General features: G+C 43.0%; 2 protein-coding genes across 2 annotated transcripts; one reads left to right on the forward strand and one right to left on the reverse strand.

The window, feature by feature from the left end:
• The first annotated feature begins 8820 nt into the window (after positions 1–8820).
• On the forward strand, positions 8821–10187 carry SYCE3 (synaptonemal complex central element protein 3). The gene is made up of 2 exons (XM_009952569.1): positions 8821–8929; positions 10018–10187. The coding sequence occupies exons 1-2, from the start codon at positions 8821–8823 to the stop codon at positions 10185–10187; spliced, it is 279 nt and encodes a 92-aa protein (XP_009950871.1).
• Positions 10188–18833: 8646 nt separating this feature from the next.
• Positions 18834–42162, reverse strand: YBX3 (Y-box binding protein 3). Its single transcript, XM_086465610.1, has 9 exons — positions 41883–42162; positions 37968–38031; positions 36212–36245; positions 31222–31311; positions 30464–30586; positions 25461–25555; positions 20302–20473; positions 19743–19843; positions 18834–19366 (listed from the first exon to the last, which is right to left on the reverse strand). The coding sequence occupies exons 1-8, from the start codon at positions 42160–42162 to the stop codon at positions 19778–19780; spliced, it is 924 nt and encodes a 307-aa protein (XP_086321736.1). The 3' UTR covers positions 18834–19366; positions 19743–19777.
• Between the last annotated feature and the right edge of the window lie 29927 nt (positions 42163–72089).

Genomic DNA, 72089 nt, shown 5'->3' on the forward strand with positions numbered 1-72089 from the left:
CATATTAAAGGAGTGAAAGAAAATTAGGCTGACCAATTCTGAAGAGTGAGACCATGGAGGAACCAGCAAATAATGAGGTCCATGCTGCTATTTGAGCAGATTAATTAGTTAGGGAAACTTTGCTCGTTTTCAAGGGAGCAGAAAAAATAGGCAAAGTCAGCAGTCACTACTGCATTGAGAAATATGAGTCAGGAGGACTCTGTACTGCTGTGCTTTTATGCTAACAAGGTTAGTCTGAACCGGCCCCGTATCAGTGGAGATATGCAAGTTCTTACGGTGCTAAGTTTTGCTTAAACTCCAATCATCTCACAAAAATTAATTTATTTGTGCAGTGTGAGGAATTTTGAGTACAGAAGTGTGAAACGGCACAGAAACTGGATGGTGATTAAGACAAAAATATTTTTTTTCTGATGTAGACATGGCCTACTATAGTTTCTGAAAAATTAACATCTTGATCACACTCCCCCTGAATTAAGGCCATGAAAAGTAATTTCTCACAGGTAATCTGCAAAATAAAAGTTAAAATTATTTTTAAAAAGTGAGGAATACATTAACCTGAAGCCCTTAGTGACCAGGCTGTTTGGAATATGAAAAGCCTAGAGGCCAAACTCTCAGCAGCACACTCTTACCTATGACTTTGTGTAGTCGAAATCACACACTTCTTTTGAAAACACCAGCCATTCTGTCTCTTTCTTACTGACTGGCTTCTGATTCTTGTGGTAACTGCCTTTAGTAAGCCTGTATCAAACCCTAGCATAGACTCAATACAGATATTCTCAAAAACTATGACAGCAAAAGCTGTGACAGGACATGAGAAGAATGAAGGAGTTTTTCAAAGGCCCATGCATACATGTAGCTCTTGTTGCAAAAAACACTGTGTGATAAAAAATACTGCATGATATCACATTGCTACATAAGGGCTTAAGAAATGAAATATGAATCTGCTTTCATAAATGCACAGCCACAAGGAAACTGAGCTGAAGGTGTGTACACAACTTTAGCTTCACAATTTCCCAACTTTTGGATGTTTCTTGGTGCATTTTACATAGGTTTTGTTTATTATTTAATCAGTAGCTCATGCAGGCACACAGACAGAGATACATGCGAACAGGTAAACACACAGAAAAATCTAGATATCTGCACCACTTTGGATTAGAGTTAGCTGCTTACAATCAAGCAATAATGATGGAAGTCAAATGCTAATGAGTTCCGAATCCAGCCCTAGGCATGTATTACTTCATCGAACACTGAGCACACTTATACACACATGCATAGCATTGCCCTGCATTGTTTCAGTGAACTGAGACTAATTTTATACGAAACTTAGTTCCTTTGTTATTTTCTTCCTGTTTAAAATGTGCCTAGAAATTACGTTTAAATCAACCTGCATGTAGAGGACATATCTCTTTTTTTTTCCCTCAAACGCCAATAACATTATGATCACAGAAATTTATTACTATAAGGAACTTCAGTACATGCATTAAGTACATGCACAGACGTATATACATACATACACAGACGTATAAACTTTACGGTACAGCTACATCCTAATCCAGGTCACATTCTTGTTAAGAGAAGTCTTTTTAAAAAAATAAATATTCATTAGCTAATCTTCCAGCAGTGTTTTCTCTCACTCACCTGAATCACACCACTTCTCTTGCCCCGCGGTAGCCAGTTCCCAGTTTGTCTGAGGCCACTCCTGATAATGCCGATGGTTACCTTGTGTGGTTGTAATTCTTATGACTGTGTTCCTCCTCACTGATTTTCCTGCCCCAGACCTGCCCAGCTTCAGTTCTTTACTCCTCAAGGTCTTCTCAGCTGTCTCCCCAGGGAGATCGCTTGAGTGTACGTCCAACACGTGAGCTGACAGGTAGGCACACACTTGTAAAACGGGTCTGCCTGGCTTCCACACACCAGCTGCTCACGCACTGATGACAGAGACAGGCAAAGCAAAGAGTCCTTGGGCGGGGATCTGGAGTGTAATTTGAAAGGGAGGCAAACACAGATTAAGAGGGATAAGCTAATGTAATACACAGAAATCATACACTTCAGATTACAGGTTCACGTTTAGGAAAAACTGGTTCTTGGAACAGAAAATCTGTACAAAACCCCTAAGACTCCAGACTCTGAAAAAGCTTTCTATCAGGAACAGAATCTGCGAACGAAAAAAAGAGAGAAAAGATCAATAATACCAAAATGTGATACAACAGAGAGCAGAAACACAGGCTTTTTTCGTTCTGCCTTGTTCGTTCATATCCCTCCTGCTCAGGCTGTCCATGCATTCTGACAGCATTTCCCAGCCCTGCCATCAGTGCTCCCCTGCCCTTTCCTCCCACAAGTCCAGCCTGGAGCTCCCACACAGCCCTGGCAATGACCCTCACTTACAAAACCTCTTCAAAATCCACCCTGAGCTCCCTAACCTGACTGGATAATATTCTTGAGCTTGCCCTGTGTCCTTTTCCTGCTATGATGCTCTTTGGGTCACTGTTGTGCTCTGCTGGTGTCCTCAGCAGCTGTGCAGCTTAATCTTCATGGCACTTCAGTTCCTCAGCATTTTAGTTCTGGGGACTTTCTTCCCACCCACCCCTGTATGTGAGTCCCAGCTGTTGGTCTGCCCTCCTGTATCACTGAAAAATCTTGTGTTAGTAGTTTCAGATTCCTGACTCATGGTTATAACAGTCTGTACAAGATTAGTTGCTTACTTACTTCAACAAGTGAGAGGCAGTTGTATTACATGAGGAAACAATGTGAGGCCTATCATTGAGAGACAAAGTTCATCTCACAGTCAACAACATGATGCAGGTGGCTTTGGGAAGATGTAGAAGATGATATGATCTCTGCCAACTGCTTGAGCAAAACTCACCTGCTCCTGTTAACACTTCTGTGCTGCGTACATTATGTTGTTGTGGGAAAATTTTAGTTGCAGTAGAGGCAATAGCTTTTGATACTGAAACACAATAGTTAATTTATCCATAAGAGAGACTGCATATCAATGTATGTATACATCCTAAACTTCTCTGTGGGATTATTCTTCCAGCTGGCATTTAATGTCTATGTGTACAGAAGAGTGAAAACCAGGAGTGGTTTTCTTCATTGCTTGATCTCTCTACAGAGACTGGCAGAAGTGGGCAAAATAGTATTAGTGAAATAGCTCTGTGATGTGGACTTTTATACCCTGAGAAACCAGAAGAGACAGCTTCTGGACTGAAAATTTTCTTGAGTTAGAAAGATCACTACAGCTGCAGTGTAGGCTCAGACTCTTGTTTCAGCTTTCCTTGTATTCTGGTGCTAACTTGCATTGACTGTCTGCAGTATTTTCTCCCTGAAGGAGCAGGGGATCCATCCTACATCTCATTCCCCATTAAAAAGGGCTAAAATGCAAAGGACAGTTCCTCATTTAAATGAGGTCTTTATTGAAATGTGTTACTTTCCATAGGCACCTTCCCCAAGGGCATCGGGGGCGGAGGGGGGGGGGGAACCTATTCAGATTCCTGTTTAAAATATGACAATTGACAAACTTCCTCCTTTTGCTTCTTTCACAGTTTCTACAGCCCCCAAGTGTAGAAGAAAAAGGGGGAAAGGCAAAGGGTTAATATACTAGGTATGCACATGCAAAGGTGCAACCGCTGCTGCTTTCAGTTTCCCCACTCAATCTCTCTGCTCTGCTCCCAGTCTGACTGGTTAGAGAAGATACTTTAATGGTTCAGAGTTCAGGCCTCAGACTATATAATCTTCCGCACTGATCCCCAAGCCCCTTCTCCTGTTTAGTTAAGGGACGGCAGTCACTTATTGTCACATTTTGTCTGTGAAAAACAAATTTCTGCTGTAAGTCTCATGTTATGTGCACATCCACAAAGAAAACACTGCCTGTTTAAATGCCTCTGTCCTTCTCTCTGTTTTTCCTTAAGCAACGTATGATTAGGCAGACTGAAAGGCAGTAGACTGGCAGTCTTATTAACAAAAACGTCCTCTTTATCTCCAAGACAGCTATAGCACACCTAGCAACCATCCAAACCACACAGCAGCTGCTCAGTGGCCTCAAGATGTGTTTCTGGGACTAAGCAGCAACTCAACCACAAACCATTCAGTCTTTGTCCTATGTGCTGAGACTGTTAACAAGGGTGCTAATTTTTCAGTTTGACTTCCAGAAGGTAAGCATACTCCAAGTAACTGCTGCTGGACCAGAAAAAGCAAGCTTCAGATGAAAGCATCCCCTTCTTAAATGTCATTGTGATACTCACTTTTTCTGCAGTACTTTAGAGGCCCTAAGGTCTCTTGACTTTCATATCCTAATGTAAGATTTAAACTGTCTTACAGCTGATAGACTGTGACTAATCTTTTAGTCAGCCTGAGCCCACAGAGGTTGGAAGGATCACTGACTGTTCTTTTGTTTCTGCAAGCCAGCCATTCATCCCCAAATCAGGTAAGAATCAGAATAGGTAATCTAGAAGTGATAGAAAAACTCTCATCATTATCCCAAGTCTTTGTCTTGCCTCATGAGCTTTGCCTCTCAAGACAGCAGGTCTTCTGATTTGAGAACAATTCATTTGCCTATTTAATACTTAGATTTTTCTTGAAAATGGTAGTTCTAATGCGATTTTCAATTCGTCTCTGCTGTTCTTGTTATTTAAAATTTCCAAAGGAACAAAGGCTAGGAGGGGGTAGCATTACATGAAAAGAAATAAAGCAAGGTTCTCATAAAAGTGAAATGACTGACGATTATGCATCAATCTTCTTCAGCCAACTGAAGGTCCAGTAATTCGCTAGCACTTCTTCTATTCAGGGTTAGACATATCTAATAATAGTCTTTTTCGCTCACTTTCCTGCCAAATTAGACCTTACGATTCCAAACTATTTTCTTAAATCTAAGTGGAAATTTCATTTGCAGTTTCATGCAGTCACTGGTCTGGTCAGCCCTCCCTTCTCAAACCAGATGCTCAGGAAAGATCCTGAAAGTTGGTTAGATGCTGTAAGTTGGCTACAGTACAGTTTTCTGCTTTGGTTTCTTTGGCAGACTTTTCAGGCCCAGAAGCTGGGATACATTCGACACAGCTGAAAAGGTAAGTTAAGGTCATGGCTGCCCTAGGTTCTCTGTATAGTTAATAGAAGGCCATAAGAACTTCTGTAAAGCAATTCAAGTACTAAAAGCCTCTCTCCCTACACTGGTGTCACAGGTACAAAGAGTAACCTAGGTCCTGATTTACACGTCTTGGTCAAATGTCGGAAGTTAGATACCATACATTTGGCCTAAATTCCATTGTCTTCCTCTTCTTCAAAGAAATAACTTCCCTGAGCAGGAGAGCTTTGGGCTCCCAAAATCAGCACTTACCTGCAGTGTAACTTGGTAGCTAGGCCACAGCCTCTCCCAGAACTCCAGGGCTGACAGATGAATTGTTAGACCATAAGTTAGGTGCAGCACATATCACATGCACTTAGTTCTGCTCTGTCTAGTTCCTAAGTACTTTTGTCCTGAGCAACCAACATCCTGAGCACAATATGTATGTGTATTCCTCTGCTAGTTTTACCTTTTCTCTTTCAGATTCTTATGTTCTTTTTGTAAATATATAAATCTTCCTTTTAAGTTCCTGCTCTTCGCCACTGCATTTTCACACTGTTCCCATTTTCCAGAAAGAACCCAATAGCTCCTTTTGGCAAAACCTAGAAGGTAGTGAACAGAGAGCTATAGTGATCCTAACGCCCAGTCTCAGGATGGAATAAATTGCAGGGTGTCACACAAAAATAAGCAGAGAAGCCAGCTATTCCTTGGAAAATATGCCCATAGAGACCTCGGAAGATCTAGAAAGTATGTATCACCAAGAGCTGTAACACTGTTACCAAAAAACGAGTTTAAGAAGGGTTCGATTTAATACTGTCATTTTTACACTTGTAATTCACCCTCTAACACATTGCTGTGTCCTATATAGTAGAGAAGAATCACAAATAAACCCAGACATGCTGAAACAAAACATGTTCCTGTCTGCCAGCATCACTGGAAATGGATTCTAGCACATTTATTACTATGCAGGAGCGAAGTGGCTGCTAAGCTATTGTAATTACATGCACCAACATACGATATATGCTGCCCAGATTTTTGTAGAGTAATGAAGCATTATTAAAAAGCAACACACTAGACCAAAAATCAGCCTCCTAACCACATATACACACATGTACAGCAGGGAGGCAGCATCTGGGGGAGAGCTTAAAGGCACAGAATTTAGGATCCGGGGTTACCTAAGAAATGAAGGTGCCACCTCAAACCAAGGGTCCATCAGCCTAGTACTGTGCATCAGACAGCAAGTCGTGCCTAGGGAAACAAAAGAATATAACAACATAAAACGATACTTCCCTTAACACTTTGCCCAGCCTCCAGCAGCCTGCGGGTTTACTTAGCCAAATAGAACTTCTTCTTTCATAAGCCATGAAGGATTTTGCTTAGCTGCTTTTGAACCCCTGCAAAACTTAAGCAACGTGATGCTCTGTGATCAGTTCTGCAGCATTCATATAACTTGAGTGAATAAATACTTCATTTTGTTTGTTTTGAAGACAGATTGCCATCTTCAAACCAGCTACTCAGTTGGCAGCGAAATGAGTGATGATAGCAAGAGATGAGTAAGTTTTATGCATGATGATACACCCAATCAATTATAAACAGGACTAAATTTGTGTTTGTGTGGATGAAAAAGGAAAACAGGAGACAGTCCAAACCGTTCAAGGTTGGGATATTTATCTGGGGACATGATTTGAGGGGTGAGCAACTGAGAGAAGGGACTTGATTCTCACTCTGCTATTGCGTCTTGTCACTCAGTCTTCAGAAAATTTCTAACCCTTTTTCTAGTCCTGCAAAACCTTCTCTGATTTTCTTTTATGTATATATATATATATATATATAATATATATATGAAGGGACCTTCAAAGACCATCCAGTTCCAACCCCCTCGCCATGGGCAGGGACACTTTCCACTAGACCAGGTTGCTCAACGCCCCATCCAACCGGGCCTTGGGGGCTATTCTGACATCCCCGTGGGTGGGGGGGCCGCGGGGACAGCCAGAGGGGCCGTCAGCAGGGCGAAGGGGTTACCTCCTGGTGTCCAGCCTCCGGGGAAGGGCAACAACGGCACGGCGGCAGGCAGGGGACGGGGCGCTGCCCAGCAGGCCCGGCCTGCCCCAGAGGCCAGCGGGTGGCCAGGCCGGCTGAGTGGCCCGCCGTGCCGCAGCCCAGGGCCGGCTGCGGGGCGCTGGAAGCAGGGGGAAGGCGGGACACGGAGCCGTGCCACAGCTTGGGCCTGGGGCCGCGGAGCGCCACCGTGCCGCGGCGTGGGGGGCAAAGCCGTGCCTTCCCCCTTCCTGTCTTTCGGCCGCCTAACTCCTCACCCAAGTGCTTATTTTCGTGAAACACGGAATTAATTGAGTTCGTGAGCTAAGGGGCAGAGCGGGCAGGAAAGGCCAGAACGACGTTTTTTTGGTGTCCCGTTCCCGCCCGCTCCTGTCCTCGGTCCGGGAGGCGGGAGCGCGCGGGCCCCTCAAGCTCGGGGGGGTGGGGGTGGGGCGGGGCGGTCGGTGTCGGCGGGAAAGGGGGAGGGTGAGGCGCCGCCGGGGGCCGCCGTTCACCCGCCTCGGCGGCGGGGCGGGCTGGCGGGAGGGGGCGGCAGCGGGACCTTGCCCTCGGGAGGGAGCGGGCTGCGCGGGCAGGGCTGCTGGCAGGGGGGCGGCGGTGGCGGCGGCCACCCTTCTCAGGCGGCCCCCGGGGTCGGCCCAGCCGTCCCGCGGCGCCGTGGGCCTAGCGCAGTCCCGGTGGAAGTCGAAGCGTGCCCGTCCTGTGGTACGACACGGGATTTAGTCTTTTTAAGGTCTCTGGAGTAAAGGGTTTGCCGACTTACAGTACCCTCCTGAAACTGGTTGTGTGAAGAGACCCTTCAACACCCAGCGCCTTGGTAAGGCATGGCATTGCTTTAAAATGCTGCAAAGCCGTTACAAACCGTTGTGTTCCTCTACACGTTTATAGGCAATAAAAACCGGAAAATGGATACCCGCTAATCCGAGTTTGAGAAATCATATATAAGAAAGCTGACAAAAACTATGCCTGCTGCGTGATGCTTATAGTCACTCCAGTGAAGCTCTTCCATCTCCTTCTTTGTAGTTTCGTCCCATCCATTGGTGGTATTCACAAAAGGAAGTCAAAGGCAAGGCTGTGTGTCACATTTTTGGTTAATATCAAGGTTCTGAAACTTTTAATTGCATAAGTTAGGCCTCTAAATCTGTATTTTTGCCCCAAGTATTTTTACTTCCTGAAATTTTACCACTTAAGCAGAGGTTAGTAAATCATAAGCACTTAGCTGCTTATATGGTGATAGAACTTAGTGTATGTAGTTACCTGGCTGTAGCACGCAAGTGTGAAATACTGGATGCAAATGGGGATTTTACTAACTAACTTTGAAAATTAGGAATCGACCTACATCAGAGGATTTGGGAGAGAAGCTTGAAGACAACTGTAACAGGATAATAGATACAATTTTCTGATGAAGTGTCTGGCACAGCGATCTTTGTTATTACTGATACCAAAATCTTTATTTGGCACAAACACAGCATATTTGAGTGTAATTTTTTCTACTTAAATTAATTTCAATATTGAAAGTATTATGCAGCATACACGTGATGACCACTAGCTTCAAGGTCAGTTTCTTAATGAATTCACATGTAAATTAAATATTTATATCCATATTGTGTTGGGTTTTAATTTATTGCAATGTTACTTTCTCTCAACTGTGAAAATGAACTCACTTCAAAGTAAAATAGAGTATGAAATTCCTGGTTTCCTTGTAGATGGCTGAATCAGAACCTCAGGAAGGAAACTATGATAACATGGTAAAGATGGTGGAGGATGTGAACAGGGACTTAGAAAATCTTCTGGAGGAAATGGAAAAACTAACAGGTACAGGTCCTTATTAAGAACAATATAGATTTGTCTACTAGAGTGAAGACATTGAAGATTGGTTATATATATTTATTGCTGTAAACTTCTGTGTGATAGAAATGTAAGTGGAAACAATCACCATCAACTAATACCCTCATGTTCTTAATTGGGAGAAAGCATGCAAATAATCTACAAGTTTCAGGTGGCTCAGAATTGAAAATGAATAGGTGATGGATGCTTAGTTCAGAGTGGTGGTTAAAACCAGAAATAATACTAAGGTATTTAATATACAATTATTAAAACATATTACGTAAAATGAGACTTATTTCTGAAAAATGGTGGGATACATAGTACCTCTCAGGTCAGTGCATAATGTGTTTCAGTCCTCAGCTAGAATAAAGACTCCTCTGCAAATTTAATCTTAGTCCTGTATGTATGGAGACGATTGCATATTCCTCTCCATGTTCTGCAACAATTCTATCAGAAACCGTGCAGCTAACAAGAATAGATGGAAAATGTTAATTAAACCATTTGTAATTAAACACAATTTATGAGTGCCATTGAGAAAACTACAGTCAATTTACAGTAAAACAAAAGGGAAAGTATGACACAAGTGCTAAAACTATTTGCTCTGCTTTATCAGATACTCATTATTTCAAAATCAATTTCATTATTTAGGTTGTTCTTAAAACCTTTCATCTCTATGCTGCAGCCTCGTTGATCTTACTCCTCCTCACCTAACACAAGTCTCCTGCCTGTAACTGGTCTGGAGAGAGGATTCTTTGGTTCATTTATTTTAAAACAGCCTGTTGAACACTTCTTTTTCATTACCTGTTTTGTTGTACTTTTGGGTAAAGTGTCCATCTCCTTTTTGAAATTTACATCAGTATATTTCCGTTCTGAGACATTTATAATGAAGTAATACTGAACAGTTTTATTTAATCTTGAGTATTACTGTGGGCAGTTTCCACTTTATTTTACAGCAAGCCTTCTCTGACATGAGATCTGAACTGATAATAATTCATGTCCTTTATTTGTTTATTGAATCAGCCACTGCTTTTATCTAGCCAAAATTCCTGGCTTAGTAGTATCTGTTGGGTCTGTAGTGCAGGCAACCTGGCTGGCGTATGACATGGTAGTCATACGTACCAACCCAGACCTGGCCAACTCCATGAGGCGTTTGGAAGATGCCTTCCTGAGTTGCAAAGAAGAAGTGGAGAAGAAATGGCAAGAGGTGCTAAGCGAATCTAAAGGTGAAGAGCAAAAAAAGGAATAAATTTAATTCAGTCATGCTGGCAGGACTACATCCCTTGGAAAATCACTCCAGTCTTTTTGTTTTCCAGCCATGGAGGTTTCACAGACACTGTGGAAAATGGATTGGCTTTTATCTTGCTAAGAGCTACTTATGTGTATGCATCTATGGAAGTATTTTAATGAGATTACATATATATATACATTTATATTGTTGAAGGCAAAAGGTAACAACGTGCCTGTTTTTATTATGCTCATCAGTAATCCTTGTAGCGTGTGTGCATACACAACTTACATGCCTTCTCTGTCTTTCTTCCTGGAAGATCATACTCCGCTTGTCGTCAATATACATGGAATTCTTTGACACCTGAACAAATGTGGGGGAGCACGGGGGTGCAGTGGACCATTCCAGTTGTATTGCACCACCACATGCCTTCCAAGCAAAACTGAAGAATTACTTCTTTTTTTTTTTCCAAATGAAAAACAGTTGAAATTCTAGATTTGCAGATAGATGGATATAGTTTGATGTGGGATTGCCAACTTGGTGTTCAGTTACAGAATTTTATTATTCATAAAGCACATTTGTAGTTGTTTCGTTTTGTTTCCTTGGATTTTTTACCATTTCTTTCGCCCAGCTTTCCCAGAAAGATCATTCTTCTCAAACCTACTGAAGGTAGCATGTCTCATTTAAGTAAAAATTGTTTACCATTATAGACTGCACTGTGTGTTGTAGTCTGTGGGATTGCTGCAGAAACCAAATTAACCATGTCATAAAACATGCTTTTCTCCATATGTTCCTACTGTGAAACATTAAAAAAGGAAGAAAAGAAAAAAAAATTACTTTTCTTTTGTAGTCAAGATGTAGATTAAAAGCACCATCTGGTGGCTTGCAGTTAATGCACAGATGAGTATTTTATCTGAGATGGAAGCCAGTGCAAGTTTTGAGGAGCAGGATCTTCACTTTCATTAAAATCAGTCTCTTTTAACTAGAAATTAAGTACCATGTAGCAAGTGAAAGCATTTCCATCTCCTTTAAAGAGGCATTTAATGATGTTTATCACATCTAAATGATTTGTCAAAACTTTGCTAATTTTTAGACTATGTATTCTCTTGAGACAAGTTGATCTCAATTCACAGATGGAATGTTTATCCCACTGAAGTGAAAAATATGTAAGTAATTTCACTTTTTTTTCCCCCCAATGCTACCAAGTGTTTTGTTCACTCTTTTTTTCCCCCCAAAGCTATCAAATGGTAAAAAAAACCACCAACTTTGAACTCTGCTCTTGACTTTCTAGTGGGTAGGTCTTCATTACAGGCAAGGTAAGCCAAAATGGCAGAGCAGCATGAGGAAAACTTTCATTCATCTCTGAACGACTTTCAATGGCAAGTTGCCACTTTGTACCTGTGATTACACTGTCTTCAGTCCTTGATTCTGTATTAAAAATAAAATTATTTGAAGAGTGTCTTTAACAGCTTGTGTAGCAATGCACTGAATTTTGTGATTTTGTGTGACCTTTGGCCGTAAAGTGCTAAGTATAGACTGCCTGTGGATTTTCCAGAAAGCTCAGTTTTCAGTTAGACATTTAAACCAAGTGGCCAGCGTTAAATTTATTTATTTTTTTAATCCAGGAGCGTCATTGAAAATAGAGAATATGGCTCAAAATGAACACTTAAAAAACCATGTCTTTAATAAATTGTGACATTCAGTGAAGTTGTATCTTTTATGTAAAGTTGAGTCCTATTTCCTGTGACTGGCAGGATACAGTGAGTGAGCCTGGGAGCGTCTCTCTCCAGCGTGAAGGGCCACAATCAGAGAGTGTAGCTGTAAGGAGAGACATTTTTTTCAGTCCTTGTCTCATCACTTTACAACTTTTCCTTTCCAAATTTTGGAAAATGGATTTTGTTTGTTGTATAACCACTGAGGCCAAAGGCATTACAGCACCATCAACAGACAGCATTAAGAGCACCTTAAATTTTTCTTCTCACCAAAAAGCAGACAAATGATAAGCTACTGACCATCTAACACCAATCTGGCCTCAAGGACAGGTGCCTACACTGAGGTACCAGGTCAATCCACTTTGAAGAACAGGATGAGCTCGCAGGAGGGGCGTTGGGGATACCTGTGAACATTTGCCATCTCTGCCACCCTTTTTCTTGCTCCTGAAAGTTTGCACGCACGTGATCACAAACACCTAACAGCGATGAGAGGTGGGGGCAGAAGCTGAGAACAGAGAAGGTTACAGCTGGAAGCACAGCGTGTACTCTGCCTGGGGAAGCTAGCTGGGTCTGCCTCTTTCTCCCCAAAATTTTCTTCCCAGCTGTGTGATGATAACCGGAGAAGAGTTAGGGATATGCATCAGCACAGGAACAGTGCATATTCCTTGAAAAACTATACAGCAAGATGATTATACTTTTCCTTGACTACTAAAATAACGTGTTTATTTTAGGTTGGTTTTCTTCTGTTTTGAGAAACTGCTTGTGGGGATTGTGAGTTTTGCTTCACGCATCTCCCAGTCTACCACATTTCAGTGCAGCTAGACGCTTTAGGCTTGCAGCAGAAACCAGATAGCCCACATTGCAACACCACGATTTCCTGACACAGGGGGGTGTCCTACAAATTTTCAGTAAAAAGTATGTGAAGCAACAGCCCCATCTAGTGCTCGCACAACTTAAAACTGTAACGGTAACCCTGACTGCTGGGTTGACATCTCTTAATCACCCATCACCAAAGATTTCTGTAATGAAAAGCATCAGCAGCAGTTTAGCTTTATGTTCACACTTGGTGAACTCCGCTTTTCTGGTCTCAGCCTGTACAGCAGTTACTCACAGGGGATTCCTGTTTGTATTGAAGGCAAAGCACACTTCTGCAAAACAGCTACAGAAGCGAGAGAAGCTGGCACCTGTGCACGGCCCATCTGTATGCTCAAATACAGTAAGGAATTCTGTTTCCTTAGTTATTCGTTCTTTAGCCTCTGTTAAGTTATACCTAATAAGCATGTCACAAATCACTTGAAATGTTCTTTTTTTGTTCGTTTTCTTGTTATGCAGACATGACAGGCACTGGAATACATGCTCACCCTCGTTCATTTTGACTGAGTAGATATTGGACAGCAGCTTTAATCAAGAAGCACGTGAAGCTTAGAAAAGAGGTTGTGGACTCTACCCTTAACATCCTAAGGGTAGATGCTCTGGTGTCTAACAGTGAAACGCTTTTACTGTCCTTGTCACAACACAACTTACTTGACCCGTTGGCAAGGCGAGAGTTGGACGCCTAAGAGCAGACTATCCAAGAGCCATCAAACAGAGCCCTACGCTGTCTGATCCAAACAGCCTGCATTCCTCTTCTGAGTGCAAACAGCTTGCTTTCCCGTAGAAGAGAGCTGCGCGTGGAGGCCTGTGGCCCCTTTTTGCGTAGCTGCTCAGGTGCTACCGCACTCAGAGCTGCCTGGATTCTCAACACTGTTTAGTTTCCAGTTAAAAGTTTCTTACCGGGAAACAGATGAGACTTAGCTGAAAGGCCAATATGCAGCCTCCTGGGAAATTCTGATGGTTGAAACTGTGCCCTTCTCTCCAGCATAAAACGGAGAAGGGGCTGTGGACACTCACATGTCCACTTAGGCATCTCGAGCCTTGTCAGAACATGGCCCAGAGCTCTGTTTGGAGTATTTAATTTCATTTACTACTAGTGCTTTCCCGTTCTTGACTTCTATAGCCCCAATTCAGGTTATCTCAGAAAGGCTCAAGAAGAGAATCCATACTAGCCGTTTCACTTGTTGGCATAATTTTTTTTCAAAATCTCAGTCCAGATCCTTGCAACAACTTTTCCTGACACGTATAGAGAGATTATTGAATCTCTAACAGCCCTATCTACACATATTAGTATTAAAATAACGTTCTTTTTGCTGGCATTCTTCCCAGAGAAGGAAAGAGCTTATATTAGAAGGGGGTGAACATTCCTTCCAAGTCAGTCATCTCCTCTCCAGGGTAAGGACCGCATCACCTAGGCACTATAGGCATGAAAGTGGCAGTGCCTTTTCTATGTACATTCTATTAATACTGGTTTATTTCTTATAGTGCTATCTCCTCCCTGCTTCTGCACTACTGTAAAATGCAATTACATTTTTTTCTACAAAAACATGATATTTTCTTGGTTTTCTGTTTCTGATAAACTATTGTCTGCTTGCCTCGTTTCCTGTAGATGCTCCGAGTTTGGATCATCAGAATATAAACATAGGCAGTAAGATTACAAGGTTTTGAGGTGATACCAGCAGAACTCAATCCACATGAAAAATTGCAACTAGAAAGTTTTCTGTGTCTCCTCAGAAAGTTGAATAGTGAATAAAGAGGACACACAGCATCTTCCTGTTTATAGAAAGCCAGATTAGATACAGGCATGTGGAGATACCAGTTAGAGAAGGTTAATTTAGTGATTGTTTGAGCTCTTGTGCCACATTTGGGATACTATCCCAAGGCTACGGAATTGCTGGGATTTTACATGCAGCTTGTTATACATACCACCACTACATTAAGCAGAATATTTTAAAGGAAGAAAGGCAAGATTTAGAGACCATTAAAAACTGTTAACAGCACTCTCCAAGTCATGGACAAAAACGTGAGTGCTGTGTAACGTAAGTGAAAATAATTGGCTAGACTAACACTGAGTGATGACCGCAGAACACGGATCTTTTAAGCGTCTGGAAACAAAACCAAGACTGTTACAGGTAGGCTGTACAAAGTGTATTTTGACTCTTACCAGCTGCTGCTGTTACCTACTATGTTAAAAACAACAGAAGTTTGACTTTAACTTGAGGTGCAGCTGAAGTTGAATTCTAGGCTGACACTAATACAAGTTGCTTATCTGAGCTACGACTGCATGATCTTCACACATTTAACCCACACACCAAGTTTTTTGAGAGCAGATCTCTTTCTGTGCTACATACATCTACTTTATGGCCTATCATCCTTAGAACTCCTGACTAATTCTAAGGACCTATGTGGTACTACAAAAAAATCACCATTTACAAGTCAAAACTCCAGACTGATAGCTAAGCATTGAAGAACGATTATTTTAACAACAGTCAGGAAACATGATTAAGCTCTGAACTCAGTGAACAACTTTCTGTAGGTCTTTCCTATCACATTTTAAAACCTTAAGATATTAGAAGTAATAATTAATTTCATCAGCTGGTGGTACTAAGTCATCAGGATCAATTTTCTGCTTTGTGCACCATTGTCTACCTCTAAGACTCAAAATCAAATCACAGCTGTATTACTCCACTACTGTCAATAGCACAAAATGAAGAGTTCAAGCTGCCACTTGTTCAGTGCAGCCTTCAAAACTTTCTCATCTCCTTCACCCTTGACCAAGGGTCCTACTGCTGCTTGGCTCGTGCAGCTGTTTCCCCCCACACCCCAGCCACAAGTACATCTGAACATCCCTGAGCACACACTTTCTTCCTACAGAATGATAGTGATGCTGAAGGCTAGCTGGTTCTCTAAAGCCAAACCACCAGAACGGATCACAACATCAAAGGCTGTGGCTTTGACCTCGGCATCTACAAAGACTTTCTATAAAGCCACGACAAGTAACTGAGTGTCAGACTTGCAAGTTTTCCATCTTCTTCGGAAATTTCCATGGCTCTACAAATTGAAGAGTTTGAAAACCACTGTTTAGAGCTATTGGGGTCATTACAACTCTTGCTACCCAGACTACATGCAAGTTCATTCTAGTGTTCTATTAAGGAGTCTCAAGCATACGCCCCTAGCATGAAGCAAGTATGCACACAGCTTGCCATAAGGGCTGTGAAATCAAGTTCTATGTAGCACAGACTTTATTTCCAAAGTTTTCCAAACTGCAGCAAAAACTCTGTTTCACTTCCAAGGCATTTGTGGCACCTGAGTACAGTCCCCTCCCATGGAAGCAAGTGGGAAGGGCTGCACAAGGATATAATCGTGTTCAATGCAGGACTTTACAGGATACATATTTCTCCGAACTGGTAAATATCTTGTCATTGCGAGACTATGTTTAAATGAAACAGTGCACAGATGAAAGCCTACAGAACCTTCTTCTTCCCTTCTTTATCCTCCTCAAAAGATCACAAGCCACAGGGAATATTTTTGCAGCTAAGTAACAGTAGACAGAAGCCTTCACAAGCAAAAAGCCTGGTTGCAGGCAGGCAGAGTATTATGAAAATACTGTAAAATGATTACACTATAAAAGTGTAATCCACTCCAAGTGTAAGCCATTATAAGTGCCCATGAAAGGGAAGACTACTGGAATCAGATAATGAACATAGCACAAGAAATAATGGCTCCAAAGTAGGTATAAAAGCAGTTAACTACTCTGCAAGTTCAAAATCCTTGTACCTAAAAGTCTTTAAAAAAAAAAAGACCACAACAAACCAAAACACCACAAACTAAGCAGTCATGTGAAGTTCTGCTTGAGACAAGTAACCCATAGCCTTATTTACAGGTACACAAGCACCACAGCTGCCAAGAGAACTGACCCACATTATTGAGCACCAGTTTTATATTTCTTCATCCAAAGTTCAGCTAACAAGGGAACAAGTGGTTTGTTAAGGCAACAATTTATGCCCAGCCTGAGACATTTAAAGTGTGATTTCAGCAAGTGCTTTAGTCTTGCTAGAGTTGAGCCTACATTTTTTTGTAACCAGGAATTCAGGAATGAAGGGGGTTCAAGCTTCTGTTTTATACAAAGATTCTTCTTATCACAAAGGTAGAACTGAAATAACAGAAATAGAACTAGATGCTAGGACACTACTTCCATCTCTCCCTCAATTTCTCCTTTCATAAAATAAAGGCAGCTAGTTAGGTACCTTTGTTAAACTGATTCAATCTGACCCACATTTTTGCATAGATTAAGAACATGCTATTTGGCCTGTCGAAACTCACTTTAAGAAAAAACACTTAACTTTTGAACAACTAAAGGCAGTTCAAGTAGTTTTTATAACAAATTCTGCAAAATAACAAATATTTATAAATATCTTACATTTGTTTATATTATGATAAAACTGCCAACCTCACCCCAATCTGCCTAAAATACATTTAGTTCTGAACAAAACTGAAGCCTTCTAAGGATTACCCTGCTTAAGAATTTTTAAAAGGCAATTACTTATGTTTTTCTCGCCTTATTCAGTTTTATTCTGTCAAGACAGCCATATTCTTCATCTGCCAAAGACATTAGGATGGACAAAGGATGGACAGTGTCCATCTCAACACCCTTCTCAATCTACAGCTTACCAGAGTCTGTGCAGAAACTCAGTCTCACAGCAATCCTCCTATCAATGCACTTCCACAACTGCTGGGTAAGTGATCCAGGCCTGCAATGGCAGGTTATCTACACGAGCTTGTAGTGAATGCAGCACAATAAGTACTCAAGGGAGTCAGAAATATTCTCTCTTCCCAAACCAAGCCTGCAGCTTTCATTTCACATCTCATTAAAAAGTTCCTAATTCATTGCAGCAGCAAGCAGGATATCCGCAATGCAGTCAGCTGTGGGCAGTGCAACTCATGCATCACTAAACCTTCCCCTGTCCCCCACAAGGCAAAGGCAACAGGGTGCAAGGGCCATTCCTCACCTTCCCAGAAGCTGGAAGCAAAGTGCTTTGGAGCTCAATTATCCCCTATGCTCCCCCCACTTCTCATTTCCTGAGAAGTAACATGAAGAATGTGTCTCCAGAGAACCTTGTATAATTTTTAATTATTAATAGTGTGCAAGAACAGGGAAACTAGAGGAGACAAGGACAGAAAGTACCTGCCAGGAATCTCTCTACTCTCACTTAGTCCTACATGTGCACAGTTACAGTCTTGCTCCACACCAAGGGGTTTTACATGAAGTGTTACTCAGTAAAGGCTGGGTAAAGATTGCATAGCTAAGAACAGAAAGAGGTGTTTTAAGGAGACAAATACACTATCTAAGGTTCGGATAACAGCAACTGCAAAACAGGAACGTGAGAAATATCCAGACTACAGAATGAAGGACACAAGATAGCTGAAGAAACACACCCATATGCAACAGCTGGAAGTAGACTGATAACACTTACAAGACATCCAAGTTTTAGGGAGGAACATTAGCTGTCTTACTAATGTGTGTGTTTTTCCAAGTACTTTGCTCACTAACACAAGATGTCACAGGTACAGAGGTTGTACTCGTTTCAAATACGGAAAAGTAGAGGGGCTAATAAAACATACTGCCATTATTTTGAACAGAAGCCTGAGTAAAGTGACACTTACTAAGCTCACTTTGCCTTTTTGAGCAGAGTAGTCCCAAAGCTTGGGTTCTACTGTTTACAGAACACAAAAGCCTAGCAAAACAGATGGGGAAAATAATATTCCAGAAACCCACTCAAACTCCTCCCACAAGATAGTAACAGAAAAACCCAACCATTAACACCATTTGAGCCAAAATTGCAGAGAGGACAGTGTAGGTTATAGCTCTGTTGTATGATTTCTTTGTAGAAGTTGTTATGCATTGAAGTAGAATCCACCTAACCTAGCCATGGCCTTGCATGTGTGTCATCCAACATGGTTTTAGACGAGATACATCAACACATACTGAAGAGGCAGCTCTCATTTTCACATATAAATGCTGAAGCAGCAAGATTAAAATAATAAACTATTTTAAAAGTAAACATGAACAAACATACTAAAATGAATTTTTTTTTGGTAGTTGAAATCAGTTTTATTTGTGAGGAACGTCACCCATGCTGCACAGTTTCAAACAGATCTTACCAAGGAAAGCGGAAGTTTCTCCTCCCCCTGTCCTGCAGTGACCAGGACTGGCACAGAAAAAAAAAATTCATCACACCTGGGAGGTTTAGCACCAGCATCCAATAAAAAAAGCATTTGATTTCAATTTCAGTTCTTTGGTTGGGTTTTTTCCCTTTTCAGTTTGATACCAAAAGAAAAATTGAAAAATGCAATACTAGCGAAACAGTGAAATTCTAAAAAAAAACCAAAAAACCCCACAGTTGCTGTTGAAACTGGGGAGGTTGCTCTTTCTGAATCTCGCTCTCTTTTTCTCTCTTCACGCATCTATCTTGCAGGCGTTCCCTGGATCTCAGCTGCTGGTAAGTTTTTTTTTCTTTTAAGTTCCGATGTCTCATATCTTTGCTTTCATCATTACTGTTGACAATTTATTGCTTGTGTTTCTTTGGTGTTACTTTGAGTTGTATTTTAGGACACCTGTTAAAGAGCCAAATTTTAAAAAAATGCAGTTCTAAGTTTCATCTTCCTGTTGAAGAGGTGACATGTCAGGTGAAGAGGGAGTTATCATAACAGGATAAGCATAACTGGCTTATCCTGTCTGTAAGCTGAGAGCACATTATCTTCCTAAAGCAAAACATTACTAACTCATCAGGAGATGCTATTACTATGTAGACAAATACGGACACAGAGGAGAGAAAGAGAAAAGCAGCAGACTGGTTTTGGTTTGCCTATATAGCACTCTCAGAAGTTATCACAAATATCTAGCCGTACATAAGGGGATGTGGCCAGGGTGCAAGTCCTGGAAGTATATACAATGCTGCTTCAGTTGGGGAACGGGATGTATATTCCTTACCTGAGGGATGGTAGTGGTGCCTGGGGAGCCGGACATTACTCAGCACCACTCTGCTCAGTCACTGGAGCAGGATTTTCAGCGGGTGTTTCAGTCACCTTTGTCTGAGACACAGAAAACCATCATTATAGGCACAGACTGCCCTCTAGACCCTTCCTCTGTACAGTGGTAGGGCCAGCATAACCCAGGTTTTAAAATAATTAAAGAAAACAAATCCTCAGAAAATATTAACTATAGAAAATACAGAAAAGTTTAAGTATTACACAGAAGATTCTGTCAGGGGACCACCGCAAGTAGATATAGAATGAGAAAGTATTTCCTCATTAAGGTAAAAAAAATAAAAAAAATATGCGTTTTCAAACATTTCCCTGAAATCATCTGGTTCAAGCAGTTCAGGAAACTGATTTGGAGATTTCAAATCCATCTCTCAGACTACATACAGACTGAAGGTTTTAGGAAACTGGAAAACAACACTTGTGGAACCTCCCACAAGACAGAAGGTCTTGAGCATTCACCCCATCAAAACTCAGTCTCTGCCATGTTTTGCCAAGAGCTTGCTCACCTCTTTCCCATCCTGAGCTGGAGCACTGGGTGGACGAGGTCGACGCCGGTAGTTGTACGGGCGCCTATACCCACGGCGAAGTGGCTGCTCTCTCATAGCATTAGCCTCATGATGGTTCTCTTTGTTTTCAGCCTCTCCAGCCACTGGGGCAGGGCGTGGACGTGGGGGCCCTCTGAAGAGGAGAAAAAAAAATAGGCGTTAAGCAGGAGAGAAGCCCAAGAAGGTTAAACTACCAAAATCTTAGCCCAGTAAAAGCCTCTCTAACCAAGCACCATCTTTAACAATTTTGAATGCTAGCAAATTATCCCTTTGGAGTTCGGCTGGCATATAGTTGGAAGGGAAAGAAACAACCTGCGTGTCTCTTCATTGCTGAAGCTACATCAGCATATTCTTTATTGTAGGCCAGACAGTAGATATCGTTAGCATTTGAATTGCTGGCTACGAGAAGAAACAAGCCAGTAGTGGCCACATAGGCCAATTCTGCTAAGTTAGCCTTGGCATACTTACACACCAGCCCAGTCCTATTCATAGTTAATGGTGCAATCCCTGGAAATCTCAATTCTACCTGTAAACCAACTCCTGAATCTTCACTCTTTGCCTTAAGCTGCCCCTCTTGACCGTAAGTGTAGCGTGTATTTCAGTCAGGCAAGTTGGACCTTATTAGCACTAAGCTATTAAGTCCACATTCCTGAAGTATTCAAAACCCGCCTGGATGCATTCCTGTGTGACCTACTCTGGGTGGTCCTGCTCTGGCAGGGGGGGTTGAACTAGATGATCTTTTGAGGTCCCTTCCACCCTCTAACATTCTGTGATTGTGAAGTATGCAAAAGCGTTTCATTCGATTTCCAGTATAATCAAAGTATGTTTACAAGCTGTCAAAATACAGCCGAAAGTGATGACAGTCACTGCCTACTATCTAGTTCCCATTAGCTGGCTTAGCTAATCCACAGCTATCTAGTCCTAAAAGCCTATTTAGATTTTCTGAATTAATCTAACATAAAAGCACTACTGGATTTAGAGCATGTAAATGTAAGCAATACCTACCTGTCAACTCAAACAGAAGCATTCTGCATTCTTACAGGAGATATCATACCTCTTATAGGAAAAACGCATCAGAAATGCACTCCCATTAGCCATGGACAAATTATCCAGCTTGTGATTCACCCATGTGACACGCAAAAGCTCAGGTGCCTCACTGTACTTGGTGTGGTGCTATTTCTGACTGCCCAATGCTAATGAAGACTTTCAGGATAAAATTTATTCAGCTCAGATCCCTACAAGCAGCAGCATCAGTATTACCCCATTTCTCACAATCCTAGACAAGTCAACTTTAACAAACATTCACAGATAGAAAAAGCCCGGAGTAGGGAAGGCTTGTGGTTCTAGACCAAGCATCCAGAAGGATGGATTCATTTTGCATGGAACAGGTAATCATTGCAGTTAAGGACAATCTTGTTATTCCTAGGAAATTCAACTTCTTGTTACTCTTGCACTGTTATTTACCTCTTGCTCTTTGTTTTTGAACAAACATGTATATTAAAAAAATGGGGATTACATCCATTTCATCTCTCTAAATTCAATGTTGGAACTTTACCTCTTAAGATAGTTGATAGAAAGACAAGGACAAGATGAAGAGGACCAAGTGAGTGAATGGCAGACTAATACAAATCAGCTCCTTGAGAGCAGAATCACAGAATAGTTTGGGTTGGAAGGGATCTTTAAAAGTCATCTAGTCCAACTCCCCTGCAGTGACCAGGGACATCTTTAGCTAGATCAGGTTGCTCAGAGCCCTGTCCAGCCTGACCTTGAATGTTTCCAGGGATGGGGCATCTACCACCCCTCTGGGCAACCTGTTCCAGTGTTTCACCACCCTCACTGTAAAGAATGAACTCCTTATATCCAGTCTAAATCTACCGTATTTTAGTTTAAAACCATCACTCCTTGTCCTATCACAATAGGCCTGGCTAAAAAGATTTTCCCCACCTTTCTTATAGGCCCCCTTTAAGTACTGGAAGGCCCCTATAAGGCCTCCCCAGAGCCTTCTCTGCTCCAGGCTGAACAACCCCAACCCTCTCAGCCTGTCCTCACAGGGGAGGTGCTCCAACCCCAAATCATCTTCATGGCCCTCCTCTGGACCCACAGAAGCAGGTCCATGTCTTTATTGTGCTGAGGACTCCAGAGCTAGCCATAGCACTCCAGATGGGGTCTCACCAGGGCAGAGTAGAAGGACAATCACCTCCCTTGACCTGCTGGCGACACTTCTTTTGATGCGGCCCAGCATGTGACTGGCTTTCTGGGCTGCAAATGCACATCACTAGATCATATTCAGTTTCTCATCCACCAGTACCCCCAAGTCCTTCTTGGCAGGGCTGCCCTCAATCCCTTCATGTCCCAGCCCGTATTGATAGCAGGGATTGCCCTGGCCCAGATGCAGGACCTTGCACTTGGCCTTGTTGAACCTCATGAGGTTCACACAGGTCCACTTCTCCAGCTTCTCCAGGTCCCTCTGGATGGCCTTCTGTCCCTCAGGAATGTCAACTGCACCATCTAGCTTGGTGTCATCCGCAAACTTCCTGAGGGTGCACTCAACCCCACCCTGTGTCATTGATGAAGGTATTAAACAGCACTGGTCCCAATACGGACAGACCCCTCAGGGACACCACTCATCACTGATGTCCATCTGGACACTAAGCCATTGACCACTACCCTCTGGATGAGACCATCCAGCCAATTCCTCATCCACCAAACAGTCCACCCATCACATCCCTCTCTCTCCAATTTAGAGAAGGATGTTGTGGGAGATTGTGTCACAATACTTTATTAAGAAAACCAGTGAAAGCAATTCAATGTTTTATTTAACTTGTTTTATCTTGGAGAATAAGTGACAAGTCACACAAAGCCAAGAATCTGAATGAGCTTTTCCACTTGAAGGAATTTAAAAAAAAAAAGAAGAGTGAGGCAACACCTCCAAAGGTATGACAGTCAGAGGCTGACTATTTCACACTGATATTTTTATCTGCAATGAATTCCTCAGCTATGGAATTGTTTCCTCAGCATAGAGGCTGGAAGCTAGAGTGGTCATGTCAGAACCAAGGCTGGAAAATGAAGAAAACAATCATATGCTGGTCAGCTTAAAGTATGACTAACCCAGATGACTCAGCAACTTTGCATATCCCAGTGGAAAGAATCAGTGTTCATGTGAACACCAAGGGATCTTTAGTAAGTACCTAAGAATGGCCTACTGGGTCTTCAAGTGTCTATTTATCCCAGTTCTACAGATCCCTAGGGAAAAATAAGGACAAGGTAATACTTTCCAAATAGCCTCCCAGACTCCAATTGGTTTCCATACTGGGGATTTCCTGAGCCAGACACAGCTTGCCTAGAGATATCACAAATATCCAGTTATTTGACCTCTCCCCCAAGCTCATGCAAGCTTTTAACATCACCAACATCCCGTGGCAAAAAGCTCCGTCAATCTGCCATATGCATAACAACCCGAGTCAGCAACCTGAACATGAGTCAGCAGTGCACCACTGCAGCAAAAGGCAAACGGATCCTGGGCTGCATCCACAGAGGCATTAGCAGCAGAGAGAGATGTGATCATCCCACTCTACTCAGCACTTGTCAGGCCACACCTGGAGTACTATAGCCCGTTCTGGTCCCCACAATTCATGAAGGAGGCAGACAAACTGGATACGGTCCAAAGGAGGGCCAAGATGATCAAAGGGCTGGAGAAACTGACCTATGAGGATAGACTGAGGGAGTTTGGTCTTTTCTCCCTGGAAAAAGAGAAGGCTTCAGGAGGAACTTGGCAACTTAAAGGCCAACTCCTACTATTCTGTGATTCTGTGAATTACAAACAGGACAGAGGCTTTCTCTTCACAAGGAGCCACACAAGGGATACAAGGGGCAACAGGTACAAGCTGCACAATGTTTCAGATAGATTTAAGAAAGATTTACAGTGAGAACAATCTTACTGGAACAACTTCCACAGGAATGTGGTAGAGTCCCCATTACTGAAGGTTTTCAAGATGGGACTGGACAGGGTTGTAGATAATCTCATCTAGGCTCCCCTTCCCAGAAAAGGTTCAGCCAGATGTTTGGGTGGTGGTTTTTTTTTTGAGGTCCCTTCCAACCTGGGCTGTCCTATGGTTCTATGAACCTCCCTTTGTTTTTCAGCATGTCTCCCACTTCCTTCATTTGGAGGCTCTTCATAGTGTATTCTTTTATCAGAAAAAAAAAAAAGCAAAACCAATTTAATCCATCCCTTCCATGCTACTCATTATTCTGAGGACCTCTACAGTCTATCTTAATTTGTCTTTTCTCCCAGCCTCAGAGTCCTCAGTCACTTCCACTGTTCACACATTTTTTTCCCCCCTTCAATCATTTTGATGCATTTTATCTTATTATTCTGGAAGATCTCCGGTCTCTTTAGCACCCTCTTTCTCCATGAGTTCTAGCAAGAGTAACTCTAATAATCCTATTTTGTTACACACTCCTTTAGACGCCCTCAAGGAACACAAAATTTAAATCTTGACTGACAGCAATACCCTTCACTAGCATAGGATATTACAAGGTAACAATAATGCTACCGTATAATCTAACGGCCTGTAAGAGATATGACAAAACTTCAGTTTTTACTGAACAGTCGGCTTTCCTCTGTACCTACAAGTAGCACAAGCGCATAAATCCAAGCCTCTGTGACATGTAGGACTGAGCTGGATGTGCACAGGCTACTAGACCAGTGTTGAACTGCAAACTACTGTCTGCAGTCCACAAAAAGAGTTATAAAGCACACCCTGCCCCTGCAGATGGTGGGCCTAGTCATCCCAGATCAAGTGGCATTTGGATCCATTATTTGTCCAGGAAAGCACAGGAGTTCATCTAGGAAGACAAGGACCCTGCAACTCACTTCAATATGTTGCTCAATTGTGAGAAGTAACAGCATACAAAGAATTCTTTGCCCTTTCTTGACCAGTTCCTGGCTCTGAGCAATATATAAACATATTAAACTCGACAGTTGTTTCCTTAGTCCTTTCTCACTGTCCCTACCATTTGCATACACATTAATGCTAGGGAATACAGCTTCATGCTCTTAATGAAGCCTGTATAGATTATAAAAGCATAAAAATGTAATGAGCAAAGGAAGTATTACAGACCTGCGATAGCGGGGACGATATGTAGGATTCCTATTGACTTGTTGATGAAGCTGTCCTCCTTCTGTGAGCCCATCCTTGATCTCGCCCTCACCACCCTACAACCAAAAGACGACAGAAGACAGATGAAGTGTTATTTCACAGACAGTATACTAACTATAAAGCCCAACAATCTGAACACAAGTTCAGAAACAGTATATCAGTACAGAAACACAAGCATATCGGGTAACAAGAAGCAGATTCTCAAAAGACTAATTTGGGCAAAGATAGGAGTAGGACTGAACAAGAGCCAATAATTCTGCCCCTGTTTCTCACATTAACAGACTAAGGAGCTACCTGACAATGCTTCCTCGCTGCCTGCCAAGAAAGGCAGGGAACCTAACAGTTCTTTCCAATGCAATATGAAAGTGCATTTCAAGATATGACATGGCATTGTAAGGGTTAAATATGTTACAGAGAGGCAGCTGTTGATTAGGACACTTCTGAATTAGGAAAGCTAACTGAAAGACATCACGCTGACTTGTCAGAGACCACCTCTGGCTTCATTCTACACAGAGGCCCATTCCATAGAGAACTCCCACAAAAACATCAAGACAGAAAAACCTGTACTACACACTCAACATTTTCAGCCTGTCAGACACAGTGGTTCTCTCTCCCTTTTAGTTGTTGACTGATAAAGCTGATTTCAGTTTAGTGGTTTTTTCCTCCACTTTGTTGTTTGGTTTTTTTTTGGTTTTGTTTTTTAAATGCCAGCCATGAGCAATATCTGTTTTATAAAAGTTACAGTATTAGCTGCTCCCATTACACTATTCTTCCTTTTAAAAGAAGGAATTTAACAAGAGATGGACTTCTGTTTCTAGATCTGGATCTGATCCAGCAGGAAACAAAAGCTATTGCTTCCTGACAGCCTGCAGTAGTCTACACTAAGTTTGACAGGTCTCCTTCCAATTCCACACAGCTATTTTAACCATGACCACCACCACATTTTGCTTTATTTTAATGGGCAATCTCAGGTAACTGCATGGACATGAACTTTCCTTAGCTGAGATAATGTGATGATTGGCATTTAGAAAGGCTGGAGTATTGTAGATTGTAACAAGAAATCTTGGGGAATTAAACAAGCCTCAGTGACCAACCTGGACAATCTTCTCCTCTCACCACAGTAAAACACCCTCCAAATGCATGAATAAATTTCAAGCACTCTTTTGGAAACTTGGAAAGCTACAAAAGCAGAGACATACCTAAAAGCAACTGGAATATCTCACATGCTGTACCTAGAAATACTATGCCAGCTATTCTTAACCATATGACAGGGTAACTGCTGAGGTGAGCAGGGAGAAATCAGAATTCAATAAAAAACCCCACAATCATAAATAACATTATCCATTATGTTCTCTCATGTATAAAACTGATCAGGATAACTAAATATCAAAAGGAAATCCCACTGATTAAGCAAAGAGTAATACTAGGTATCATCTGGTAGCAGTTGAGAAGTACTTAAGAGATTCAGAACCCAAAAGGAAAATTACACTTCTGAATTTGTGACAGCATTATACTACTTATATCCACTTTGCAGTACCAATCCATCCTGCTTGTATCAAGATATTTAGTACTACGCAACTTCACAGTATAACAGACCCGTGATGAGTGGTCAGAAGTGTCTCAGGCAGTAAGTCGAGAAATAGCACCGCCAATATCGTGTGTGGCAGCAGTGATTCAAAGGTCTTGGGATTTGCCTTTCATGAAGCAAGGACCTAATGCTGCTTCTGCTCTCACTCTCTTACTCATGTGAGGACTGACAAAGCAGAGATACAGTAGAAGAGAGTAGCAAGATGTGAAGGGAAGGGACAATCTCAAGGTTCTCTTCACTCTTGAGGAATCCACACAATGTGTTCAAAACCAGACTCAGTAAGTCACACAGAGTACAGGCACATTCAAGCTACCATGGCAAACAAGGGATAGCATCCTGTTTGCCTAAAACCATGCCAGTGAAGAAAAACAAATCAAGTCTTGCTGTGCTACAAGGTTAGACTGGAGTCACTAAGGAACATTAATTAAAAGTTCTTTAAAATCTAGAAGGCCACCATGTCAAGAGTCACCTAAACAATTTTTTTTTTTTATTCAGTAAATACAGGATTGATGATAGGGGCAGCCAAGCTCTGGGAAAACCTTTCATCTCTGCAGCCTAGCAGATCTTTAAGCATAGCAGGCCTAGGTACACTGGAACAGTTTCCTTCAGGTGTGCAGCAACAGTTGCTTGCAGCTGAGTAAATATCATTTCAGCAAACACAGCCCAAGAGTGCCATACCATCAGCAGCTCAAACTGGTCTCAGGAATATCCTGCAGGACCACCAAAAACACTTCCTCAAGCAGCGAGGCACAACCTTTAATGCACCTGTTAATGGGACCATACAGAATAGAGTATACACATTGCTACAGCTCAAACATTGCTACCTTTCTTCCCGCTTTATGCACATGGGAATGGAATAAGAAAGAGGAGGCCTTGTTAAAGGAAAACGATATTAGAGAGAAGTATCTTTCTAGACGCAGTAGACATGCAGTTTCAAGAACATGTTAACTGCTGCAAGTGAAAAATCTCCCAAAGGAGTTTTTGGTATTTGGTAGCTTCAGATGAGGATTCACTCTACTCTCAATTATCTATGAAAGCAGGCACACAGGGGGTGACAAGAATATCTGGGCAAGTTCAAGTGGTTTCACTGACCTATACTAGGACTTCACGGACAGTCCCTGCACAGCCCTTTGTGGCCTCTGCAAAGACTTCCTTGAAGTGGAGCTTGGACTTGTTCAGGCAACTAATAAATGAGTGGGTAAGAAGGCCCAGCAGAATTGGTTACACCTCAAACTAGCTCGGAACACAAGAAGAGTCCACTGCAACATGCAGGAAGTTGAGCAAGCATAGCAGATTGTTAACTTTGGCTACCCAAGGAACTCCTGACTGACCTCAAAACAAAAGTAGGACTTAAACAAGTCTTACGCATATAAGTCTCTGCGACCACACAGGATACATTTGATACTGATGAAGGAGCTGGCCAGTGTCGCTGCCTAGCCAGTATCATCTTTGAAAGGTCACAGCAATCACGGAGTTTATCTTGTTACCTGTTAAGAGTGGCATACCAAGGGAATGGTACTATAAGGCCTTCATCATCCTTGAATGAAACAGAATTTACTCTTAACAGATGATACAAAACCCAGAGGAGCAGTCAATGCATTATAGGTAAGGCCTGACATTCAGAGGATACTCAACAAGCTAAAGAGAAGGGCCAACAACCCTCATGAACAGTGGGAAACAATAACACCCCTAGGTTAATGTCCTTTTGTAGATTATCATTTGCAATTTTTGAAGGCTGTAATTCTTCCCAAGTCAATGATTGCAGAGAAAGAGCAGGATGTTTTATGTTATGAAAAACAGATCACTTCATAGGGCATCAGGCACCAGTCACACAACAGCTAAGGTCTGGTACCCACACCAAATCAGTCTGGGGATTCAGATCCCCAGCAAGTCATAAGAAGTGTGATATCACAATTTGCTCCCCTTATGTACATCTTCAAGTACCCAGATCGAAGTGCTACATTTTTTAGCTGCATGAGTTTGCATCAGACATTCAAGAGAACACGTCTCAGCCCGAGTACCCTGAGACTGAATGTTCCCCATGTCCAAGTTGGGTCTCACATCACTATTGAGGCAGAAACAAACAGCTGCTTTCTATACTCAGCAACAATACACAAGGTTGTCCAAGCCTTGATATGTCTACTCATTTGAAAACTGAAGCAGCTCCAAAACAACATTAATACCACCAACTAAAGCATTCACTCCCAATAAAGACAGTTAAGGAAGATCTTAATCTCAGGAGAGCAAAAGGAAACAGAATCAGTACTGGAATGTATCTGGTTGATGAACTAACAGATGACTGGAAGGACCAAAAAGCTGAACAAAACCAAGTATCCTAGTCCTTTGCCATCTGATGTGAAAGCTGCAGACTGTATCACCACAAAAAACAAAGACATACTCAGTAACAAGCCGTCAGTTACCTGCACCAACTCCTAGCCATCTCCAAGGGACTCAAAGAACACTTTTCATGTATTTAAGGCTCAGTGGCATCCAGCAGGATTAAAGACCTCCTGATAGCTAGTATAAACAGCTAGGCTTCAAGGAAGGATTTGACAACACTTGTTCTGTTTGTCCCCATGCTGTCAACTCTGCAGAATAAGAAAGTGTTGCTTGGGCAGAGACTTCCACCAGACCTCCCATATTGAATTGTTCACGCATTTCCACAAGTGATGATCACAGACTCAACTACTAAAGGTAAGATTACCAAGCCCAGAGTATATTCCAGTTTGTTGGACTGTTCCAACCACAAATTTAGCACAAGCACTATGTGGATAAGAGTAGTAACTACTAGAACTACAGCAGTGTACCTCATACTTACTTTTCCCTCTACAAAAGCTTGCAGGGAAGCTGCTTAGGAAGGCTTGCAGATGTTATGAACAGTGGTGTGTAGAGGGATGATACATGGAGGTTTCAACTAGTTGGTCAAACTACTACCATGACTGGCAGAACTGATGAGCTTCTGAACAAATCCAGCTTTCCAAGTAACCCTTCCAAGTTACAGTTATACTACTTCAAGTAATATAAATACTTTCTCTTGCTTCAGGTAAAGGGCACAGTGAATCACTTAAGTGTCTCACTCCTTTGTGTTTACTCTTCAAACAAACAGATACCTTAACACCCAAAAAGACACTTGTAACACATTCTAGAAAGACATGCCAAGAAAGGGCCTACAGGACACCCAAGAATACAAAATATCAGCATTGACACCAATGATGTGCTTGAGGAACCCAGAATATTACTGAAAAACACTCACAGCTTAGTTAAGTATTGACACTTTACTATATGCCAGCGCTGAACCTGTAGTTCCCTCATGAGGGGACCAGAAGACTGCTGAGGAGGTAAGATGAGCACCACTAAAGAAATTAAACTTACTTACGCTTCGAGGCGGTCCACGGCGTCGGCCAAAATAGCCACGTCGATAGCGGCGCCGGTCTGCAGCATAGCGGCTGCCTTCTACAGGGACTCCATCTGGACCAGTGACATTAGCTGCTTCTGCACCCTAAAAGGCCAAAAGAAAGTAAACCAGAGTGGTGTGAGAAAAGAACAACCAGCTACATGGAGAAGATGATACTGGAAAGAGGGTTTTTTGCATCAGTTCCAAGCTACAGATTCCATCCTCCCATGTAAGCAGATTTGTTATTCTCAACCCCATAACCAAGAGTTATGATTCTACCAATCAGGCTGAGTTCAGAGGAAAAAGCAAGAAGGAACTGATTAAAGACACACACATACAAAAAAAACAAACTAGAAAACTCAAAAAAATGTTCGAGACAGCAGAAGTGCAAAGAACTCGAAGGTTCTTAAGTTACTAAGCTACCAGACTCCAAGTTCTTCAGGGCAATATATGCCTCAGTTAATGATCACTGGACAGGCTACAGGCTTCAAATGCTCTATCAAGTAAAAATTACGTATTCTAGAAGCACTAGGATGTAGAGTTGAGTTTTGACACATATCTAATAATATTTCTTAATGAAGTCTTTAAAAAAACACATCTTCCACAGAAAAGGTGTATGAATGCCACCCAGGGATTAACACAGACAAAAACACCAGACACACAGCCAAGGTTCTGCGTTACTCCCCACCAGAGTGATGTTAACTCTGCTGGACGACACCCAAGCCTCCATAATTTCTCACCTTCTCTCCCTCGACTACATCAAATTCCACAGTCTCTCCATCACCAACACTGCGCAGGTATTTCCGTGGGTTGTTTTTCTTTATTGCTGTCTTCAAAGAAAGAAGATACAGAAGAACATATTATTTTATCTTACTTATTATCTTACACATTCAAAGACCTGTAGATGAGAGAAGCACAGTATTCTTCCACTACAATCTGAACTCTACACACCAGATCAGTAACGACACCAAGATATTTCAAATACATAGATGTCTCTCTGATTCCACAGGCTTTCCAACACTCAGTCAAGTTTTACTCCTTTTAGGAATCAGCTGTTACCCCGGCATCAATCCCCTCTGCCAAGCCTACTAAATATTCAGATCATTACGTATTTCTGTATGAACAAAGTTGACGGAGTGTGCGATCTCCTGCAAGCTGTACCAAGGCAGCTGCAGCAGCAACTGTAACCCATCCCTTCACAGTCATTAGGAGACCTGTAAACCATCTACAGAGAACTTAAGACCATAAGTGTTTTTGTAGAAGATGGCATTAGCTATCAAGACTACTCATAGTAACTAGAGAAGAATTACTGTAACTCTGGTGTATAAGCATTTTACCTAAGCACTGTTAAGAGAGAGTCCCAAAAATTAGGCGAGTGCCTAAAGAACACAGGAACAGTACCAGAACAGACAATTGCAGTCTTAGTCATCTCCCAAAATACTATTAACAACACTGCTTTGGATCTAAACTGGTCAAAGACTTCTTCAGACTCACAGGAACACTCAAACCTCCTGGAGTGACTTTCAGCCTGACATCTACAGATACATTTCACTCCATGGAGTATTTCTAGGATTCCACAAAAGGCAGTTAGTAAGATAAGCCTACTATCTGTTTATTAGTTAAGGGCTGACAAACTGGAAGGCTCAGGAAAGAAAAAAAAAACAAGCAAAATAAAACCCACACACATTGTACAAGTCACTCTAGTAGCCAGCTTTTTATTGAACTCCTCTCAGATTATTAAAGACCAATTCACTTCAAGTTTCCTGATACAGGCATCTTTTGTTAGCATGAAGGAAACAGGTGCAGATGCAGTAGACAGAAGCACAAACAGAAACACAGGGCACAAATCTGGCTTAAGAAATGGGATGCGGGGCAAAACCAGAAGAGACAGTTGTCCTAGCTGTCTGCAGTTCAAGAAAAGCAGGCAGAATGATCACTTGAGTTGTTGCCTGTGCATGGCAACTATATTAATTTAGTCAACAATAGCCCAAAAATATTTCCCACTGAAGTAAAAGTTCTCATCAGTTTAAAGTTGAACTTGACCAGTTTAGGAAAAGTATTCTCATTGTTGCTGAACACAGTCCCCTTTGTGTTTCAGGCAACAGGCCAGCATGTCCTTTTAGCCCTACATCTAGCCACACCTTTCCCTGTAACCTACAGTGTCCCTGAACAGCTTAAGGAAGAATGCAAGAGCATACATATTATTGCTACCAAAGCAAAAACAACCCAAGAGGTTTTTCTGATACAGAAAGAGAATGAGCTGCTCAAGTGAATTCCTTTGGGAATTACTTTAGCAAGCAGAGACTCCCACCATCAACTGAGCCAGCTTTGTTCACTTTCTGCTGACCTATTAGTGTAACTGCCCCATTTCTAAAATCAGCTGGACGTGCCAGCTCTTCCATAAATGCTACATACTAATACCAAAATCATTATCTTCACTGCAGTTTAAGGGTTTAGTTGTCTCAGTACAAATGGTAGTGAAAGAATTGACTCAAACTCCGAAGAATCATGCTCTGCCTATGACAGAGATGTCAACAAGCTGTATTTGAAACTCCTTCCCCTTCTTTTAAGTGCAGAGGTAGAAAGGACTAACAGGTTTCTTCTCAGCAGAGGGTGTACTTAACATTAATGAAGTTCCTCAAACATACTCCAAGAAGGGTAGTGGAAGATAAATTCAACAGGATTCCACATGTTTTGTTCCAGCTTTATGGATAGAAACTTGAAAAATTCAGATTTGCAAGTGAATAACCTGCCAACAGGAGATAGAGGCTTCCACACAGCAGATTGGGGTTGTTTTACAAAGGCAACCAGGAACAATTTTGAGCAAGTCCTAGAATTCAGAGCAGAAACTATACAGCTTTACTACTTACTACTTCAGCTGCAGGTAAACATTGCTGAAATAAGCCTCTAACAAGCCTAAGCTCTAAGCTTGATGAAAAGACTTTTACTCTGTATATCGAGGGGGGAGAGCACTATCCTTCCCATTACTGGTCACCAGCATCCTGCAGGCTCCAGCTTCTCTGATTCAAAAGACAGATGTTTTGTGTTAACACAGACAGCACTCAACAATTAAGACAAAGCCTTTCCTTTCCCAAGGGGACACTGATGACCAGAGAGCTGCAAGAGTCTTCAGAGCTAGTTCAGTGTTTTGTTTGGAAGAGTTCTTTCCATATCCTCATATCACCACATCATGTGCACACATCCAGCATTGTCACAGCAATAACCAAAATTTGTTACACCAGTTACTGGTGCACAAGTATCAGGCTATGCACGATGAATACAATCCAGTGAAGTCAAGCATTTACCTGTGCAGCAGAAGAGATCAGCTCCTCCTTACTGCTTGTTGATTCGAGCTGTGCCTAATTCCTTTGGACTTCTCTGGCTACTGACACTTTTAATGGTGTTAAATTGCAAGACCTTCACCCCACCACCCCCCAACACACTCCACCCCACAATTGGTTGATTCCTATTGCTCACACCACCTCAAACTGACACAGTGCCCTAGACAGCACCTTGTATGAAGCAATCTGACAAGGATGCAAGCACGATGAAGCAGGTGAAGAACTGCCCTTCCCCAAAACACTGCTTGGGTCCCCTGCAAGACAAAGGGTTAATTCAAAGCAAGCCATGCATGCCCTAAAGAGAAAAGCATTTTAATCTGTACTAGGTTTATAAATAGCATCCAATAGCCAGACACCAAGCGTTAACCCCCATTCCAATCATGAGATCAGCCTGTTCCCTCCCCACTGCGGGTGCGTGGAGGGGAGGCAGAGAGGAGGCTGCATCTATTCAACTAGGTCAGCCTTATTCTGAAGGGATTAGGCATGTAATCCAGCCCCTCCCGGGACGGGCATGGGGAGGAGGGGCAGAACCAACACTAACCATAGAGAGGGAGCTCGCAGCAGGATGTTTGCTTATGCCTCCCTTGCAGGATGGCCCCATAAGGAGCTCCAACCAGAAAGCCCCTGGCTCTGGTAGCCAGTACAGGTAAATATGGAAGAGCTGAGGACCATCCACCTGCAGCCAACCCAGGCCAGTGCTGGAAGCATCTACTCTGCCACACACAGCCCACCAAGACAGTTAATTGGATGCAGACTTGGACACAATTGTATTTCTGAAACTTCAAGCCAGTTTCGCTCAGTACTCACTTCAGAGGATTTCAACCACAGGAGACGGGAAATAAATTCCCCTCACACACACCCACCAGTTTACATTCAGGTGAATAATCTTCTCCATAGGTGAAGGAGACAAAACAGCACAGGTGATACTAGCTCACTGTTGGCCTTCACTGTTTGGGTTTCTGCAGGCAGCCTTCCCAAGCAGAGCAACACTGGCCCATGTTATCTTTGTCATCAGCACAACCATTTTCCAGGATATCTTCTCACAGGTCTCAAGGAGACCTCGTTTGTCTTCAAGGTAGCTTTACAGTGCTGCCTATCCACAACATGTTTCTGTTACTAGAACTCTTCCCACCCTCCTCTGGGCACACTCCCATCAGGCTGCAGATGAGCATCTGTATGTATCAGCATGCATAGAGCCCGTGGTCATTCAGGAAGGAGAGTGACCATTAGAAATCAGTACATGCATTGAGAGCTCTTCATCCCAAGTCCACCAACCGAACCGGGAACGTGTACTGCACACACTTCCAAACATCATCATCACTTATTACAGGCACTAGACTTATTCCCTCACAGCTTCACCTATTTTCAAATAGTAGGTCTACACCCCTTGATCCAGAGAAACAGTTACCACAGGCTATTTAGTCACGAAGCCACAACTAACTCTCAATGTTAACCAGCATGTTTACCAACTACATATGCACATATCCTCATCCTCTACGACCAACAGAGTGCAAGTTTCCTGGTTACATTTGATGGAAACACAGCCACTTATGCCACAAAAAAACCCTCATGCTTTTAAGGATCACATGGGCCTGCAAGCATTTCATATGTGACAAGCTCCAGGGGCAACATTTCATTTTCTGGTGAAGTAAGTCTCAGATGATGCAAAACCAGATCTAAGCCAACTAATCAGTTTACATCAGCATGGAGACAGCATCCCTCTGTCTTCTCATTAGTCGCCCGCAACCTGAGAGTTAAAATATAAACTTAGAACAGCCTACTGACGGCTCAGGGAAAGTTAACCAATGACAAACCGCTGGGCAACCTCTCTCTGCCTGGGCACACTTGGCACACAGCCTTCCTCCTCTTCTTCCTAAGAGCAGCTGCCTCACACAGCAACAGCTGATGGCAACCCAGGCTGGTCAGGAGCCAGACTAGATCACTTTCTCTCCAATACCAGGGAGGGCAAACAAAACAGACCTGCAAACCAAGAGGGTAGGAAGAAGCAGAAGGCACAAGGAGCACGAGGAAATGGGGGGGGGGGGGGGGGAAGGACAGACAACAAGTAGCCAGGTATTTACAAGACAGACAAGTCAACTCCAAGGGAGGGACAACCAAACAAAACAAACACACCAAAACCACACCAAAACCCTTCAGTGTTCAAATCAGAGCACACAAAAGCAAGCATGAAGGGTTACAATATCTACTCCTTCAGTTACAACTCCAGAGAGAAGGAACACACATCCTAATATTCCTCCCTGAAAATTTCAAGGTCCATTCAAGGTTATTTGCGGTAAATATTCTAAGGAGAAGCCAGAGCAAGGTCAGATGGCTGTTTCAGGAAGTTGCATTAGAAACCTATCAGTGCACACCTCTACTGCTGTCTTACCTGATGAACAAACACGTCTTCTTTGGTATCATTTCTGTGAAAAGAAAGTGAGAAGACCTAAGAGTTTAGACTAAGAGACTTAAATAGAAATCCCCAACTTCACAAGTGAAACCACCCTTCCCCAGCCTGTAGTACATCCCCTGGATTCCATACATTCTGTGTAAGTCTATGTTACCAAGACCCTGCTCTAAATTTCCAGGGTTATATGCTTGACAGCAGAAAGGACCCCCCCGCTTCAGAAGAGCAAGGGGATGAAGGGGAGGTTCTCTAATCTGGCAAACATTCAATATTTTGTTTTGACACAGGGCAGATTTAATGACTGGACTGCTTGACTTTCACTGTTTCACCCTCCTCAAAAAAAAACTTCCACAGGGCTGCAACCTGAGCTGTTACCCCAGAGGTCAAGCAAGACTATCAACAGGCCTGGCCACAGCTGTTAACAGAGCTCTCCTTTCAGTGAAACTCAAAGCAACCACACACACAAGGCATTAGGAGAGTCCACTGGAAGGGGATCCAGACATGAACACAAGGTTGTCTGGATTAGGCCAGCAAGTTCAGGCTTCCGCATGCAAAACACGAAGACAGGAACGAGACCTTGATTCTGTGTTCCCATACAACAAAAAGAGCTTAGATCCTGCAGTCTGCTCATTCAATTCCTTCTCTGCAGAGGGAACAGGTGGGTCAGAGTTTGTGAAGATAATGCATAATCCAAAACTTGTTGCACTGGACTAAAGTAATAGTGGACTTTAGTTTAGGAAGAAAGCTACCAAGTCCTTACACCATATCCAGCTGAAGGCTCTCACACCAACTGCTATGAAAACCTTCAAGAGTCTTTCATATTCAAGCCTTTCTTCTAAACTTTCATAACGCTGGATAGTAGTCTCCAGAGACTGGAACTGATACCGTACCAGAACTGGATTCAGCTCCATGAAATGGGGGCTCTTCTGCCCCTTTACTACACTGTCCAACTTACCCAAATCTACCTGCTGTGTAACAGATCAAGGACTTGAGAACAAAGTAACTTGCCAAGTATGTGTTTTGCAAGGCAAGCATCCACTATGTAGGAGCTTTGTTTTTCATAAAGCATACAAGACATTTAAGCCCCTCAACCCCACAGGTATTCCAGCCTTAAAAGCCAGAATTTCCTCCAGTAACTTGGAAGCACTGGCCTTGTGCACCTAAGGCTGGAGTGTGATCAGTATCACTTACAGCTATTTGGGTTATTGATGCCTTCCAGAGGTTGGTTTGTGTTCAGAGGAGAAGAAAAAGAAAAAAAAAAAAGACAGACAGAATTTCTGTGAACCCAGGCCTGGAATAGTTTCAGCTAGATGATATCAGAGAATCCCAGTGTGTATTTAAAGTAGGTATTTTGACCTATCAGTTTTAATTTTTACTCAAAAGTATTTCCCCTCACCCTCCAACCTTACTCAAACCTTTAAAAAAAGCGAAGCAGTCATGAAAGAATATACAGCTCGTTAAAGGTATAGTACAAGCAAACAAGAAACACGTAACAGACCAAATTTGTAATGAGTTTGACCCCTTCTGTTTTCTCCCCATACATACAACCTTTGATGGGGGTGAGAAGAGTCCCCTGAGATTATATCAGAGTTTGTTGAATGCCTGGCCAAACCTGGCTATCAACTGCATGAACTTGCAGTCAGGTCCTCAGGTCTCTGTTGCAATTACTAACACATGGCACATTTTCTGTACCATGAGTCTTGGTACAGTAGAAATTACTATCATAATTTAAACATACCTGTTGATAAAGCCATATCCATTTCTGACATTGAACCACTTGACTGTGCCAAGAACTTTGGTGGCTGGAAAGAAAAAGTTAAAGTAGTTACTCTAAAACATAAAGAAGTTCAAGAACGTTACAAAAATACTTTCATACCTGTACATATAGTCACAACTGACCTATTCTGTTCCCTTAACACTCAAAGGGTACCTTCATCATCTCCTACTTCAGTTTATACTGATGCAGTAGCAGGAAGCAGTGCTGTTCTCCAGCACACAGCATCTAGAATGAAGTCCAGCTCTATTTTCAGAACTAGCCATCTATCTCTTCTTTTTGTTATCCTAGAAAATGGGCAGTGAAGCTGAAAATCCCACTGCCATTCACCAGTTCTCTCTAGCTCAGTAGCTAGACATGAAACATAGCTGAAGAAAGCTGTTTAGAAGTCCCCTCGTCCTCTCTTTCAGAGTTACCCTTTCTTTCTTCCTTGGAAGCCAGAACTGGCCAAAGCAGCAGCATTAAGCACCATGCAACTCTCTCTAGTGGAGAGGCAGCACGCCCTTATTTTGGACAAGCTTGCATTGTCAACATGACTAACCAAACTAGAAACCACAAGACTGTGTTTTGGTTGTTGTGTTTGGGGGGTTGGTTTTTTTTGTTTGTTTTGGTTGGGGTTTTTTTGCCCCCCCTTTTTTTAAATAATCCTACTTCTACAGATCTTCTGTGATTTACCAGTTACAAACTGACCAACTTTATACTCCAAGACTTCTAGGATCAAGGCAAGCTCCTGTCTTAACACCAAAACAGCATCCATCTTAGAAGCCATACTGCAGTATCTTATAGGATCTGGTGAAACCTGTTCCTCCAACGTATAGGAACATGTGGGAGGAACTCAACAGCAATGGAGGTAGTTCAACCTCTCCTTCCCTCTCAGCAACTGGGTGGAGACCACAAACTTGTACTTTTCAAACCTGTAGGAAAGGGAGAAATTTGGGCTCTAGACTTTAATAGATGTTACTTATTACATAGCATGACTGCAACTATCTAAGCAATCTACACAGTACTTATGTGAAAAGGGTCCAGTTGCCTACAGATGACCGCTTGTTAAACACCTTACATATGACTGGCAGTTGGAGGAACTGAAGAAGCAATTAAAAGGAAAGTAGTCTAGAGACAATCTCCAGTTCAGAAGTCCAAGCCAGCCTGCTAGAGGCAAGAACACACTGAATTGTTACCTTCATGTGTTCTACACCTCCCTTCTTCCCTAAACATCCACTAGGAGACCAATCGAGCATCTTTTGGTCTCATGCAGTCTTGCCGTTCCTGTATACTTCTCTGACAGAGAAAGAACAACCTCTTCCTCCTCCCCCGAATACAGAGCTGAAGTGAGGACTGTTTGCCGACAGCAGTTCATTGTAGCACTGTTGATGTTATTGAAAGTAATAACAGGTTATTTCTCATTGCACTTTTAGATATAAAGGTTTTAGTATTTCTTAATACACTCTTTTAGCAGGAAGTGTTCATATTTAAAGAAGCAAAACCATGTTAAAGACTGAGACAGTTACTAGAGAAAAGGGCTCTACGTAGTACAGCATCCATTCCCAAGCCCTTTTGTTTACAGACATTAAAAATCCCTAAGTGTCACTGTCTAGCACCGACTCAGTAACAATAACAGTCTTCAGCATCAACATTTATGGTTGTGTTTTTAAGTTTAGTTTCATGGAGACATGACTAGGCACAGACACTTATTGCTACCACAACGGCACTGGCTACATGCAAGAGCTCACTGCACTAGGAACCTTACAGGGGAAGAAAGCGGGGGGTGTGGGGTGGGGGAAGAACACAGAAACAGGTGCCAATGGCACATGCAGGTTTTAGTCTGCTTTAAATAACAAGGTTAATACCACTGATTCCCCCACCATCATCCTTTCCCTCCCCCACAAAACAGCTATTGAATCTGTTGGCCTATTTCAATCAGATTAGGAAGAGGGCGAGAAGCCTAGGAAGCCTGGCAAAGACCCTCAGAGGAGTCAGAAAGCTGGTGGAAGGAGAGGTAGTCAATACTCATTCTACATGGCCAGCTGGCTGCTGTAAGTGGACATCCACAGTCACAGTTTCAAAGCAACATTGCTCTTTTTGCACAAGCTGCCAGAGACCGGGGTGAGTCTCCCACATATTCCCTAAGACAGCGTACTGAGGAAATACCATTCTCTACCCACACTAGTCTTACAGTCTCCCCTAAGCATTACTGGGGGGGGGGGGGAGAACCTCAGCCACAACATGACACTGAACATCCACGTGGCCATGGTGTAATCACTGTTAAGCCTGAGCTGTCATAGCCAGGAGAACAGGCAAGGAGGAGGAGAAGCAAAGAGGAAACTGTAAGCAGTTTTACTGACAAGTCAGAGAAGGTAGTGGATGTGATGACACCTATCCCACCAGCAAGTGAAAGCCCACATATTTCTACAGGATGCTGTACTCTGATGCTATCAGAGGAAACAATCATCAGCTACTCCTACCCATAACAAAACAGCCTTTTCATTAGTTTTCCATGAGGAAAGCCAAAGCTTCCTGCAACCAAGAGAGAAGAGAAAGTTGACTAACCTTTATTCTTACACTTAGAAGTCAGACATTTGGATGCCCTGAGCAAGCATCAGACCTTGCTTCTAACAGGATCTTCGTAAGAAGAGACTTAAGTGAATATAATTAAAAGACCATTACAAGACCATTAAAGTGGACATTCGAGGTGACTTGAAAGTCCATTTTCAATTAGCATTATCAATGATCATCTTCCTTAGAACACCTGGCAAAAAGCTTGCCTAGCAATAAGGCCAGTGTGCAAAGCCATCACCACGGTGGTTTTCTTTTTCCTGCTAGATCAGGAAAGGCACTTGTGCCTTCACTCCCCCACCCCAAGCAACAGGTGAACAAGATAAAAACATTACCACGAATGAAACAAGCCACGTTAAGGTTAAGAAGCAGCCAGACACGGATGTGCCTTGACTGATTATTGACAAATCAGGTAACAGAACGGCAGTGGGGGGAATCACACAAGCCATGCCTCTAGTTTTGCTAGAGTCCTTCCTACTTCAGCTCCAGAGAAACCCTTTACCTCCTCCATCTGCTGCAGTAAGACCTCAGTCTTTCCGTTCAGAAGAGAAGATGCTGTCTTTCCTTAGTGAAGTCTGGGACTCCGCACTAGCGGTCAGCCTCAACTTTGCCTTTACTAACCTCTTAAAGTTAAGCAGTTACAAACGGTAGGTCCCTATTTCAACTGCACACTGAAGGCTTGTCCTTTTCAACAGGTTGATTCTGTCTAATCACAGCGGGAAAAAACCCACATCAGCTACACACTGGGCTTGAGCACAGAGATGGCAGCTTAACGTTTTGCTTGCCTCTTTACTGATGAAGTAGAACCTTAAAAAAAAAAGCAAGCAAAACCCAAAACAAACCCCCCTACACCTAGAGACATTATTAAAGCAGTACTCTTCACAAAGTTGTGCAAAGACCTTAAGATTAAAGGAGGAACACAGTGTTTACCAGCAACCCCTTTCCGAGGGGGGGATGCCCCGGCAGGTGCCGGGATGCCCGTCAACATGGCTGCACTTCGCACACCATCCCCGCCTGGCCCCGGGCGCTTCGGCGGGGCCGGGCGGGGCACGAGCCGTCTCACACAGGTGCTCCCGCCCAGCTCCGAGTCGGCGTCCCGGCCAAGCGCCGCTCGGCTCCCGCCGGCCCAGGGAGGAGGAAGCAGCACGGCCGCCTCCCCGGAGCGCAGCCTGACTCACAGCCGCGGGGGAGGAGGCGGGGGGGGGGGGGGGAAAGCCGAGCTGGGCCGCGGGCGGCGGCCATGTGCTTCCCCCGCCTCGTCCCCGGCCCCGGCTCTGCTCCCGCCGCAGGTGCCCCGGGAAGTTGGAAGCGGGGCCCGGTACTCACCCAGTACTTTCTTCTCCGTCTCGGCCGCGGCGGTTGTAGTGGCGGCGGCGGCTGCAGCAGCAGCACCAGCACCGGGAGCCGCCTCACCAACAGCCGCGCCCGGCGCGGCGGCACTGACGGGACTCTTGGGCTTGGCGTCCGGGGCGGCGGGCGACGGCGACGCGGGGGCTCCGGCCGGGGCGGCGGCGGCGGCGGCAGCAGTCGTGGTGGTGGTGGTGGTGGTGGCCGTGGCGGGCGCCGGGCTGGCGGTGGTAGTGGTGGTCTCCGCCGCCTCGCTCATGGTGGCTGGCGGGAGGACGGTGGGTGGCGGGCGGGTGCGCGGCGCTCGGCGGCTGGTGTCCCTCGGGCCCGCGCTGGGTCTTACTGCCCCCAAAATGGCCCCGCCGAAGTTTTAACACAGTCAGCGGGGGCCGGCGCCGGCACGCGCGCCGCCTCATTAGCATTTAAAGGGGCCGCGCCGACATTCGCGGAGTGGGGAGCGGGTCCCCCGTGTCGGGGCGCGTGTGGTGACATGACATGACATGACATGACATGACATGACATGACATGACATGACATGACATGACATGACATGACATGACAGTGGGTAGGTGCGCGCTCTCCGGCCGTTTAGTGCGTGCGCGTCTGTGCGGATACATACGTGGCCGCGTGTGTATACAGGAGTGTGTGTACGTGCGTGGGGCGTGCGCGTCTCCGCGGGGGCGGCGTGGAGCTGCGCGCTCCCTGTGCACGCACGTCCGTGTCTCTGGGTACGCACAGGCGTTCCCCTACGCACGGGCGCGTAGCCGCGGGTACATCTATGGACACATACGTACGCACAGACGCGGCGGCGCGTGGGAGCCCGGAGAGGTGCCCGCGCGCGGGAGCGTGGCCGCACGCGCAGGGTTCTGTCCGCCCGCCCGCTCCTGCGCGGGTGGCTGCGCGGCTGGCTCGTGCGCAGGGGCGCGCGGGGGGGGGGGGTGGGGGCGTGCGTGTCCGGGGCGGGGGGGGGGGGGGCGTGTGTGGGTTTTGCGTGAGCCCTCAGGACGCTGGGGGGAGGGCGTGCTTGGGCGTGGTCGCGCCGGTTCCTTCCCTTGTCACCTGTTCCGCGTCGGAGCTTTTTCTCCCGTGTTGTCCTACAGTTTGCTCCCGCTGTGACGTCTCGTGTTCGCCCCGTCCGCCCCAATGCCGCCTCATTTCCTTGGCACTGCCCCGCAGCTCCCCCGCCTGCCCCCCGCCTGCTGCTGCTTCTTTTTCCCCCCTCCTGACCCCGGGCTTTGGGCAGCCTCCCCGAGTGCCCTGTCCATGATGTTTCGGGTCGACCCCCGGTGTCAATACAGGCTGGGGGAGGGAGTGGTTGGAAAGCAGCTCTGCCGAGAAGGACTTGGGGGTCTGGGTGGGCAAAGAGCTGGACAGGAGCCAGCAATGCGCGCTCGCAGCCCAGAAAGCCAGTCGAATCCCGGGCTGCATCAAAGGAAGCGTGGCCAGCAGGTCGAGGGAGGTGATTCTGCCCCTCTACTTTGCTCTTCTGGGACCCCACCTGCAGTGCTGCATCCAGCTCTGGGGCCTCCAGCACAAGAAGGGCAGGGACCTGCTCGAGCTGGTCCAGAGGAGGGCCACGAAGATGATCAGGGGGCTGGAGCACCTCCCCTGTGAGGACAGGCTGAGAGAGTTGGGGTTGTTCAGCCTGGAGAAGAGAAGGCTCCGGGGAGACCTTATAGGGGCCTTCCAGTACTTAAAAGGGGCCCACAGGAAAAGTGGGGAGGGACTCTTGACCAGGGAGTGTAGTGATAGGACAAGGAGTGATGGTTTTAAACTAAAATAGGGTAGATTTAGACTGGATGTAAGGAAGAAAATCTTTACGATGAGTGTGGTGAAACACTGCAACAGGTTGCCCAGAGGGGTGGTAGATGCCTCATCCCTGGGAAGCATGCAAGATCAGGTTGGATGGGGCTGCAAGCAACCTGATCTAGCTAGAGATGTCCCTGGTCACTGCAGCGGAGGTTGGACTACATGACTTTAAAGGTCCCTTCCAGCCCAAACTATTCTATGTTTCCACTGGTTTTGGTGGTTTGTGTGCTAAGCACCCCATCCTCATTCCACACTCCCACCACATCTCTTTTCTTAACTGCCTCTGCCCTATGTCCATCCTTCCTTACAAGATGGGTGCCTGAACTGAAGATTCATGCACCTGGCCTTTGCTGTCTTAAAGCTTTGCTTTGCTTCTCTGTATGCCTGAACAAAGAGTGTTTATCCTGCTTCTTTTTCGCTTTGTACCTCCTGCTGATCTCCACTGCTCAACAATTCCTTGACGGTTCTCACAACAAAAATGCAGGTCTTCAGAGGGCGTCTGTTGCTGAACATCCCTCAAGTAGCAATGCCAACATCAGCTCCATCCATCAGCAGCCTCAGGTGAAGTGTTCACTGGGAAGGCACACCTCAGGGTATGGTTTAAATTGCACAACGTCTCTGAAACACTACTGAAACTCCTCAGGAACCTCGAGCCTGGGTTTGAGAGATGTCAGAGCCAGAACAAAAAGAAGCTACAATGCTGCGGCGTGGTCCTTCCCACAGCTGCAAAGCAGCTGAGGCTTAGCTACTCTAGAGACTGATAGTGAACGAGTGAGCTGTTTTGAAATTCAAAATACCTCTGGAGCATTCAGAGGTGTTTCCACCCACACGTGTATCACTGCTCCCAATTCAGTGACTTGCACCATTTTCTAAATCCGTGATGGAAATTGTTATTATCGTTTTCCTCATTGCATCCCGCTGAATACATGTAAGAAGCAACAAAATAATTTTTGTCCCACAGTTTTTCAGTCCTCCACTCTATGTTAATTTTATTATTGTAAGTTTGTGTCACTTTGTGCCCTTTTACATTTTCAGAGTTATGTTGAAATTTCTGTGAGGATGCTCACTTGAATGAATTTTGAGAGGAAGGCTTATTGTGTTAAGTCAAATGCGTTATGAAAATTCAGACACTGACATGCACTTGAGACATCAAATTTATTTTCAATGAAGTTGTTAATTAATTTTTCTTCCTCAAGTTAATTTTAGAGTTTTATTGAAAAGCCCATTCAACAAAAAACTACAGTGTACAAGCTGTGGAAATATACTGTGCTTTATTCCATGCTTTTGTAGAAAATTGGCAATGTTTTCCTCTAATTTTTCAGTTATTATAATAATGAGAAAACGTAAGAATTATAGAGTGGTCTCAGTTTTCCTTTTCTTGCTGATAATTATGTAATTAATTTCCTGTGCTTCAGTATTCGATCTCGTCTCAAAAATCATGTTGGAAGAAATTAATCCAACAACTTGGGTAATGAAAAATTGTAACTGTTGCTTGTGGAAACTAATTTCTGCATCTCTACGGTCCAGCTCCCTCAGTGCTTGTGGGCGCATCCTATCAGGGCCCATAGATTTACAGATGTCCACATTGCTTAAGTATTCCCTGACCTGATGCTCTTCCACCAAGGGTACATCCTCCTTGCTCCAACTTTCTCCTTCTGCTGTCTGGGACATGGGATTCCTGAAGACCAGACTTGCTCGTAAAGACTGAGGCAAAGAAGGCATTCAGTACCTCAGCCTTTTCCAGGTCCTGTGTCACCAGGTCCCTTGTCTTACTCAGCAGTGGGCCCATGTTTTCCTTAGTCTTCTTTTGTCACCTGTGTACTTGTAGAAGCCTCCTTGTTCCCTTTGACACCCTTCACCAGATTCACTTCCAGCTGGGCTTTGGCTTTCCTAACCTCAGTCCTGCATGCTCAGTGTCTTTGTATTCCTCCCAAGTTACGCATCCTTGTTTCGACCCTCTATGCTTCCTTTTTGGGTAGGCTTTCCTTTTTGTGGGCCAGGAACCCCTACTTCGTCCATGTAGTCCTCCTGGCATTTTTGCCCGACTTTCTGCTTGTCAGGATGGACAACTCTTGAGCTTAGAGGAGGTGATTGTTGAATATCAACCAGCTTTCTTGGGCCCATCTTCCCTCCAGGACCTTATACCATGGGACTCTCCTGAGCAAGTCTCTGAAGAGGCCAAAGTCCGGTCTCTCTCCAGGGTTGTGAGATTGCTTTTTGCCCTGCTCCCTCATCTCAAGATCTCCACCATCTCATGGTTGCTGCAACAAAGGCTGCCTTCGACCTTCACATCCCTAGTGAACCCTTCCTTGTCTTTGAGTATATGGTCCAGCACAGCATCTGTCCTTATTGGCTTCTCTGTCACTTGGGTCAGGAAGTTGTCATCGGTGCTCTCCAGGACTGAATTCCTCCATGAGGAGAGGGCCTCATCTGCTTGTTCTTCCTGGTCAGGTAGCCTATAGCAGACACCCATTACAGTGTCACACATAGTGGTCTGCTCTTTAATCCTTGTGTTGCTCGCATCCTTGCATTGGCTCATCATCCATCCCCAGGCGGAGCTCCAGGCACTCCAGCTGCTCTCATATAATAGGCAACTCCAAGTCTTCTTGACCTGTCCTTCCTAAAGAGCCTGTGTCCCTCCATTGCAACGCTTCGGTCATGAGAGCCATCCCACCACCCCTCCGTGATCCCTGGGAGACCGCAGGCCTGCAGCTGTGCACACATCTCTAACTCATCATGTCTGTTCCCCATGCTGCGTTGATTGGTGCACAGGCACTTCAGAGAGGCACTCTGGCATGCTCATTTCCCCAAGAAGGGTCTTGGGTTTTATTCCGTGATGTTGCCTTGTCAGCGCTTCCTTGCTTGCATGCAAATGCTTGAGTTCGGCTTAAGCCTTGATTTGTCGATCTTGTGTTCCCTTTTGTTCACATCTCCCCAGCAGCTTTGCTCCCTCACAGGGCTGCTCGTGACTCTCCTTCCTGCATCATTGCTAGTTTAAAGCCCTTCTTACCAGGCCAGCCATTCTGCTGGAAAGATTCCTTTGTCCTGCTTAGTGTGGTGGATCCCATCTCTCCCAGGCAGGCACTGATTCTCAAACAAGGTTCTGTGGTCATAGAAACCAAAACCCTGTTTCCGACACCGGCTCCTCAAACAGCTGACACACAGTTCATCTGTCTCCTCTTCCTCCTCGCTTCCTTTCCCCTCACCAGCAGGGTTGAGGAGAACACCACGTGGGCCCCATGCCTTGCCTATCACCCCCAGAAGGAACACTGTTTGCAGAAAATGCGGGGGGTTTTAAGTGTCTAAAAATTTCTAAAAAATATTTTCATGCCTCTGTTTCCTAATTAATAGATCCATAGCACATCAAAAACATCCTTCTGATATTGCAGATATTGGAAATACCAATCTAGCACACTGTTTAAGTTTCTCATAACTTGGCCAAACTGTGATAGCTTGGACTGAAATTTGCCCTTCTCATTTGAAAAGTTCAGCAAATGATACTCAGTCCTGACAATGAGATGAGGCAAAAATACTTTGTTTTCCCCCATTTGAATTTGTTTTGGGACATGGCTTTATAAGTTACAGTGACTTTGTGCTTCTGAATGGAAGGTTGAAATTTAGCTGTGATAGAGGTACGTGTTTCACAGTTCCTATTTGGGGGGAGAACAAAAACACCCCTCAAAACTACTAGCAATCAAATTTCACCAGGTAATGAACTTCTGAAAAAATATCTTTAGGACATGGTCAGTAGAGAAATGATCTGAAGGTGCCTTCTGGAGGTGTGCCAAGCATGCTACAGCTCTTGCCTGCTGCTTGAATCCCATGTGTGTCACTCCTGCACGAGCACCATGGGACAGTCCAGCTGGGGAGAGCTGCGCAGGTCACCCTTGCAATTGCAGTTCCTCTGGATCGCTGTAGCATCAGTCGCTGGTGTTTGGAGAGGGAAGACTATCCCGTTGGCGCCCTTCCACTTGCCTCCTGCTGCCCAAGTTGTAACAAAGACAGAGAGCAGAGGACAGCTGGAGAGCAAGATGCAAGACTTGGGAGTGAATGCGAGACCAGGGACTGAAATATCCAGGGTGAAGACACTTGTCAGAAGGGGATGAAATACTGTGAACAAAAGCCAAGCAAAAACAGTGTCTGAGAGAGAGCAGAAAGGCCTGTTGATGGGTGTCTTATACCCCTCAATGTGCTTTGCCTGCTGCTGTTCTGGCTCCCCAAGTGGAAGGTGTCCAAACTGAAGCCCTGGAGATCCAGACCTGCTTCTCTCTCAGGTTAGTCAGAGTGGCTCTGTGGGAGAAAAGTGCTATTCCCTAGCCTGGGGTTTATTCAATAAAAGTCAGTAAAGCTACAAAGTTAAGCAAGGAAAAGTTAAGAAATACTAGGAATGAGGTTACTTGTAAGCTTGAAGTTCAGCCCCCTGAAGTGTAGGCTAATTATACATTTCTTAATTAGATGATCACATATTCCTCTTCCCACAGGATCCTGCCTTTTTTCAGCAAATGAGCTGGTTTTCAATACTCCCTTTCATCCTCCTCACTCGATGTGCAGCTCAAAATGTTATTTAATGTGCATTATATAACCCTCAGACTAGATGCAGAATTACTCATTCCCTTCTTTCTTTGGGATCCTGTGGGGCTTTTACTGTTATATACCCATGGATCACAAGCATTAATGAATGTGTTTTATCTAGCATCATGTGCAAACAGCTGGGATTATCATCTCCATTCTGGGGATGGGGAACAGAGGCAAAAAGAGATTAACGCTACTGTTTTCAAGTATCTGCTGATTCAGGGTAGCTGCCTTGAACATACATGCATTTCTTTTCCGGGGAAATCGCTGGTTTTAGGAGTTGGGTGAGACATGAGACACCTGCATGAGGCTGGGACATGTGGCATAGGAGCATGGGAGCTATTTTATGGGGCTATTTTATGACCCTGGTTTCTGGGATCCTGAGTGAGAGGAGATGTCTTGCTGTGGCACTGGGTTGGCAGCCTGGCCTCCTTGGAGGGGTGGGGTTTGTCTTATCTCGATGTTTCCTGCCGGTGAGTGTAAGTTACCGTTCATCATGTCCCGTGCATTTATCTCCTTCAGTGACTAATCCCTCCCGTGCTCTATGGGGGCATCGCAGGCACCCAGCTCTGTCTTCTGAATCTGACAAGTACCTGCATGACGTTGTGCAGCTCCTAAAAATAAAATATTTTGTGATTTTTTATAACAAGTATCACATTTACTTGTGGGCTCCCTTTTTACAATCCTAGTCCCTAGAGTCCTGTGATAACCTGAAAATCTGTGCTTCCGTTTCTTTGTGCAGAACCTGCTTACTCTGTGCTGGCTGTGGAAAAGATCTTGAAATGTACTATTAAAGGCTCAGATACTGAAAGACAGATCAGAAGAGCTGAAATTCATGATCGTTCTAAAAATTTCATTCTAAAAATTTCGACCTCAGCAAATTTGGAGTGCTGGGAATTGCCAAGAGTGTGCCATAAGACTTCTAGGTTAGGTAGGCAGAGTGTGTTTGATGATCAATAGATCTGAATAACATTTTCTACTTACAAAGTAGATCTTTAGGGGCCTCAGGCTCTACTGAGAAATCTGAGGGGAAAACAGGATTTCTGAAGATTTTACATGGTGGATGGTGTGCAATTGCTGCATTTACCTGTCCGTAACAGGACACACTAATCCAATAGGCTAGTACAAAGAGCAGATTGAGCTAACAGGTTTTGTAATTAGAAACTGTGGTGTTCACCGAAGTGGAAACATTTTGCAGACACAAATCAATTTCTGTAATTGTATTTCTTGGAAAAAGATTAAGATAACACCTTTCATTAAAGTGGAAAGGCTCTGTTTCCACAATTGCAAAAACTAACATTTCAATATAGCCTTTCCAAATAGTTTCATGTACTGAAATTATTTTATGTAATATAAAAAAAAAATGTTGATTTTTTTTTTTTTTGCAGTCTGGGGATATATTTTATAAAATATATCTAGAAATACTTCTTTTTCTTCCAGTTTTGGAAAGGAGAGTCATTTAAAGCTGCAGAATTTCCTTTAAAATGGGAAACCCTGATCTTACCAGGTCTAGCTAGACAACTAAAAGAGACCTATTTGGCCTTAAGCCTTAATTAAAACAGTAATTTCTTCAAATTATAAATGGTCTTTCAGTGTGCTCTTATACACACACTCATAAAATTGGTAATACAATGATCAACCACAGGCATATATATACATATAGTATAAATTCTATACTCACCTTCCTCATTAAAAATTTAAAGTTAAAACATTTATTTACAAAAGCAAGTTCAAAAAGTCAGAAAATCATAACTAAAAAATGTAGCACTTGATCCACTTGATCCAGTGGAAGAATGGGCTTGGAATTAAGCCCTAAGTGTATGGATAGATCTAAAATGTAGAGGATTGATTCATCTTAATTACTTTTACATTGCATTTTATGTTGTCAACAGCTACTTCTCAAGTAAAGTCCTTTGTACAGGACTGAAGGCAGTTTTACAAAATCCAGCAAGTTTTTTGGGGTGGGATTTTTTTGGAAGGCTTTTATTAAGAAAAAACAACTTACACTGACTTTAATGGAATGTATTGTTAGTCTTGTAAATCCTTTAATCTAGAAGGAATGCGGTTTATAGATTAAATATCTGCAGGGTACATCAAACGCAAAATGCTGCTCCACCAACCTGTGTCCAGAATACTTTAGAGTAATGACATAAGAGGGAAGTAAAGAGTTTCTTTCCCATTAAAGCTGTGGAAGGTGATCTCGGAAAATATAAAAAAGTTACCGTGGTACAAAACTTACAAAGGCTCCAGAAGTCATTTTCCCTTGGCCTTCATGTTGTCCTGCAAGCATCTCCCAGCCCACCCTGAGAAAGACGATGTTGAACCTGGGAAAAAAAATTTCCAGTGGACAATTTATGAGGGAATGCTGTGAATAGAGATCACATTCATGAATAATTTTAGGCAAAATAAAATTAACAAAATACTTCAAAATTGTCAAAGAATCCATTTGAATGTGTTAAATGAGGGTGTAGGCAGTCTACATACAGCACACCTGCTTCAGCAGGGCAAATGAAGAACAATCTCTCTGTACATCCCAAAATAAGCTGTAGCTTGGCACTAACCTGAGAAGTGTTGGATCAAATTCACTCTTAGGACTGCTGTGTTCAACCACACAGTGGATGTGTTTCAACCTTGGTTGAAGTACCTGAGAATTATTATTTATAAGCAATTCTGGATCATTCCATATGGCAGGTCTTAAAAGGACTGTCGATGATTTCCATCAGGATTTGTGCATTGTAAAAGGCAGAAAAACTTAAGAGCAAAATAATTTTTGCTATCTAGCTCTCTGTGAGATAGTAAGAACCTGATTCCAGGCCAGAGTTGAAAGACATGAACTTGAGAAAAAGCTGCTGCTGCTGAAGAATGATAATTTCTTTGCTAAGAGATGAAGGACCTGACCAGCGATCAGTAAATGAAAAATTTCTGTTGATGGATTGACATCTAAAAGTTTTGATCAGATCCTGAGTGTGTCAAAACCTGGGTAGCTGACTAGGGTTAAATATATTGATGTACTACCATGCAAATATGACTTTTAATGAAGAAACTGAGGAAAGAGTTTAGCATGTGCTTGCTAGAGCTATTCTCAGGCTCATTCGGTGGCTGGGGAGCCCCCACCAATCCACTGCCCTGGCTCAGCGTCCTGCTACACATTATCCTGCAGAAGTGGGGTGAGCCCTCTCCATTCCTGTTCTCTGGATTCTCCTTTGTATCATTGCTCCAGTCAAGGTTTCTTGTGGTCTTTTAGGGGTTAAGGCGACATAAGATGAATGTACAATAGGCAGTGTTACTCTAACTGAGTATAAAGTATAGCTGGAAGGACCTTATCAAGATAAGGAATTAGCTCACTAGAGCACTGAATTGTGTACTGACAGTCACACCGGCTTGCTTCCGGATATTTGTTTATTTACCATTTTAAAAAGACTGGATGACAGCCAGCTGTTGGCTCTGTGAGAAGGCAAAGGAACAAGATGTCTGCATTGGCAAAGGAACAAGATGTCTGCATTGGCAAAGGACTTTGCAAGTTGTAATTTGTGTTCCAGTCACAAACGAGTATAGCACACGGTACCTAAATTTCAACTCAGAAAACCATTCCTCAGCCACATGCACACACCACAAAGCACACATTCACGAATTCAACTGCACATGTAGCACACAGGTCACACAGAGGGAACTATATCCAACACACCCTTTCTTAGGTCACAGGCAAGCATGCATTTGCCTGCACTGCAAAACAAAAACAGATTGGCAGAACCCCTCATTATCTCCGCTGCTTGGTTAGGGAAGACAAGGGTGAAGTCAAAGTTGCCAGCAGAGATCTACGGGGAGCGTGGCTTGTACTAAGTTGGGGAGCTGCAGATCAAACCCCAGGCAGAGGCTGGGTGTAAGCAGCTCAGCTCAGTACAGCAGTGAGAAGTCTTGAGGTGAGAAAGTAAGAGAGAGATGTGGAACACACTGCAGTCCCTGGGGGCCATGAGAACAGTCTCGTTGTTTTCCAGCATCTCTCTTGGAAATGGTCTTTCCCTTGCATTTCATACTTATTTCTGAAGTCATGAGTGTTGACTGCCTTTGTAATCTTTTTCTGAAGTGTTAGCCTTCATATCACTATGGAAAGTACGACGGCAGTAAGGATCACGGGGGTATGAGTGGAAAAGAGTAAAAGGAATGTAAACTGGCCTCTGACACAGAGTAAGTAACACTCAGAGAGTGTATTGCCAAGTATCGTCTACACATGCACTTTGTAGAAAGTGAATTATATGTAGGTACTATACCAAGATTAAGAATAATAATAAGAAGAAAATACCACACTCAGAGGAGCGTATCTACTCAGGAGTATCCTCTACCCATGCATTTGTAGAAAGTGCATTATGTGTAAGTGCTATACCAAGATGAAGAATCCTGTGACATCTGCCTAAGGCACTGGATTCTCCTTTTGCTTCTCGTGGAGAATGAAGACTGCAGAGTTCTCCACTCCCGAGTATGCCTTCAGCTTTTTTTCTTTCTTGTCCTCAGGGAGTTTTGTGGAGGAAGTATGTATCAAAGTAGACTTGGACACTGTGATTCAATTCTTAAGTCTGGGGCCTGCTCTTCCGAAACAAACTTTCTCCTTTTTCTCTGAGCCTGCTCCCACTAGCTGTAATGTAGCTTATGACTGCACATGCCTACAGAGAAAATAGGTTGGGAGATACATTGAACACGGTCAAGTCAAGGTTTTATGGCAAGTCATTAAAGATTTTTTAAAAGTTAAAAGTGGCAAGGGAAGAGGGGAGTTGTCTGAGCTGGTGCAAAAGGTTTATACTTAGGAAAGGAAGGACTGGAATAAAGAAAAAATAAGCCTGTCCCGCAGGGTAGGTACTGCAGGAAGGTGGCAACTCTGTGCCTAGCAGAAGGAGACATGCTGATAACTAAGTGGTTCAATACCTTGTTCCTAAAAGCAGGTGTCAGATGCTGTGGGGGTGGCAAAAATCCCATTTAATTTAAAGCTAGGTTGCATTAAAGCAAACCAGAGCTCCAAAGAATATATTGTAGAGAGGTATCCTTCTCTGCCAAGTAAGAGAAGTGTCTAAGGTGTGATCTAACCCAGTGCTTTTTCACTAGGCATTTACAGGACGATGTGAAATGCTTATGGCCCAGGAATGCCTGCCGTCTGTGTTGCAACATGAGCTAAATGTTGTTGGACTCACAACAGCTCCCGGCAGACTGACAGCCCAAGATAACAAGGCTGCTTTTCTGTGAGGTTGTGTTGCACCAACACGGAAGAGGCTGGATTTGGAGCTTGTTCTCCTGTTCTGTTCTGACATTGGGAGCGCCTGTGCATTTAGGTGGGCTTACGTAATGGTTGCCTGTAAGAGAGAAGAAGAAATCCATCCAGGGCCAACCATAATAAAAATCCATCCAATCTCGCCTCCCTTTATCAACAGCAAAAATCAAAGCATTGACCTTTTCTGAATGATTTCTGCCTGACTTAATGCCTATCTGATCATCTACAAAACACTAATCAAAGAGTTAGAACATTACCTGCCGCCAGTTTCCTGAAGCGATTAAACCAGCTGATATGCAAATGAAGTTATTGCCTGACAGCACCTCTAAAGGGAGGCACACCACAGGATGATGTTGTCTAAGAAGACAGTTTCTTTCCTTCACCTGAGAGAGCTTCGAGGTTCTTCTTGGAGCCATTTTTCTAGTCCTGGCTGCACGTTAGGCCACAAAACTGTATAATGCTCTGAGATGTACTCTCAAGATGTATTTTGGCCCCTTTTATAAAGCCGTAATTTAAATTAAACTTTGGGAGGGTTGCGGGTTCGGGTTTTTTTTCAAACAAAAGCATTGCTTGAAAATAAAAAAAAAAATCAAAATTCTTTTCAAAAAGCTGAAATGCAATACTTGGCTTTTCTGGATTGTCTTCTCCTTTCTTTAGCTATGACTTCTCACTATTTGGAGATAATAGGGAGAGAAATGGCCTGAGCTTGCCATTACCCAAGCGCTGTGTTTCTCAGTTAATTCATCCCAAAAGCCCTCTCTGAGTGTCCGTTGTCAGTGTACTGCTGTTCTACACCATGTAAGTGCTATGGGTCTCATGAGTGACCCTGCTGACAGAAGCAACTTGGATCTCCTGTCCTAACCTCTGATGGCTTGTGATTATAAAGTTTTGGGGGTGAATGTCAGCCATCCTCATGAACACCCCACCGCTGCAAGAAGTTGTGAGGTGGTGATGGAATTTACCTTCCTCTGAAAACATGATGTATTCAGCATTATCTGAGATAATAAAAAGTGAGCCAGTTCCCATTAAAGCAAATCCCATTCCCCTGCTCTACACAATGAGCCCTTTTCCTTGCTTCTTCCCAGGAATTTCCAAACTCACACAGGAATCCTGCGAGAAGTGTCATCACATGCAGAAAGGCTGCTACACTGCCAGCACCTCCTCTTCCCTTTTGAGCTAAAAGGCCTCTTTTTTTTTTTTTTTTTTTTTTTTGCCACCAGTAACTCAGTATGATATATTTGTGCTGAAAAGCTAACAGGGAATCAAAGAGATTTAAAATGGAAAGGAAGACAAACTTTTCAAGACCAGCAGAAATAATGGTTTCATCGAAACTTGTAGCTCTTAAATAAAAACGAGTAAAACACAGATTATGGTCCAATAATGAGTCCATTCAGTCAGAGCCAGTAGATGGCAGTAAAAGACGGGGAATAATGAAGATTAAACCTGTGACTGGGAAACAGCAGGCAGATTCTCATTTCAATGCAAAGACTTCATTAATTTGGTGCCATACTCTGTTTGCAGATAGAAAGGCATGATTTCTTGGAGAGCCATTTTTTTCCTATGCCTCGTGCCTTTCTCCTTAAGTTCTTTGCGCGTGTAGGAAATGCCAATGTATCTGTACAGTAAATTTATGTTTTCATGATTTAACCCCACAAATAAGATTACCTAAAGAAGAGTTGTAAGCACAGTGCCCGATTCATAGGTAGGATCACACACAAGCTTCTGAAAGTCAGCTCTCCCTCACCGAAGGCCCAGTAACTGGCTGGTGTGGTGGGTGTGATCCAGCAGCTGCACAGCAGCTCATGGAGGAAGGGAAGACTACAGCCCGCAGACATGCAGATAGTCAGGTGAAGTCATCAAGAGCCAATTTGTCCACAGTAGTGTTTGGTCAACGTTTTGATTAGCAAATCAAATATGGCAAAGTTAAACCATCCTGGGACCTTGAGTGAGTATAGGAATGGTCAAAGCCCAGACCATGCACTTTAATACAAAGCAAAACCTCGTACAACAGAATACTGTGTAGTCCTGCATTGTGTGAGCTCAGTGAAATGCTCAGCATGCATGTTGTGATGCCACCCTGCAACAACTGAGCACTTCCTACCTGGGCGCTGAGAGACGTAACTCTCATCTGTCCCACTGAGAGGGATGAAACATAGGAGCGCAAGTCTGCAGAGTCCTGAGACCCTGGCTTTGCGTGGATCGTTGTCACATTATCTCCTTAGGAAATGTATTAAGCTCCATCCCAAAACTAGTTTGTTCTCCTCCTCTTCCCCCTCATAAATGCCCTCTGATTATCACCTGTAATATCCCATAGGCTGCACTGTGCTCCAGCTGTGACATATACCGTAATTCTATAAACTGCAATGAACATAAACACAAACATTATTATTATATAATATATAGAACACAGAATTAATACAATTAGTGCTATTAAAATGCATTAAAAAGTCTAAATATAAATAAAAAAATGTCCTGTTCACATTGAAAGCAGGTTGACATTTTCCACAGAAAATGGCTTCTGACAAGTGAAAAATTAATTCAGAGTTCTTCAAAATCTGAAACTTTTTCAGCAGTTAAAACTTTTCAAAGAAACTTTTTCGATGAAAATAGAAGCATTAAGTGAAAAGTTTTCTGAGGGAAAAGCCGCTTAATCACAAGCTATATGTAACACCTAGAGGAAATAGCATCCTTAACTGAGTCACCAGCAACCACAAAGACTCCTGGATTTTATATTCCAGGCCTGTCCCTGCTGAGAGTGAGAGATCCCTCATGTCATGGCCCCAGGAGTGTTTAAATTAAACCAACCTCATACTCATTGTACGAGGTTGAACTTAATTTAATGGCTTCTGCCTAATACCCTAGAGGGATACATGTTCTCTGAAGACACTTCAACAAGACCCTTAGGTAAGTCCCAATTTGTTTGAATTTATCCTTGAAATGTACTATTGTTCCTTTCCCTCACCTTTTCACAAACGTCACCATTTCAGAATCACAGAAAAAATTATGTGGAAAGAAGGTCATCTAGTCCTGCTCCCTGCTTAGAGCAGGGCTAACTTCAAAGTTTGATAAAGTCTCTCAGATATTCTTGTAGAGCTGAGAAATCTAATAAAATCCTGTAAGTAGGACAACTGAAAAGCTCATTGAATGGCAAGAAAACTCTTTGTCATGGCATCTCTTTAAATCAGAGCTGAAGGCATTCACTGACACACCATTATTAACACAGAGTTATGTAGCCCCTGTTGCAGACTCTGTAAAGAACTGGTATCAACTGCACATGTGATATGTATAAAGTATGACTATCACTTTGCATTGTGCTTATTTAAAACATAAGTTGAAGTCTATAAAGCAGTAATGCACTGAGATGCCCAGACAGGTATTTAATGCCAGTTGTGACTTGTCTACTGTTAAATGCCGTGGTGGCTGTTACCAGGTTCTGTTTGCGGTCTGGTGGGGAGGTGGCTTTACCTTGCCAGGTGCTTTCTGAAGTTAACTTTGGGGATCAGCAGTCCTCTGGAGGAGTGCTACAAGTGAATACGAGATTAAGGTATGAATCACATCTTCTGGGGTTGGGCTACACGATTTGCATTTGAATTGGATCTGCCTGGGGATAACTCGACAGTGCTGGGACAAGGATTTTGACTGAACGGTAAAGCCTAGTCTTAAGGTTGTATAAGTGGCTGCACAGCTGCAGGAAACTGATATCAACATGTTCGGGTTTCAATCTACATTTATATGTAAGCTGAGTAAACATACTTCTGCAATTTCTGTACACACAGAGCCATTCAAGTCTTCTGAGCTCTGCAGGCAAAGTAGGTTTTGGGGTCCCACAATAAGGTGAAAAAGCCAGGCTGTTCCTGACTTGGGAAGTGGAATGGAGAGGGTAAGGAACAGGGCTGGAATGGAAAGGTGGGGGAGAGAGCCCGGCAGGGCTGTACCTCCTCATCCTGCTGTTTCCTGAGGAGGATGGCATCTGCTTCCCACTGGCACAATCCTCCAGGAAGCAGCTCCCAAGACCTCCCTCAAGTACATCAGCAGCAAGTCTGGTTGTCTTGTTCTGCAGAAGGGGCAAGGGCCTTGGCTATTGCTGCTCCTGTGCACACAGTAAATGTGTTGCTAGCATCTGAATGTAGTAAATGTTTAATTTCCTTATTTTTACTTTAGTGCTTGTCTGCTGTAAAGGATAATTTCAGAGTGGCTGGTGAGCACCAGGGGATTGCATTCCTATGGATGAGAGAAATCTCTACACAGGGGTACAGGACCACCTCCCTGTGTAGAGAGGGAGATGGTCCTGGACATTCTCGCTGTGAAAGCATCCTGCCTTTCCAGTAGAAGATTCATGGGTAGTAAGGCTGTTCATCCAGTGAGCTCCAGCTGGCAGGGTGAGAGGTGGTGAAATAAGATGTTGGGAGCCTTTGATGACAAGCTTTAATCAGATACTCCTTGGCTGTCCTTCAGAAAGCACAAATCCCAAGGACCTCTGGAAAGGTTGTTGCTCCCCTGAGAGTGCAACTCTCTATAGGAATTTATTATGCCATGATATTTTCATCAGGATCTAAGCTTTCACTTAGAAAAAGTGGTTTCTAAATGATCTCTTTGAAAAGGAGACACAGGGATCCCATGAAGAACCATATTGTTGATCTCGGAAAAAAAGCAGGGTGGATGGGTTCGTTGCTTGAACAGAGGCATGTACTTTCAATTGGGATGACCTACGATTTCTGACACAACTCCAAGGGATTGGCAGACATTACATAGAGTCTACAGGAGACTGTCTCCCTTCCGGGGAGTACGTGGAGGCTGGAAGGAAGACCTGGGTGATATAAGATGGCTCTAGATGTTCATGTTTAGGCATCCCACCAGTAAACTCTTTGTTCCAAATGGTTTTCCATTCTGTCAGGAGAAGGTCTTCAGGAATTAGTTAGCTTATTTCAGAAACAAAAAATTTGGCAGTAATTCAGTCCCCCAGCGGCTCTGTTGCTGCTTCTAGTCTCTGGCTTCAACTAGGCAGTACCTTGCAGCCAACCACCTGACCATTGCCCTGTCTCTCTGGCCACCACGGGGCAATAAAGTTCAGGTGGCCACCTAGAAGTCTGAGAGCTGGGCTATGAGCCTGGGCGTTGATTGCTCCATACTTGAGATATCTATAGGAACTCCACTAGCTGCTCTGGGCAGTCTGACCCTTTGCTGCAGCCATGACCCAGATGCTTGTACCCAGGCTGACACAGGTAAGCTTTCAGTAACCCAGGCAGGTAGGTGCTAGAGGGAAAATGAACTGGGTGGAAACCCAGGAGGGGAAGGGGAGAGTAGGAATGTCAGAAGCACTTTGCTCCATGTGAGTATCATGCAATGATCTGTTTGGTAACGGCCACATCCTGCTACATTCTAGAGCTATTTTTATCTGATGACGCTTCTGTGCTGACTCATCCCAGTACTTGACTTCTGACACGCCTATGAACGACCAGGCAAAATATCCACCCATACTCATGCTTTATCTCCAAACCCACTGTTCTGCTGCCTATAATGCAACAGTGCTCTAAAGCATGAAAGGAGCATAGCAAGCTTTCTTCTTAACAAGAAAGACCCAGTGATGTGCATGTACCCTGTCATCACAGTACACTGGTATTATCTGCCAGCTGCTTAAATAATTAGGACATGCTCAAATGTTCTTAAAATTACAGTCAATGGGAATGATACTGTTATTATCTGGAAGAGGTGGACTTCTGTAACACAACCAATATGGCCTTAACCCAGAGCTCAGCAACAACTGGCCACAGCAGTAGATTCAGGTTCAGGTACTGAAAGTCTGCCTTGGCTGCACCTTAGCATTAGGAGCAGCGACTGAGTTGAGAAGAAATAGAAAATACCTCACAGAGCCTGGAAGTAAGCAATTTGGCAAAATTCTCTCACATTCAGTAAAATCATACTTGAAATGTCTTCCCTCTACCAGATCTGTCAGTGCAGAGTTGCTCCCTCCTGGGCCTGATTCACTCACGTTTAAAAAGGCTATCAATGGTGGTGGGCTTCCTACTGTTTATACACTGTAAATTGCCCAGCCTGATGTTCCTGAGGGTCAGAACTGATCAGAGTTGGTTCAATGGAATCACATGCCATGAGATATCTTTTGCTTGTTAGTTATGTTTGGTTTCTTTGGATGACAGTGTCTTTTCTATCACTAAAGAAAGTGCACTGAAATCGCTTCCACTGGTAAATCCTTTTGACTCTGATTTCTTTCTGTCACTGTTACCTGCTAGTACCTGCTATGACAGTTATATAGCTTGTTTTATGTGGTTGCCAGAAATATTCTCTTCCTTCAACTACAACCTCCAGGTGTAGACAGGAAGTAATTGAGTAGTTCACTCCCTGGTCATCTTCTGTGTGATAGACCATCTGCTTTAGTGGTCCGTGAACACCCCAGCCAAGAGGGATCCTCTATGCCCCCCACTTCCTATCTTCGCCTTTCACTAAATTCCATTTCATACACTCTCTAGCAGCTACTAGCTCTGTGCTGAGCCATACTTCTACAAACTTTCTGGTTTGGTGGCACTTATGTGCTAGGATTTTGGATGATGCAAGTTTTTTTTCCTCTCAGGTAAAGGAAGAAACAAGGAAAAGCAGTTAGACCCTTCTGCAACAGGCAGGTGACAGTAAGAGGTGAAACGAAGAAGTTGAGAGTCTGAGATGTGTTAAATGATGCATCCAAAAGAAATGGAATGACTTCTATCACTTGTCATCCTGCCGATCCACTTTTCTAGCTACCGAATCTTCCACATCCTAGATTAAACCTTCTCAACTGCTCAAACCCTACAATCTAGTTCATCCAAGCCTCTGGACTTGAATTAGTCCTGTGAGTCTCACGAAAATTTTCTCTGACATATATCCTTCAGCCTCAGTTCATAAATTCTTTGCCTAGGAATACTTCAGACACAATCCAATGAGATTAGTACTCGATTCCTGTAGGGCTTCAGAGCAATCTGATAACTTTTATTATGGGCTCAATAAAACCCTGCTCCCAGGTGTATCATTAGTTTTTCTCATGACTCGTGTTTGTTGTGTTTAGAGGTCATCACTGACTACACCACTGTGCCAGCTGAAGAACCAAGTGTAATTGGTAAGTCTTTTTCACTTCCATTTTTTCCCCTAATCTATTGTTGCTAAACTTCTTTCTTTTGTCTTCACTTCTCAGAACCCATAGGAAATGTAGAAACTAGGGTCAGGAGCAGTCAAACATACTGCTTACCACCCTTTTCACTTCACACGCTGCAGTCCTGACATACATAAGAGTGCCACTGGCTTAAGTAGGATCAGACCTACCTTGTGAAATGGTGATTCTCTGACAGAAGAATGCCAAGTATCAGTTTCACCTGGTAGTCCAAATTAGAGCCATGAATTGAAATGAGAAGGGTTGATCTTATGAGAAGGTCACATTAGCAGTCACATCCTTGGGAATGATTCCCTGTATTATTTACAGTTTTACCATTTTTTTCACTGGTTAGGGTTAGGGTTAGGATTAGGATTAGGGTTAGGTGTTAGGGTTAGAGTTAGGGGTTAGGGTTAGGGCTAGTTTTATGGTTTAGGGTTAGGGTTTAGTTTGTGGTTAGGGTTATAGTTAGGGTTAGGGGGTTAGGGGTAGGGTTAGTGTTAGGGCGTTAGCGTTTGGTTTAGGGTTAGGTTTAGGGTTAGGGTTAGGATTTAGGTTTAGGATTAGGATTATGGTTAGGGTGTTAGGATTAGGCGTTAGGGTTAGGGTTAGGAGTTAGGGTGAGGGTTAGGGTTAAGGTTGTGGTCAGGGTTATAGTTAGTGTTGGGGGGTTAGGGGTCACGTTAGGGTTAGGTTTAGGGTTAGGGTTACATTTAGGGTTAGGGTTAGGGGGTTAAGGTTATGGTTAAGGTTAGGGGTTAGGTTTAGGGTTAGGGTTAGGATTAAGGTTAGGATTAGTGTTAGGGTCTTTTTACTGAGAAGCCATTCAGGCATTTCACTGTGGAGGTCGGCTACAAATGTTCTACTTAAAACTTCAAATAATCAGGTATGTTTCCTGCATCATATGTGCTTTCTTTTCTGAGATAACAACAGCATAAAACAATGGATGCAAAATATCCAGCGAACATCTGCTTTCCTTTTTTTACCCTTAGTCTGAAAGGTCTGAAATTACCATCTTTTTTTGGGAAGCAGGAACATGAATTACTGGTTAAAGAGGTTCAGTCCAGGTCACTTGCATTTCATGATGTTCTTCGCCCTGTGATCGCTTTAACAACAGGCCTCCTCGGTGCAGCAGCAAAGTCTGCGTTTTGCCCTTCTTTATGGCCACACAGAGGACATCCGCGTGGCTTTCCTCACAGGTCTCCCAAACGAATCTCTCCAGGTGAGAAAACCACACATGGCGTCTGAAAAGCTTCTCACCTCAGGAGTCTGTCTTCAACACTGGGGAGGTCCAGCATCCATCTTCCCAACGCTGCTTCTTCCAGAGTCCCCCTCCTTCCTCTCTTAGATGTTCAATCATGTACTGTGGAGATGATGGTGACTGAGAAGGAGACCACAAGTGCTTTGAAATGCCCACTACACAGTGTGTGAAACCTTCCTTTCCATGCATTGTTGCGCAGCCCAGAAGAAGCTATATGAGAATGCTCTAGGGTCAGTTTGTCCTCTTGAGCTTCACAGGGGATTAATAAGATGCTTATTTAAAAAAAAAAAAAAAAAAAAAGCTGTAGATGGAGAAGAACCCAAACTATTAAAAAGCTCTGAATTTAAAGAACATTTTCCCAGCTGTGTGTTTAAAGATGTTGTGAATTAACTCACACAATGCCGACAACAAGGTGCCAGCTTTATAGTCCCTAGAAATCCTCTTTTGCCCCATATGATCATAGAACCATTTGCTACTCGATCATTCCTCCCAGGGCCTGAGGGGAATTTGATGTATTTTTTCATTGCTCTTTTTTTTTGACAGGCAAAGATACAGCATATAATGGTTTTCCTCTGTAATTTAGAAACCTGTTTAATCAAGAGTAAAATGAGGCTTACTGCTTCACAGCCAAAGGAACACCAGAGAGGAATTGAAAACCAAGAGCTGAAAACTTTCTAAATTTCATTACTCCCTGTATTAACAAGCCTTTAGTGGTCTTACAGCTCAAATGCATCTTTATTTACATTAACTATACTTTTCAGCTCACATTAGCAATGGGGAAAAGGCTTTGCTGTACCTAAAAGCACTCTTTTTCAGCATATGGTTTCAAACATTCAGCTGGACAAGAGACAAGGAAAATAGCTAAGGGCAGTCTCTGAAAAACACCTTCGCTTCTGTTCGTGCACTGAAACTGGTGCCCTCACATTTGCAGTTTCTCTGCAACTGCAGTAGGGAGCCTGAGTATACAGAGGTTTCAGCCAGCGGAGGGCAGTAGCAGCTGAAAAATCTTTAGCATTTGCAGTTCAGCTGCAGGACACTGAGAAATAGATTAGCACACTGAATGATTATTTTAAAATCTGTTTATGTTTCTAGTTTATTAACCAAGGTGATAGTAACATTTCAAGTAAAGAGAAAGATCAACAAAAATACTAATAAAAACAGGAATCTGAGTTCCAAATAACTTTTGGCACCCAACAGAAAGTGAGATTTGCAATTACAATAACAAATGTCAATAATGCCATCATCCTTGGGAGAATAGATTCAAGGTTACATCAATGAAAAAACCATACACATTCTGAGCAGTCTTTGATACAGCTGTAGTAAAATGTGATTCTTCAAGTACTCCCACACCAGGTGTGGAACGAAGCCGAGACAGACATTTCAGACTGGCTGCTTCTTGCAATGCATCACGGAAACCACAAGATGCAAAAAAACTTCTGCAATTTTGATAAATGCTCATGACATGGTTCAAACAAACTATCACCATTGATATTCCAGCTGCTCTGGAATAATGACCATAGTGTACTCAAATTCAGCATCCCCCCAAAACCCACTATGTTGGTGTTAACATTCAGGAAGAACTGCATAGAGGAAGTACAATGAAATTAACACCATCAACTAAAGTGTTTAAATACTTCAAAAGCAGCATGGACACTGTCAAAAAGCAATCAGGGCAAGAATCGAGGAAAATATTTCCAAAAGACTTCTAATTTTTTCCTTCCTAAACTACGGAAGGCCAAGCACCCCAGTGAAGCAGATATAAGCAAGAAGCAGTAATAATAATAATTATAGTAATAAGCAATAATGCAAAAAGTTAAAAACCTGTCCAAGCAAACAAAGTGAAAAAGAATGTATAATTTGGTAAACAGGTTACAAAAACACAACTAAAATGTGGAGGGAGAAAAATTCAGGAAAACCTTCCCCACGGCATAGAAATTACTTGATTTTTTTTCAAGCTTGAGTCAGGAATCCTACCTGAAGGTCTGTAGGGCCAATTGATTATGCTTTTTTAAAGAAAACATTCAGAAAAAGACAAAAGTATGGCCAAAAAAAAGGCAAAGAAGCTCTTGGCCTGTATTGTGGAAAAGGTTAAGGAGATTCCTACATCAGAACTTTTCTTAATGAGGGATGCAACAGAAGACCTGTCTCAAACTGAAGTACTAGTTAATGAGATTTTAATACAATGTGAGGAGAAGAGCAAACATAGCTTTTAACGAGGGCAATCATGGCTTATCAATGTGTTGGAACTCTATATATGCAAGGGTGATCTGATTTATGTAATATTTTTGGACGTTTTTAAATGTTTACAAGGAAATCCCTTGAGAATGTCCCAATGAAAAGAAAAAATCAATAAAAAAGGTAATTTTCTGTATTGTGTAGTTAGGAATATGAAATAAAAGAGGAAATAAATTGTTCACTTTCACAATGGACAAAGGTGACTATTTATGTCCTAAAAGGAACTTTGCTAGAGCCTGTTGTGTTTTATGGACTTGTGAATGATCTTGAAAAACGGGTACAGGGGAGGGTGCAAAATCTACTGATACTGAATTGCTTGGGACCACAAAAACAAAAGCAGACTGTGAAGAGTTGATAAACCAGCAGATATTCATTCATTCTTTATTGAAAAATGCAGAGATGCACATAAAAAACCCCAATCTGCTCTGAACTAGCAGTGGCCAGCTGGAAAAAAAAGATACTGGTCTAAACACACTTGTCTTATAGGAACAGCAACATTTCTCATTAGCAATTCTAGCATATACGAATTCATCAGGTGGCAGGGCCAAAATAAACAACAGGAGGAACTTTTTCAGTGTTGTTAAATTAAATTGCTAAACACGTGTTTACAGGACGTTGTACAACCCCAAAACTTACTTTTACACAATTAGGTAAATTCCCAAAATTCCTTGGAAGATTAGTAGTCACTAATATGCAGATATCGATATGGAAAGTCACTGATTGCTGAGAGCTGGGAGGTAGGACTGGAGGTAGCATCAGTGCATAATTGCCTGTCCTTATTTTCTTCTGCCCATACCTGCTTTTGGCCACTAAGTGAGTGAGCATACCAACAGGATAGGTAGGTGTACTATCTGCCCTTGTACACAGCCTGCTGTATAGCAAAAGTACATAACTGCTGATAGATATGGACCAGTTGAGTGACAACGCAGCTCTAAATGATGAATGCCACCACCAGCTTTCAAAACTGATTTTAGTTTTGGTTTTGCTACTTTATTTTATTTCAAATTTGGGGCTTTGTATGGTCCATTTTGTTGCTCCTCAAGAACCAACAGAAACAGCTCCAGCTCGCAACACACTGTTATCACACCTAGCAAGGATGTGGACAGAGCATCTTTTCTTGCTTGCAGAGAACCTGATCTCTTAAAGCCCAGCCGAGCATCCAGGGTGCTCTATCTCTTGGTCCTCTTACTAAAGAATAAAGTTAAGGCACTACAGCAGGGCAGGGCAAACATTGATGCTGATTTATTGCAATCTGGATTCTAACAATATTAAAATACAAAGAGGATTCAAAGCAAATTTTACAAAAGAATTCCTACCCTACAAAACAAATTTAGTAACTTTAGGAATCCAGTGTTCCTGTGATGGAGCTGAAGTCACCAGCTGATGACCAGGTTTCTTTGCTCTGAGTATCTCTTTCTATATGGGAAGAGAAGAAAAGAGTTAGCTATCGAATCATGAGGTCTTGAGTTAGCTCTCAACAGTCCCAGCATGACGTAACACTAAAGGACTGATCTATCTGCTAGGAGACACTATGGATAATTCCTGATCCCCTTTGCCTTATTATCTCATAACAAAGGTTCTTTATACAAATGTGCAGACGAAATGCATTGCTATCTGAGTTTGGATGCCCACAAAAAGTGTTCGCTTACAAAGCTGATTTTTTCCTCTGGCATTTTCCTCACCATAGACGGATCCCTCTGTAACACGACATCAAAAAGTCACACTGCTGGTCATTACCCCCTGACGCACACCCAGTGAAGACATCGACACAGCCCCATGACTTGATCTGCCACGCAGGACACTGTGATGCCCAAGGGTGTTGGTACAGATCAGGGTAGTCATGAGAAAACACCGAAGGGGAAGCAGAAAACCAGGATGCTCTGGAAGAGCCCAGGCGGCCTTTTCAACTAAAAGGGTGTATTACCTAAAAAAGAGCCATGCAACAAGAAATCCTAGGTAATTTTAACCTACGCAAAGACACCTTATGATTCTCTTTCCATCCAAACAAAACACCTTCAGAAGAAGACTTAGCCCTACATTTTAAAATAAAGATTTAGATCCAGTTCCAGATCTAGACATGTCTGATCAGATGTAGCAGACTGAGCCCAGAATCTAGACTAGTGACCCAGGACCCAGATATGAACTCAAGGTAACAACTTCTGCCCTTCCCCATGCACCCATGCACACACAACTTCATAAACTTCTAGCGGTGGGAGAAAGTTAACCTTTTTTTTGTTTGTTTAATTAGGCAACAGAGCACTGTGTCTAGATCATGAGCATCTGGGATCTCTAAGTTGATTGAGACCCTGAAGAACACAGATAAGGTAACATCTGTATAAAAAGGAGGATTTTCACTGTAGAAGAGCAGAAATGATAAAAACCCAGAAAGAACAGAAATCAAAACTCACGTGGACTCCCAATCACAGATCCTTCATTCAAACTCATGCTGTGCTCTACTGCTGGCATAAGGAAAAGATGTTAGAAAACAAAAGAGAAGCAAAAGACCGAAACCAGTAAAGCCAGTTCTTTGTAACAAATCACTCTACAACTCAGTTGGTCTTTCTGCTGCCAAACTGGGTATGTGGTACTCAAAAGAAAGTGATCTAAAAGCCAGCCAGCATTGGCAACTGGCACACTGCATGGACAACCTGGCACTGGCACAGAGGACCTGATGCCTCTCCAACTACAACTTGTTTGCAGGGAAGAAGAAAGATACAGCTATGATGTCCTGTAACGGTAAAATCAGGAATGCTGGGATTGCTGTGCATTGGCCACATTCCCTGCAATGTACATTTCTTCTCTGGAGATAACCCGCATCTTAATTGCTGATGCCTTACGGATGGTTTCCCTTGTTCTGAATTTAGATCAGAATCCTAGCATAGCCAGGAGGCCTCCATAGGTGACATCAAGAAAACAGCTTATTATTTATATTACCAGAATATCTGGGTACACTCATTATGAACCATGGGACTATTTTACTAGGCCCTATTGTTTAATATCACAGCAAAAATACCAATCCTTGCCACGTTTTCCTCAGACAAGAGTTACAGACCTCATGCATATCTTTAACGAGCTATTGAGCCAAAATCTACTGCCTGATGCTCCCTCAGTGTAAAGAAATTTCTGTGGATTTAAAAAAGTCCCCACAACCACAAGCCCCCTCTCCAGCATTTTCATGCTTATAGTTCTTTAGAATGTGCCTGAAAATATAATTTTTTCACACAGCGTTACTAAAGACACGAATGCCACCATTGATAAGCTAAATAGAAATAAAGAGGAAACTTCTTTCATGTTCTCTTCTGCACATACTGCTCAGCTGAGATGATGCTGGACTCACCTACAGAAAAAGAAAAACAGTACTCAATGGAATGCACGTTTCACATCCTTTTCAGCAAAACTCTTTGTAAATTGCCACCGCGGGGTAGTGTAGGGCTGGCTGCGCCAAGTAGAGGAAGCAGAAATAGCAAGCTGCACCCCCTCCCAGCAGTATCAGTAAGCTGGCTGTTTATCACATATGTAAAACAGACTGTGCTACTTTTGCCTTCTTAAAATAAGTGCCTACAGATACTTTTCCCCTTTGCTTATGGTTCATATACATAGCTTGTATCTGCTGCAAGCAGAATAATTTACGACAAGAATAAAAATTAATAAAATATTGGCAATGCAGCAGACAAAAATGAAAAATGTGCCAAATGAGAACGATATTTGGATACTGTTAAACAGGGGTTTGGGATTCTGCTTACATTTATTTAATTTCCATAGTATATTTACAGCTGGAGAAAGGAAATGGATAAAAACTTAGCTATTTCTCCTATTTCCAGCACAATATAGCATACTAAACATAACTACCTCCTCTCTGAGACCTCCAAGAAATCTTCCAACTAAACTCGGAGACCAGACATGAAATTTTTAATATTTTCAGGATGATGGAAAAGGCCAGAAACAATAAAAACCCTCAGTCTTTCTACCTCTCATTATACTTCACATAGGAACAGCTAAGAAGCCAATATCCAGGCAACGACCACAACATTTTTCTTCTCTTTACAGGCCATCGCACACTGTAGGTGTGTGTGACAGAGGGTAACTGTGAGGCTGTTGGCTGAAGACATTTTCAGGCAGAAGGGTAGAAGAAATAGAGCCCCCTGGACATACCAGTCATGTAGTCTTCTTCTGTGAAAGAGTCGTATTCAACTACTTAAAAAAATACATAAAATTATTAAAAAGAATATTGGCATATTTTAAAAGGCAAAGTTTTCTAAAGGCTTTAGAAGAAACCTCAGCCCATGAAAAATGCACTAAGGCTCAAGTTTCACTCTGTGGAAGAACCACTCAAGCCAGATGTAGAAGGGAATGAGGAAGACAATGGGATCCTGATCCACCTGCTTCCACCCCCCATCACCCCAACCCCTCCTGAAATTCATACTACCAAGGAAAGAGTGTGAAGTATTTTACTTGTTACCAAGCAGATCGAAAAGTAAATTGCTGATGGGAGCTAAAACCCTCAGATTTCTCGACATGTTTGGCCCAGTGCACAAGTGTTGTGTGATGAGACAGGGAAGCTATGCTCCAGCCGGTCTCCTTAAGGCACACATCCCACCAGAATGCACTCACTTCCCACAGCATCTAAAAGAAGCTGTGAGCATGATGACCAACTGTGAATGTTTATGATTTCACCTGGATTTCGGGATCCAGGACATGAAAGATGTTTTGGGTTTGTGCTACCAAAGGACAAATGCAAAAGCAAGGGCAGAGGAGCCATGGTCAAGGGCCAGATGAGCCAGATTTGTGCAGACTGCATGAAAACGCAGACAAACACGAATTCTGTGAAGCGGAAGAGCAACCACTGAAGCATCAAGGCCATGGAAAAGCTGAATTCAGGTATTTTTGTTGGCAGGGCAATCTTCTAAGTTTAATAATAAGGGTGACCTATTTCATATGGAATATTGTGTCTTCTTGGGGTGCTTTTTTAATCAGGTCTTGAACAGAAAGAAGATAACTAGTGGCTGAGGACGCTGCAGTAAGGGCACCGCAGGCACTAAGGGAGGTGTGGAGGGAGGATGCAGCTGGCACGGCAGAGGGAGCGTAGGTCAAGACTGCAGGGATACCGGCAGTGTTATTAAAAGAAGAAGATTTGATAGGAATAAGGCGTTCAAATTTAAGCACAGAGGACTCTGCTGGTGAAGAAAGAAAGGAATCTGAAGAGCATTAATCGGTGACTTGGGTTGAAGCTGTCTTTCCCACAGTTTTCTGGTATGAAAACACAGCTTGGAGTCCCAAAGCAAACTCTACACACCTTTAACAGTCCGGGTCTTTGTCTGTGGCCCCTGCAACCTCCCATATAATGGGAGCTACAGCCTTTCATGTAGGTATCACAAGGATATGTATCACAGTAACAAGAGTTAAGTACTTTAAAAGTAGCAGAAAGTACAAGAATAACTTACTGTATTCACTCCTCCTGCCTCTGCTTCCACTGGTTGTCACTTCACCTGCAGCAACGAACACAAGAGAGAACATTTAGGCCAGCCATGCTCTGCTTGCTGCTGTCCATATCTAGGCACATGGCCAGCTGCTGTGATGCGTGCCCATGGAGCAAGGTCTTGGTTGGACTTGATGATCTCAGAGGTCTATTCCAACCTAATGTTTCTATGATGCTATGAGTAAGGTCAAAATATCTGGGCTACTGGGAAAATATGGCATCTAACAGATGCCCCACCGCATTACTGGTATTGCAGCAGCAATGGTAATTTGTGCAAGCTGTTGCCTCTGCAATAAGCTTTGGCTGCTGCTTGTTCTGTACCAGAAAATACTCAGCTTTCAGTTGTGACGACTGAATTATGAGACACTACGCTGTGAGCCCAGGGCATAGACCTGATCCAAATGGGGGAAAAAAAAAAAAGCAAAAAGGAAAGCTGTGGTTGCAGCTGATGCTCCAATAATCAATCAAGAGCTTTAAAGAATCATTCATAGACCATGGCTAACAGGTAGCCCCCTTCTGAAAACAGAAGGGTCTTGTGCAGCACACCAAAAGAGAAAATATAACATAAAAGAAATACTTAAGTCACAGAATATTCACTGAGCTTATCTCCATTTGTGTCAAAGGTGAGTTCAGCTAGACAAAAAGAAAACATATTGCCAGGAATAACTGTTGGCTACTGCTATTCTTTTACGTAGCAAACCATCTAGCAAGGAGGCATTTCAGTGTAACAACACACCATCTCCAACTAATCTGCAATTACACCAAGAGCCAGAAGGGAACAACTGCCAGCGGGTGGAACTAAAGTGTGTCAACACAGCGACGCAAAGTATTAAAAAAATTCCTGAACCTGACCTGGGATATACTGAAACGTATAAGGCTGTGGGTGGAGCCCTGGGCTGGACTAGCAGGGGGACTTCAGGATAGGGGATGCAAAGCCCTGGCAGAGCTACGTGGAAACAAAATTAAAATATAAATTAGATCTTATTTTAGGATCACTGGACTCAATGCATATATTCTTCACTCTTTAATAACACACTTTAAAATGGAACTAATACGCTTTAAAGAGATTTTAATTTACTTCATAGACCACTGGCAAACAGAAGAATAGGCTTATAGTTTTTGGAAAAAATTCAGTTTGTCTGACTTCTGATGATTGATCAGGTAGAGATGACACGTATCAAGGTTAAGAAGGGTTTTGAAGAAAAGAAGGATGATGCTAATTCACCTGTTGCCTGTCCAGCTGAGTCTTCACTGTGAAAGGTGATATTTAGGAAAACTAATTAAAGCAGACAAATTAGTTACATTCTTTCTAGTCTTGTGCACTTGCCAGTGCTCAAAGTATGAAAGAAAGAGATCCAGACTTCACAAAAAGACTTCTCCCTATTGTTCTAAAGATTATTTTTAAATTCTTGCAAATATTTTTTTGTATTTCCTTATACTTCATTTTTTGCTGACAACTTCTCTAATGTCATCATTGACAATGAACGTAATAGAGTCAGACACAGCTACAGGAAACTCCTTTTTCTTTTCCTGTGTGGCTTTAGAGAAAGTCTTTGATATACATTTCTTTATTTCCAAACAAATTAATGCCCAGGTGGACAGCTGAACCGTAACAATGTCATCTCTAAAAGAACAAATTTCCTGACAATATGGCAGATGCAGAGTACAGTTAGATTAAACCAAAGGAAAAAGTAATATAAATACCTATAGAAACCAGAGGGTAATGGAAAATTTTCTTTAAAAAAAAGAAGTAGAAGCAGCATTACCAGAGAAATACATATTGCTATTAATGAATATGTTAGAGGTTAGGAATTGAACTACCGCCTTTTTTTAGAGAAGAATTAGGACAGCTCAGCTATGGACTCACTCCTTTTTTTCTGTATTCCTTTCTTTTACAGAAGAGCTGAAAAGCAGGGTAAACAAACCCAGTTTTCATTAAAAACCTATAATACATGTTGGAAAACTGGAAAAAAAGTCTTTTACTCACAAACTCACTTTTTTGATAGTGGAAGTTCATTATTCCTAAGTGCAAGATTTTAACATCCTTTTTCCAAAGAGGGAAAGGAGAAGATCCATCATTTCACAGCTGTGTTTTTCCTTTAGTATCACTAACACTGAGATATTTGAGAGGCATTAGCACACTTCCATGGGATCTCATGTTTCTAGGATACTAGGAAATTAAAAAACTTTGTAATTTAGGTGGAAACTCACCAAAAATCTTTGTTATTCTTTCCTCAGCAAAAGATGGGGTGAAACCTGGTGAAACAAAGGAAAAGACTCCAAGACAGTTGGAAATATTTTAGAAAAAAAAAAATTATTAAATTTATCTTAATTACATCTATCAGACATTTCACACTCCTCGTGTGGCGAGTACTAAATGGGAAATTTTGCCTATGAACATATTTGCAAAGAGTTAGTTTCTAGTGACAGCATTCCACTGG

Source organism: Leptosomus discolor, chromosome 1 (genome assembly GCF_034619465.1).
Source record: "Leptosomus discolor isolate bLepDis1 chromosome 1, bLepDis1.hap2, whole genome shotgun sequence".
In the NCBI taxonomy this organism is placed as follows: Eukaryota; Metazoa; Chordata; class Aves; order Leptosomiformes; family Leptosomidae; genus Leptosomus; species Leptosomus discolor.

Coding starts and splice junctions, on each gene's coding strand:
- SYCE3 (XM_009952569.1), top strand. CDS start 8,821: ATGGCTGAATCAGAACCTCAGGAAGGAAACTATGATAACATGGTAAAG. Junction 8,930..10,017: donor GGAAATGGAAAAACTAACAG/GTACAGGTCCTT, acceptor TTGGGTCTGTAG/TGCAGGCAACCTGGCTGGCG.
- YBX3 (XM_086465610.1), bottom strand. CDS start 42,162: ATGAGCGAGGCGGCGGAGACCACCACTACCACCGCCAGCCCGGCGCCC. Junction 38,032..41,882: donor GACGGAGAAGAAAGTACTGG/GTGAGTACCGGG, acceptor TTTTCTTTCCAG/CCACCAAAGTTCTTGGCACA. Junction 25,556..30,463: donor GCCGTGGACCGCCTCGAAGC/GTAAGTAAGTTT, acceptor TTTTGGTTGTAG/GGTGGTGAGGGCGAGATCAA.